At 34.8% G+C, this 69,078-nt stretch overlaps 9 protein-coding genes across 14 annotated transcripts; 4 read left to right on the plus strand and 5 right to left on the minus strand.

The window, feature by feature from the left end:
- Nucleotides 1-14,782: 14,782 nt before the first annotated feature.
- On the plus strand, nt 14,783-16,512 carry LOC129318830 (probable WRKY transcription factor 40). Its single transcript, XM_054963796.1, has 4 exons — nt 14,783-15,086; nt 15,198-15,524; nt 15,932-16,048; nt 16,125-16,512. The coding sequence occupies exons 1-4, from the start codon at nt 15,018-15,020 to the stop codon at nt 16,398-16,400; spliced, it is 789 nt and encodes a 262-aa protein (XP_054819771.1). The 5' UTR covers nt 14,783-15,017; the 3' UTR covers nt 16,401-16,512.
- Nucleotides 16,513-19,914: 3,402 nt separating this feature from the next.
- Nucleotides 19,915-21,953, plus strand: LOC129318892 (chorismate mutase 2-like). Of its 2 annotated transcripts, XM_054963888.1 has the most exons (6): nt 19,915-20,013; nt 20,353-20,584; nt 20,831-20,917; nt 21,010-21,153; nt 21,273-21,365; nt 21,457-21,953. In XM_054963888.1, exons 2-6 carry the CDS (start codon nt 20,354-20,356, stop codon nt 21,691-21,693), a joined length of 792 nt encoding a protein of 263 aa, XP_054819863.1. In that variant the 5' UTR covers nt 19,915-20,013; nt 20,353; the 3' UTR covers nt 21,694-21,953. The 2 variants fall into 2 exon arrangements, with proteins under 2 accessions (XP_054819863.1, XP_054819862.1); XM_054963887.1 differs by lacking the exon at nt 19,915-20,013 and having other exon boundaries at nt 20,079-20,584.
- Nucleotides 21,954-22,518: 565 nt separating this feature from the next.
- LOC129317122 (uncharacterized) lies at nt 22,519-26,912 on the minus strand. Of its 2 annotated transcripts, none has more exons than XM_054961481.1 (7): nt 26,501-26,912; nt 26,193-26,397; nt 25,858-26,042; nt 25,398-25,591; nt 24,788-24,941; nt 23,333-23,497; nt 22,519-23,067 (listed from the first exon to the last, which is right to left on the minus strand). In XM_054961481.1, the coding sequence occupies exons 2-7, from the start codon at nt 26,218-26,220 to the stop codon at nt 22,609-22,611; spliced, it is 1,185 nt and encodes a 394-aa protein (XP_054817456.1). In that variant the 5' UTR covers nt 26,221-26,397; nt 26,501-26,912; the 3' UTR covers nt 22,519-22,608. The 2 variants fall into 2 exon arrangements, with proteins under 2 accessions (XP_054817456.1, XP_054817455.1); XM_054961480.1 differs by having other exon boundaries at nt 25,858-26,059.
- Nucleotides 26,913-28,652: 1,740 nt separating this feature from the next.
- Nucleotides 28,653-33,316, minus strand: LOC129317209 (BTB/POZ domain-containing protein NPY1). 2 transcript variants are annotated; one of them, XM_054961575.1, is made up of 4 exons: nt 32,316-33,316; nt 31,072-31,141; nt 29,771-30,949; nt 28,653-29,441 (listed from the first exon to the last, which is right to left on the minus strand). In XM_054961575.1, the coding sequence occupies exons 1-4, from the start codon at nt 32,375-32,377 to the stop codon at nt 28,899-28,901; spliced, it is 1,854 nt and encodes a 617-aa protein (XP_054817550.1). In that variant the 5' UTR covers nt 32,378-33,316; the 3' UTR covers nt 28,653-28,898. The 2 variants fall into 2 exon arrangements, with proteins under 2 accessions (XP_054817550.1, XP_054817551.1); XM_054961576.1 differs by lacking the exon at nt 32,316-33,316 and adding an exon at nt 31,268-32,290.
- A 14,236-nt stretch (nt 33,317-47,552) lies between these two features.
- LOC129318287 (uncharacterized) lies at nt 47,553-51,062 on the minus strand. The gene is made up of 3 exons (XM_054963020.1): nt 50,304-51,062; nt 48,171-50,195; nt 47,553-48,083 (listed from the first exon to the last, which is right to left on the minus strand). Exons 1-3 carry the CDS (start codon nt 51,060-51,062, stop codon nt 47,553-47,555), a joined length of 3,315 nt encoding a protein of 1,104 aa, XP_054818995.1.
- Nucleotides 51,063-51,824: 762 nt separating this feature from the next.
- LOC129318833 (transmembrane 9 superfamily member 8-like) lies at nt 51,825-55,642 on the plus strand. Its single transcript, XM_054963805.1, has 7 exons — nt 51,825-52,111; nt 53,005-53,169; nt 53,249-53,358; nt 53,470-53,575; nt 53,655-53,767; nt 53,872-54,022; nt 54,299-55,642. Exons 1-7 carry the CDS (start codon nt 51,992-51,994, stop codon nt 55,454-55,456), a joined length of 1,923 nt encoding a protein of 640 aa, XP_054819780.1. The 5' UTR covers nt 51,825-51,991; the 3' UTR covers nt 55,457-55,642.
- A 252-nt stretch (nt 55,643-55,894) lies between these two features.
- LOC129318834 (uncharacterized) lies at nt 55,895-56,326 on the minus strand. The gene has a single exon (XM_054963806.1). The coding sequence runs from the start codon at nt 56,281-56,283 to the stop codon at nt 55,975-55,977; it is 309 nt and encodes a 102-aa protein (XP_054819781.1). The 5' UTR covers nt 56,284-56,326; the 3' UTR covers nt 55,895-55,974.
- Nucleotides 56,327-57,881: 1,555 nt separating this feature from the next.
- Nucleotides 57,882-58,799, plus strand: LOC129318995 (early nodulin-like protein 1). The gene is made up of 2 exons (XM_054964027.1): nt 57,882-58,112; nt 58,205-58,799. The coding sequence occupies exons 1-2, from the start codon at nt 57,935-57,937 to the stop codon at nt 58,552-58,554; spliced, it is 528 nt and encodes a 175-aa protein (XP_054820002.1). The 5' UTR covers nt 57,882-57,934; the 3' UTR covers nt 58,555-58,799.
- A 2,648-nt stretch (nt 58,800-61,447) lies between these two features.
- LOC129317834 (probable protein phosphatase 2C 60) lies at nt 61,448-67,589 on the minus strand. Of its 3 annotated transcripts, XM_054962233.1 has the most exons (12): nt 67,266-67,589; nt 66,567-66,603; nt 65,959-66,125; nt 65,168-65,231; nt 64,445-64,553; nt 63,869-64,022; nt 63,496-63,621; nt 62,850-62,973; nt 62,516-62,592; nt 62,337-62,389; nt 62,000-62,054; nt 61,448-61,886 (listed from the first exon to the last, which is right to left on the minus strand). In XM_054962233.1, exons 3-12 carry the CDS (start codon nt 66,073-66,075, stop codon nt 61,689-61,691), a joined length of 1,077 nt encoding a protein of 358 aa, XP_054818208.1. In that variant the 5' UTR covers nt 66,076-66,125; nt 66,567-66,603; nt 67,266-67,589; the 3' UTR covers nt 61,448-61,688. The 3 variants fall into 3 exon arrangements, with proteins under 3 accessions (XP_054818208.1, XP_054818207.1, XP_054818209.1); XM_054962232.1 differs by lacking the exon at nt 66,567-66,603; XM_054962234.1 differs by lacking the exon at nt 66,567-66,603 and having other exon boundaries at nt 65,959-66,136.
- Between the last annotated feature and the right edge of the window lie 1,489 nt (nt 67,590-69,078).

Consider the following 69,078-nt stretch of genomic DNA (forward strand, 5'->3'; position numbering starts at 1 on the left):
AAAATACATTTAGTATGTTGAAAAAAAATAGATAAAATCCTTTTATTACTTTTATTTGATATGTAAGACATGAAAATAACATTACACTTAAAAGACAAAAATACTCCTAAAAATTAAAATCAAAATCAAAATGTATTAAAAACTGAACTGTGATTTAATTTTTCACATACTATTATTGCCTTTTCTCATATATAAATGAAATATTATATAGATGATAGATATTAAAAATAAGTAAAATATTTTATAAAATAAATATTGTAAATATATAAATTATATTCTCTTTATTTAAAAATATAAGGCATTTTTTAAAGAATTTAATGTTTAAAAATGTAAGGCATTTTTAATCTTTTGAGGTGTAATCATTGCTTTTTTTAAAAGTATTCCTATTAATAATAACTTTATATGTATTATAGGGTGTTTAATATGGGTGAATATGTAAAAATAAGATTAATTTAAAAATAAATAATTTTTTTACTGGAGGTGAGATTTAATTAAAAATATTTTATATTTTTAGATGAAAGGAGTATACAAACACATACATATACATGTATTATAACTTATATATATTTCAGAGAACAAGGAATGAAAGCGGGCATTTTGAGTTGTCCCCGTCGCGATCGTCGGCATGCTTGATTCTTCCAGTATTAACCATAAATAAATAAAGGCACAATTGTGTTCTCAATTTTTTTTATGAGGATAAAATTATCTTTAAAAATATAATTCTACAGAATTGCTTTAGATTTCATAGCTCCCACCAAAAAATTTAAGTCAACTTTTTTTTTTGAATCAGAATTCTTGAAAATTTAATTTTGCATGTATCAAACATCATTGTTTTGTGATTCATTCCAGCTCCAATTCTTTTCTCAAGGTTATGATTTCACCCTACCAAACATGACCTTAAATAGAATAAATATAATATATGATTTATTTAAAGCAATTTCATTAATTACTTACTTGTGTGGAATATAACAAAATAAATGTATAATTAATAAGTATAAAATCTAATCAATGTCTTATATTCTGAATTAAGCAGAGCTATTAAAAAAATTACTTACTTTCTTTATTAAAAAAATATAAAATATTTTTAATCAAATTCATTCTCAATAAAGTCATTACTTGTCTTCAAATTAATCATATATTTTCATATTCGCTCTTATTTTATAAGATTTTTTATTTTAAAATAAATATAAAGTAATTTATTAAATAAAATACTTTTAAAAAAATAAAAATTATATTTTAAAAAAATAAAAAAAATTATATTTTTTTAATATTTAACTCTTAAAAAATATTTTATATTTTAAACGAAGGGAGTAAATGTTATGGTTACACGGGGAGGAACAGTGTGCATAAAAGTCCGTGGTCGGGCACTGGAATTTAAACAGAGGCGATACTATTCGGCCAACCCCACCACCACTGACTTTCATGCGTGCTATTCCTCCCCGTATAACCATAATAATATATTTTAAATGATAATATTTATATTTTGTGAGAATTTGTTTTATATTTTTCAAAATAATTTTTATAAACAAGTTTGGGGATAACCCAAGCACAAATACTGGAGCATTAGGCTGACTCAAATTGTATATCACATTGTCCACGTACAGCCCAACGCCCAGTGGCTTCCCTTCATAGCCTGCCACGACATTTGTGCTTTTTGGCTTTTCACTTGGCTTCATTCCAACTTATCATCATTTTTGCACCGTCCTCCATCACTTTCCGTCTCTCTCCCTTTTCGCGTCACTAATTTCTTTACAATCAAGTAACCATCCTTCAATATGCCTATCATTTCACATTTCTCACTGGCTGACTCCAGAAACTTTAAATTTCAGGGCCCCCAAAAAAGGGTTACCTTATCCAAAAAAAGCTTGGTCCCAAATCAGTTCTGGGCTTCAAAGACCCATTTAACAATCATTGTTCGCATCAGCGTTTAATCTCATCCATTGCGCGCTTTCAAAATTCCGCCCACTGCCTCCCACCTTAAATGGGCTAGAGGCCCAAACAGTCCATATTCCATTTCAAACCGAATCCCTCTCTAAACAACACTTGAAATCCGGGCCCCATCGTCAACATCGAAGTCGAAGTAAGGTTAGCTTTATTCACGACAGGGCGCGTGATTGTCTAATAAGTTAAATGCAAATATAAATTTCATCAAAACTTGGCGTGTCCATGAATTTCAATGCTTTCAATCCATACCTTTGTAAGTGTCATTAACACTAACACCTCGATGCTTCTTTATAAATAGACACGCATGGATATAAATTAGTATAACATACTCCATCTGTTGCTATATATATATAATAGTTATATTATACAATTTAAAAAAATTAGTTAACTATCTGAAAATAAAAAATTAAATTAAAATACTATTGTATTTTATCAAAATAAGGATGCATTAATTGTTTTTTGTGAATGAAAATTATGAGTTTACAAGAGATGATTTAAAAAAATTGTAATAAATGACTATTAAGATATGTAATTTTGCTTATAAATAAAAATAAAATAATAAAAGGTAGTTTCTTTTATATCTAGCAACAGGGGGAGTAACAACAACCAAAAAAAAAAAAAATGAAGACACGCTGTTCCTGTCTTGTGCGTCTGTGTATGCATAACAGGGCTAACAATCTAACATGTTGGTTGAGAGAAACTGTTCATACAATCCCCTCCACGCTTGTCCACGCGCCACCACACCACGCATTGTTCTAATAAAAAATTGCTAGAAATATCAAAAATTTGTTAAACTAAATTAATTATGAAAAAACGTGTGAAGAAGTGACAACTCCATTTTCACACGCACGCATATTATTTCAGTTCTTAATATAAGATGAGATTAATAAATTTCGCTTATTAAAAATGTTAGTTATAAAATTAAAATTATAAAAAATGTAACTTTTAAATTTTTAGCTTTTTTTATAATTAATTACCTTAATAAATTGTTGCTTAGAAAATTAAATAATGAAAATAAAAAATAAGTAAAATAGTAAAAAGGTATTAATTACTTTAATTTTATTTGATATTTAGAATAAAAAAAACTTTCAAACTATTTTATATTAAAAGGTGGGAGTGGGGAATGATGGCTGCTGGATGGAGAATTTTTTTAGGGAAAAAAAACAAGAAAAAGAGCACATCCTTGAAGTCTAATCAAGGAAATAGTACACCCAATTATTACAAAGCAAGTGAAAGCGCACGCTATGCTACCGTGGCTTTTTGTAACATTTATGCACAACAATCATCTTTTTTTTTTTTGGGAAAAACAGAGGCAAGCAAAAGCTTGAAAGAAGACTAGAAGAAAAGCTCCTAATTACAAAACCTAATAAAAAAGCTTACAATTTAGTTTGAGATTTGCCCTAAGGTACTAATCCAAGCAACCAGTAGGTACTGTGGGAATCATCAAGAGCCCATTAGAATCAACATGACTAGTTCTTGCTAAAAAATTAGCATAGGCTATGTTTTTCCTTCTAGTATAATGAAGTTTAGCTTCCCAATCTGTGTAAAGTAAATCACGAATGTCATTGAGCTCACTTCGCAATGGATGATCAACTGGACTATCCCTCTTTAGCAGGTTTAGCACTTCAAGTGAATCGGAGTATACCTAGATCTTTGTAAGGCTGAGCTGTTTGGATATCAGTAATCATGTCTTAATTGCATCAAGTTCTACTTCAATCATAGTGAATAATTCTAGAGCTTGTTGACAACCCATGATCTAGTCCCCTACTAAATTTTGCAACAACCCTCCACATGATGCTTGATACTCCCTACTAACAGATCCATCAACATCTATGCGAATGGCATCTGATACGGGAGTTGTCCAGTTTGGTTCTTGCTTTTGCAAACCATGAAAAACCTTATGTTGAAGTTCATTCCTAACAGTGCTTTCCATGAGAAGATGAAGGCATTGATGATATATCTCATTTGAACATGTAATTTGGCCCTCAAAAATAAATCTGCATCTCAAAATCCATAAGGACCAACACACCAGTGCGAAGACTCTTATCTATGGCCACGAACTAAATCTTCCTTTTCTTAGTGTATTTTTCAAGTTCCAGCTTAGCCAAACCTATAAATTCCCATTGAAAAACTAGAAAGGTTGTTAGTTTTAAAACAAGTGACCATACTAATTTGGCATGCTCACAGCCTCTTAGGACATGTATAACAGTTTCCTTACTATTACACTCAAAAGGGCAACTCAAAGTGTTTGTAATTCCTCTTTTTGCTCTAAGTAAGTTTGCAACTAATCTTTGGTGGGAAACTTGCCACATGAAGAGTTTGACCTTTTCAAGAATATTCCACTTCCATAATTTCTCCCATAACGACTGGTTCCTAATCTCTTCACTGTGAGTTAGGAAATTATAGACATTGCGAACAGGAAATTTTTCATCTGTTGCTGGCCTCCACCTCAAGGTGTCATCTTCAGTAAAAGAAGGACAACAACCACCTTTATCCCCAGTATGCACTGAATTTTTTTAGCTTACCTCTATTGTTTGAGACTTAAACTTTAAAAATATACATTTTATTATAAAAATAAAATTAATTAAAAAATATTATATAATATTTTATTTAAATTATTTAGAGCATTTTAGTTGAACAGATTATAAATGATGTAGTGTACCTAGTCTATTTAAATATTTCTCTTTCATTGATAAGTAGAAACATATTAGCCCAACAAAATGCATTGTATCATATCACAAAAGTCACTTGCAATATTAAATAAAAAAGGTTAAAAATACATATGTATCCTTAAAATTTTCACGTAGGCACACTTGATATTATAATTTATTTTTGCTCAATTTTGCCCCTAGCATTTTTTAATTTAGTACAATGTTGCCCCACTATTAGCTTTTGACCACTTTGATTGCTAACTTTAAAAATTTGTTTGTTATCTATCTCATTGGCTTGATAAGTTATCATCCATCTCAAAGACTAAGTAATACTTGGTCTAAAAAAAAACCCTAATCTCTTAGTCATCTACCTCTATCTATCATGATCCTCAATCCTCCCCCTCCTTTGGTTCTTCTTCATCATCAATCCTAAGGGTGAACAAAAAACTCGTAGCCCATCGAGCTTGTACTCAGTGAAAATAGGCAAGCTAAAACTCGTCCAATGAAGAAAAAATAGGCTGGTTAAAATTACAAGTTAACCCATGTTTATTATAAACGAGCGGGATGGGCTACTAGTTACCTCTCAAGGTTACTCATTCTAGCTTATTTACAATAAAAATAAAAAAAAATCAAGCATGTTGGATGTTGCACGCTGCATTTTAAACTCAATGCTCTAGGAAACAAAACCCTCACAAGACTGGTCCATCCTTTCTTTCTTCTCAAATCTCCATGCTTGCACTTGCTTTGTCTCTCATTCTCATCTTAATCTAGTAGACTACAGGCGCAAGAGCCTTAGTGCTCACTTAGATGTTGGTCATTCTTTGTCTTTTTACATTGGAGCTTAATGATTAACACTCATTAGCCTTAAAGGTCTCATCTTCCTTTGCTATTAAACCCCGTTAATTTCATCTCATCTCAGTCTCAATTTGGTATTTTGGTTCATTGGCCTTAACAGTCAACAGCTTGAGTATGCATCTTCCTATTAGTCTCGATCTCGATCTATTCTTATCTCACCTACCAAGTGCCTTCACTAGGTAAGTTAACTCTTAACTCTCCATTTAAGCATACTCATCACTCTCTCTGCCACTACGATATGCTATGATGTTGATCTGACTATATGATAAAACTTGAGACCTACTTCAATGCTTCTTGTTTCAAAACTTGGACGATATTGCTGTATTGCAACGCTAGTGGATGCATTATCTTGCTTTGCATGATGATTTGGTTTCAAAACTTAGTTTTGTTACATGAAAGATGGGGACTCTGTAAAAGATTCGTGCATGCTTAGTTGGGTTGTCAATAATTCTGTTACTCAATGTTGTTCCTTTTCTCATTTAGCCTCTTAGTTAGTTGGTTATGTAATGTCCAATCCTGCCTCATTGATTTCTTTGAATATTTTTTGATTTATGCATGTTTTGTTTTGATTTAAATGAGTTGATTATTTAATCATGTTTTGTCTAAATGAGTAATGTAAATCATAAATCACAGCCTCACCTAACTCAAAACAATTGTCTTCATAATTTTGTTTATATTGGTGTTATGATTTGGTTTCTTTGTTTAGAATTTAGAAAGACAAGTCTAACAATCTTGTTATTGGTAATTTCATTAACATTCTTAATTTATATTATTTCACATTTTTCTCAATTTGCTTTGTAGAGGAATACTCAAGAGCTCAACATTCAACCATCTCAAGTGATTTTGATGTAGAAGAAGATAATGAAGATCAAATGCATGATTAAATATATGATTGATTATTTTAAATACTCTTCTTGCTTATTTAGCTAGTTGTGTTAGTTAGTTAGCTCTTGCCTTGTTGGCTTTCTACATTACTTGTACTTTGTGGCAAGACTATTTTTCAATTTATGTAGTTGTTTTGATTAATGATGAAGTGATAGATTTAAAGATTGAAGATTCTTAGGCGATTGTAACATGTAATTACTAATTTGAGCTTGTTTCTTTTAATGATGATGATGCTTAATTTTTATCAGGTTGAATTAGAAGAACTTGAAAGTGTAAGGCAACATTATTGTCTTCTTTTTAAAGAAAAGTGGGGTTGTTTTGTCAAAATGGGTTGGCTAGCCTGCCTAGACCTACACCAACCTATTTTCAAACGAGATAAAACAAGTGATATGCAGGCATGAGCTAGCCTAGCCTATTTTGGCCAAAATAGATGGGCTAGCCCATTCTACCCCTTACTTAATCCACCGTCCATTATTTGCCTCATCATTGTTAATGATTTAAGAATGGAAGACATTCCTCTTCTGTTGAATGCCTTTTCATTTGCTTCACGTCGTGTTCCCTTATTCCTAGCTCATTGAATTGTCATAAAAAGATTAGATATATTAAAAAATGATGCATGAAACCTTCAACTTGACACGCCATTAATCATGCTGCCAAATCTTGCCATCGACAAGCCTCTTGAACTCATTGACTTCAACACTCATGACTCAATTCCTTAGGTTAATCTATTTGAATCCATTTCATTTAGTTTGGTTTTTAGGCTTGTTGGTTGTGTTGTCTCCGTTGGATGAATTCAACAAGATGCATTTGTAAGGCCATGTAGTTACTGCTCTTATGCCTCAACGTCTCTTCCTAGTTTGGGTTTTCTATATCCCTTTGTTGAAGTTCTTCTTGCAATTGTTTCAACTATAGATAAATAAATATAAATTAATTGATGTTTGATTTTGATTTTTGAGTTCATGCACAGTTGCAGATGTAAGAATTTTCTTGCTTATCGAACTCATGGCTTATTAATTCTTGTTTTTGTTTTTCATTTTTGATTTTGTTTTGCTCTTAGATTTATAGAGTATGGATTTATTGATTTTATTGTTTGATTTTAATGATTCTTCTGCTGAGCAATTGAGCAACTAAAATCTAGCATCCCATGATTTTCATTTTTCTGATTTAAGTAAGAAGCTACTGGAGAGAGAAGAGAGAGAAAGGAAGCTTGGGAAAGAAAGGGATGGGTTTCAAATGAAGTGAGTGGGATAGAGAAGAGCAAGTGTGGTGTCAATGTGGCACGTGAATAAGGTAGATAATAGTCAATTATGACGGTAAGGCAACATTGTACTTATTAAAAAAAGTTAGGATGAAATTATGTAAAAAAAAAAACTTGTGAATATCATATATACCTATGTGAAAATTTTAAAAATAAATTTATATCTTAACATGAGAAAAAATGGGGGTCATACTAGATAAGTTTGGCAAAATGCGATAGGCCAGCTCAAACCTGTTTAAAAAATTTAAGGTCAAGCAAAATTTTTTTTTAATGTTCGGGTTGACTTGAAGAGGCCTAAGAACAAATACTCAAATAAAAAAAATAAAATTATTAAAAATATATAAAATATAATAAATATTAATTAATAATTTAAGTTTGTGTCATTTTATACTAAAATACCATATATTTAAGTGCATTACTATAGTTAATTTTTTTAAAAAAATTAAAAATATTTATATTTTCATATTTTTATTATTTTTAATAAATAAAATATTTCAAAATAATATTTAAAATATATTTTAATATTAATTTTTATATTTTAAGGCCCTTTTTTTAATTTGAGTTCTATACATCATTTGCATATCCTAAAAATATATATTATAAAATAAAATAATTAATTTTAAAGTAAAAATACAATTAAAAATAATTTTAAAAATAAAATTTAAGCATGTATGAATTCCCGACTCTACTGCTAGATAAACATGATAAATAAAAAAATATTCTTTGATAATAATTTGGTTATCATCTGTGCCAGACTTAATTAAAAATTAAAAATAAACTAAAGTAAACCCCTTGTATATAGGAGTTAAACAGTATAAAAAGTTAAAGAAAACAATTAAATGATTAAATGATTTTATTTTATACAATATAATGATGGCTATTTTTCTCATATTCTTAAAAATAAAAAATATAGTCTACCTAAAAGTTATTAAAAACTTTGAACTAATTAGAGTAATGATTTTAAATGAGTGGTCTAACTGTGATTGAATTAAAATCAATTTGATCATAATTAAAATAATATAATTTAACTAAAATATATAAAATATTTATATATGATCATGATAAGAGTAATATTTAAACAACTAAGACATTAATTTACAAGTAAAGGAAACATTCATGAATAAATTACATATAACATAACAAAATAATAATAGAGCTACTTTGTTAGATCATGTGTTTTAATGATTATAAAATCAAGAGAAGAGGTATTTGTTATGTGTGCAGATATAAAAAATTATGGATGAAGATAAAATCTCAAGAGCATGAAGAATCAAGAGAAGATGAAGAAGTTTAGGATAAGCCATTTAAATTATCTTAGATTCAATGCAAAAACTTAGAGAGCTTAATTATTTTTTATAATCATTAAATGAATGCATCATATATCTTATTTATATATATTAATACTTATTTAAGTGTGTTAAAGCTTGCAAATAATGTCTTTCTTGCGTGTTACATTTCATTGAAGCTGTTTGCATTGTGAGAGTTAGAATCATGCGTGATTCTGCAGGTTACTTACAAGTTTTTGCATGTCATGCTCATTAACTGCTAGATCGTGTAAGTGTGAAGAAGTGGTTTATGCGTGATTTAGCACTTGTATTATGTGATGCGATAAATGATAATTTTATATATTTTTATATTTTTAAGTTAGACTTTTAAATATTTATTTGAGGGTAATTGAGTTTAATTGAATATTATTTGATTTTACTAACTAATCTTTAACTTTTAAATTTTAACCATCTAAATCTGTGGTTTTAAAATATAAATAATATCTTTAATATTTTTTGTACAGTTTTTATTTAATTTTATCTTATCTGTTCAGATTTTTTAAATTTAATTTGAAAGATATTGAGAAAGATTATTTTGAATATGAAGAATATGGACATATTTGAAGATTAATTCAAGAATCAAATTTTTAAAATTTTATTTAAATTTATTTTAAATTATTTAGTGTAGTTTTTAATTAGGATTATTTAAGATAATTTTATTATTTTATTATTAGTTTTGCTTACGCACAGGAATGCATCATCCATTTTATTTACAAAGGAAGCAACAGGAGGCGACGCAAAAAACATGACTTATACGAGAATATAAATAGGGAGCGAACCACAGAGGCACACATGGGAGCGATAGCCTTTTGTTTTTGTCTGGTCTTCAATTTCTCCAGGCAATGCTTCTTCTGTTCTTAATTTTTGCTTGTTATTGTTCAGTTTTTAGTTTTATAGAGAGATAATATTTTTTGGTATGATTAATCATAAATTATAATCATACACTTGAATTTAGAATTTTTGATATTCAAGAAATGTTTTATTTTAGCTTTATTTTAATTTACTCTTCTCTTTACCTCTGAATTTAATGCCTTAATTGTTATTGTTGATTGGAGTAGTTTTATTACATGATTTTTGGGTTATAAATTTTATTTAAAATTTTACTTGCTATAATTAATTGATATAGTAACAAAAAAGCATTTTGGCTTGGCTTGAGTAATTACTCATGCTTTATTTCTGGTATGACTAACATAGAATAGTTGATAAGTTGTGGGTTAAATAAAATTTTAATTAATTTATAACTTAATTTTTTGTTTAATTCTTGAATGATAATTTAAAAAAATATATAATGAAACTAGAATAATAGAGTTAATTAAAATTAATTTATTTTATGGACAAGGAAGATTAAAGTTAAGTGATTGGGTTGTCATTGATTGCGCTGCTTGTATTTAGTAATTGTTCTCAATTGAATTCTTTTTATTTTTTTAATTTTAATTTATTTTTTTAAAATTAATTTCATCATAAAAAAATCCCCCCCACTTTTTTAGCTCTTTATAATTATAATTTAAATAGTTAATTCCTTGACTCTGAGGGAGAAACTTAAGTTACGATTTATTGTAAAATTTAGTTTTTATTAATTTTGATACTATTTGATAGTAATGTCATGATGCCTTAAACTCTATTTCTACATGCAAAACCATGCATGAGAGGCTTCGTTGTCCATACAATTTTAGCAACTATGCTTCATTATATTGTGTTAAAGTGTAAAATCATGCGTGAGACTGATGGTAGCCACATGTGATTTGTCACTTGTTACACAATCACATTTTACTTTGCTAAGTTTTAAGTCTTCTCAAGCCAAGTTAACATTGTTCACACGTATGATTGTTGATTCACAAATCTATATCTTTTAATCATGCAAAAATTTGCTCAGGTTATGTGTAGTTCCACGTGTGAAAACACACCAGGCAAGTTTGTGTATTAATGCTTGTAATTCCACGCGTGATAGCTTTCTGGTTCCACGCGAGTGAGTTTTGATAACATAGATTGGCTTTGACATTCTGCAAACCATTTCGCGCGAGAGAGAGAGAGAGAGAGAGGAGATTCCATGCTTGATTTGTGACACAGAACTGATGTTAATTTCTTATGTGCTAAATTTTGCATGAGATCTAATGGTGTACTCGCAAGTTTTAGCACTACAATATGTGAGTATATTCATAAGTGCAAACCACGCGAGAGAGCAAAGAGGTACCATGTGAGTTTTAGCACACAGAACTGAATGTATATTTATAAGTGAAAAACTATGCGTGAGAGGTTAAGGTGTTTACGCGTGATTTATCACATACAGTTTTCTAAAACAATTTCAGTGCAAATTCATGCATGACTATATCAGTCACTCACAAGAAAATGTACCAACAGATAGAATCACTGTTCCAATGGTTTGTCAACTTTTAAAACTATATAACTGATTCATTTTGAATCAGAACAAAAACTAACCTTGAAATTGTGCTTGATTGAGCTGTGCATTTAAAGAATTATGAAAAGAATTATCACTTATGCATTTAAAGAGTTTTTAAATTATGCTTTTATATCTTGCGTTCATTTATTATTCTCGAAAAGAATTATGAAAAGCTCTCAAAAATTTATAAGTTTTCAATTGTAATCTCATTTACTCTTTAAGAGATTTTTTTGCAAAAGCTTGTCTCATTTTTTCTTAGAAATCTTAAAAATAAATTTTTCAAGTGTTTGTAATAACTTCTTAGATTATAGCAAGGTTTGTTAAGTGAATCAAGACAAGTTTTGTCTTAAGAGTTGTACTGTGGTGGCAAGCACCCATTGAAACTTATGGACTTAATTGAAAAATTTCAAGTGTAATCTTGAAGACTGGACTTAGGTCAAGTTTGAGGCTGAATCAATATAAATTTTGTGTGTCTCATTTTTGTCCTTCACATTTTAGTTCTTCACTCTTTTCAAGTTTTTAAAATTTTTTAAGTGTCACCCAATTCACCTCGTCTTAGGTGCTAGCCTATCCTAGCATACTTAAATACAAAGTTAATAAGTTATTATTTTTTAAAACTAAAATAATATTTTATATTTAACAAAATTATTTAAAAATTAAAATTGATTGAAAAAATAAAGATAAATATTTTAAAAAAGTTTTAGATATTCAGACAAGTCCAAATAGACCTGAAAATATTAAAACTGAGTTTAATTATATAAAATTTTTAAAAATAATAAAATACTCTAAGTTCAAGTTAAATAAATCTGAATTGAGTTCGATTCAATTACGCTTGATCCATCTAAATTTTCAGCTTTACTTTACGCCATTATATATTATATATAAGGAGACTAACTTTTAAAAAGTTGTTTTGTAAATTTACAAAAAAAAGAGGGACGTATGTGTGATGCCATCTTGGTGACGTCATTATAGACCATGGCTATTAATTAAGCGGTAATTGCCTATAAAGACTTGGTTAAACCCGGCACTGCTGTTCATATACGATTCCTTACATGCTAGTTGCCTCGTTTCAGAGCTACCATACATCCATGTGCACCCTCTCGCCACATACGTAACAATGACGCATGTATTTTCTTTTGATCCAAAAAAATGATCGCTCTAAACCCATAGCCATGAATATATATATATATAATAGAATCACATCATGGATTATTTAAAAAACTTAGATAAAAATCAATATAGAATGAGTTGGTATTAAAATAAAAATATAATTTATTTTTTTTAAAATAAAATTTGTTATTAATTTTTATTTGTGAATAAATATTTTGAGTGATTATCCCAATATATAAAGACCACGATGCCCTAGTCAACGCAAAAAATTAAGATGAGAGGAAATGAATTAAAAAAAAATATTAAATAGATTGGATGCATCACATTATTCATAATTTATTCATAAAAATATGATATTTAAATAGCTTTAAATATGGATTAGTTCTAACATTGATAATGGTGTTAAGGGAAAGGCAATAAATTAAATATATATTCTATTATAAAATTAAAATAAAATAAAATCATGTTATATAAAATTTTATTTAGATGGTATGGAGTATTTTAACTGAATATATTATAGATGACGTGATGCGTTTAATCTATTCAAGAATTTCTCAATGAATCATAGATTTATATTAGGGATCGATCATCCACAGGCACGGAAATAATAGGTCTGTTGTAACGCAACGATCATGTTCGGAAAATATATTTGTTGATTCCCTAATTTCCTCTCAATATACTATATTGACCAGAATAGATGTGACTTGATGTTATCCTTGCAGAGGACACAATAGTAGAAGGCGTTGAGATCAGGGAACAATCGAGTTGCATATCACCATTATTATCATCACCCTATAAAAGTAACGAAGTTTGGCTGGAAAATATGCAGCAAATATCAAGGATATAAAACGTGCGTTCGCTTGGTGACCTCACCGATATATATAATATATCTTCACGTACCCGGTATTGTATGACAAATTAAGCGGTCGAATGGTCAAAAAACAAATGAAGCGGTAGTTTCGATGACTTGACGTAGCGCGCGCGCACATATGTAAAGCATTTTAATTGAAGGGGTAAAATTGGTTTTCACATTACATGACAGCCTTGTTAGTTGCTCGAGATATGGAGCTTGACGGTCAGTGCTGACGATCGAGACAATGAGATTTTTTTTTTTAAGAATTTCAATTAAAAACCATAAAAAAATATTTATCCTTGGGTTAAAATAAATAAATAAAAATTCTCTGTAAGATTTTTGGACTCACATGAAATAAATTAAATAGTTAAAAAGATTAAAATACCCTTATAATTTTATTTATTAATTACATACTTATATTTATTAATGTCTTAATAATAAGTTAGTTAATTTTGTGATTCCATAATTTTAAAAACATTATTTATTAATTTTATAACTTTGTTTGTTAATTTGTGACTTGTTAAGTTGAGAATATTTTATTAGACTTGTTCACTTAATTTAAATGAAAAGTACCATAATTAATTGTTAAATTTTTTATTTGTTGCTAAAATAAATCTAGCTAGTGTCAAACATTGGGGAATCGATGAAGTCGATTGAATGAAGGATATGCGCGTGTCCTTGAGAGAATATTAGTTGGTGACTTGAGGATGAAATGCGCCTAGAAGGATGCATGACTGGACTGTATGATTTGGTGTAAACTGCTACGGTCCCATTTTATCGTTTCAAACACGACTTGGTTGTATATCGTCGAATCCCATACATCAACTAATTGCGAAATGCTTGGCCATCACTGTGATAGTGGGATTAGAGTGAGAGAGTTGGATAAGTGTAGGGGTCATATATCACACGACTGCATTTACACGTTAGTCAAGGTCTCTTTGAATCCTCTTTTCCATTTACGCGTTACCTGCCCCCCCCCCCTTCTCGAATTCTTTTGAATTTTGATTCTTATTCATCTCCCTGTATTTTCGTCCTCTTCCGTGCCGTTCGTCTTCTACACGGTCTTTCTCATTCGACTCGGAATTAATCCGGCATCTATATACACTTTTCCCATTATCCTCCTATATATGTTAGATCTATAGCGTGTTTATTCTATCTCAAGCTTTTGGCTTTTTCTCCTTGTTAGATCAACTGCTATTTTAGTTCTTTTCCTTTTTGGCCAAAATTAACTAACAATTATTTAGGTGCACTTACCAAGAAGGAACACAGAAACACTTTTAAATATTGAAAAACGTAGAGACCCGGCAAGATGAGACTGACCCTCCGGAAGAGGCACCTTAAAGTCAATGAGATAATGGTAAGGTGTGGGTCAATGAAGAACATCAAAATCGCGAAAATCAATTTATTTCAACCGTCACATCCTTCTAATTTACACCCTCTTCCATGCAAGCCGACATATTAGAGCGCGTCATTAGATGCATTGTTTTATATACACATGGCAACTTTTGACGGTCGAAGAAACTGTAAAACAAGTGCCTTATCGCCTTCGTCATTTCCAGCAACTTTCCTTATTGCCTCTCGAATAATAATCAAAATCAATTCAAGTCTTCTCTCCTCTTCTATTTATTGTCATCTTGTTGGTTTGGTTTCATGAACTGTTTCATTTTAGTTTTAAACTATCGGTCTCTTTTTCTCTGTACTCTTCCTGACTTTCCTTCGCTGCGAAGCAAATTCTGATATGGACTCAGCATGCGTGGATACTTCTCTCAACCTCAACGTGGTTCCTCGGGACACAAAAGTTAACGCGGTTCGTAAAAATGAACTAACTTACAAACTCATTAATCCTTGTTCTTCGTTAATTTCAAACTAGTTCTGTCTTGCCTGGTAATGGACCGAGAGAGTTTCGTGATCGTTGCAGGCTGAGGATTTGGTGCAAGAGTTGCACCGTTTAAGCAGTGAGAACAAGAAGCTAACCGAGAGATTGACACACATGTGTCAGAACTACAATCTCTTGAAGAAGCAACTGAGCCAAGTGATGATCGTGAACACCAATAATCCTGATGAAAAGGATCAAACTAATCAACCAAGGAAAAGAAAGGCCGAGACGGATGCCTGTATCGGTAATATTAGTGTTAGCGGCAATACCGAGTGCAGGAACATCACTGACGAAGATTCATCATTCAGAAGGCCAGCCGCTAAGGTTTCCAGAGTCCTTCTGCGCACCCAAGCATCAGATACCGGCTTAGTAAGTTCTCTAATGTCCTGTCTTTGTATAATTGTATCAATGACGGTACACCGAAAGAAAATGTATGCAATTAATCATCAATTTTAGTCTGTAGAGCTAATTATTCCCATCAATCTTTGCTTTGACTTTTAAAATCTTACCGGCCGGCTACTGTCTGCTACTATGAATGGTTCGAAAAATTCTTCTCATATGCATCAGCTTTTATACTGAGAGTACTAGGTAGCTATGTATAACAAGCTAAACCAGTTCTTATAGCCTTGATTTTTCTTTTAGTTTGATGGTCTAAAGTTTAATCAAAGAAGTGCCTTGCTTTCGCCTGTCAATCAGTTTTGTCATAGCCTGTCAGTGAATTTGGTAGCTTGCAGTAACTAAATAAGCGTGGTTATTGGTATGATTGTATTGCACAGTATGTGAGGGATGGCTATCAGTGGAGGAAATATGGTCAGAAGGTGACTCGAGATAACCCTTCTCCCAGAGCTTACTTCAGGTGCTCCTTTGCACCAAGCTGCCCGGTGAAGAAGAAGGTATTTGATTGATACTAAAATTAACCCTCTTGTTTTATTCCCCAAAAATGATGATCTCCACGACGATTAATGATAGGTGCAAAGGAGTGCAGAAGACCCGACAGTGTTGGTGGCAACCTACGAGGGAGAGCACAACCATGGACGAGATGGATCTGAAATACCATTACTAGCGTCAACCCAGAGAGAAAGCGATGGAGCCCTTGATTCAGGAGCAATGGCTGAAAATGGTGCAAAGTCAATGCAGCAGTGTTTGGTTCAACAAATGGCTACTTCTTTGACTAGAGATCCCAACTTTACAGCAGCGCTTGCCACCGCCATTTCCGGAAGAATTTTAAACCTTGCTTCTAATTAATATTAATTGATTATCATGTGTATTCATGTCGCCCACTGTTTCAGAGACTGCGGATAGCAGTGATGTATAAATTATTAATTGGCACATTCTTGTGCTAAGTATTCCTCCTTAATCTGTGCCATTTTTTCTTACAAGTGCTATAATTAGGTGGCCATTAAATAGTGATCACATATATAGAAAAAGCTCAAATAAGGGCTAGGTTAAGTGATACAAGCTGGGAAGATTCATGAAAAGAGATGGAGCCGACACAGTTACAGGCAGAATCAAATGCGCCGTACATATTTGACCAATCCGGAATGGTTAATGATTCGTCATCTTCTTTGAAGAATCGAATCATGTACGCTTTCATACACATAGTCAACGTTGACCCAGTGATTTATAACCTCAGTAAAACCAACATACTCTTTTTTTATAACAAGGGAAACTGAAAAAAACGCAAAGCCTAATCAAAAACAAAACAAAAGACAAAGCCTAGGGAGGCTCAAAACAGGGAAAGCTATGAAGGTCTTCAGTACGAAGGAAATGCAGCATCTAAAGCTTTCTTGGCACAAATGTCCGCTTCCACGTTGCAATCTCTGGGAATGAATGTGCTTAACCGAAATTCTCCAATCCCTTTGCTGCAAGAACGTGCTTCTTGGATTGCTGCAGAGTGCTCATGAAGCTCAATATCACCCCCCTGTAAAATGTCCAGCACCTCCCGACAATCGCATGACAACTCCCCTTCTCGAATACCTTTATCCCATGCACATTTCAGACCCATGACACACGCCCAAAGCTCAGCTAAAAAACCAAAATACTCTACCATCAGTGAGATTGAAAGGGCATATTAATATTGAAGTTGAATTAATGTTTAATGACGTGCGGCCTCGCATGCAGATTAGAACCGGACAGGCCATTTTTTCTCGATTGGAAAATCAGTTGTATTAAAACAAAGAAAGAACGTGCATGAAACACATGATTAAGCAAAGAATTGCAGAGACTATAGGAACACAAAGACTATGCAGAAACACAAACAGACAAACTGGACATGCAATATAATGTAACCCGGGGGGAAAAAAAAAGAATTTCGAGGCCTCTGAATTGAGATTGCCAGCCTGGGAAAGACTAACTGAATGGAGAGGAAATAAACAGGAACTGAACAGCCACAGTAAAAACAATTTAACTGGTCCATATATAAGATCGAAATGGAGGTTAGAGTCTAGGTTAAGGACATGCGCAAGGTCTTGGAATTTTCCTATTTGAATATTGAAATACAACCATGCATGCCGGATCCGTAATTTCTCACCAGAGGACTCGAAACTTAATAAATCTTCTCTACAGCCTGAAACACGTTGGATTCTTGCAGTGCATATGGTGAAAAAGGAAAGTGAATTCAATCTTTGTTAATTTGTACACGAAGGATTATCAGCTTATGTCATTCCGGATGACATCACGCTGCACAACGTTTCCGTTCAAGTCATTCGTTCTTCATAAATTTACCACTAATTAAAAGCTCTCTCACGTATCTTCAACAACTAATTAAAAGAGCAAAAAAAACTTAACACGACAGCAAAACAAGTGAGTGTTAGTGTTCGGTTACTCTAGCTAGTTTGGCAGCATAAAGGATATATGGTTATAGATGCATGGGTTTTTTTTGGTTATACCAATAAGATTAGAGAGACTGCTTGGTTTGGGTCATAGAAAAAGATTATAGTTGTGACTCAATTTAATGTCACTCTCAGATGTCAAAAGAGTAGTTTACTTTAGGCATAGTCAAACATGGAAGGGACAGTGACAATATAACAAACAATAAAAATGGCCACTCGTCCCAGCTGCTTATATTGACTAGTGAAATTGGCAACGTCCCCAAGACCTCTGAGGGGTCTGACCATCAATTTTCAGAAAGAGATTGATATTAAATATAGCGCTTCGGCATGGCATCATGAGTACTACTTAATGATGATTTCAACCTTCAACTAACTCCCACTCCCATAATTGGCTGACTAAATCCCACGAATTCCATTTACAAATTTCCCTCGCTCTCTTCATCACTCACAATTTTTTTGGTCAATCATCACTAACAATGTTATATATTTTTAATTTTTTTAATATAAAATATTTTAAGCAATTCCTCTGGAGGGGTTGAATTCTAAACCATCTGTCCACCATGTCCTCAATTCTTTATCGTCTGAATTACCTAAGTGGTTATCTTTTAAATAATTGTGTATATATTTCATGATAATTTTTTTAAAATACGTTTCACACACACACACACACACACACACGTTCAGTAAATTTTAATTCAAGTCTTACTATGGACAGCCGCGCTGCATTTAAAAAATTTAAGAGGGAGTGGCCTCCGCACTCCTAATCATCCAGCTGAATTTAAATCCTCTAAAATTAATGTGTAATATATATTCCCTCTAGATCAAAGCATCGGGCATTAGGTAGGTGTTATATATTATTTTTTCAATTATACTCTTATTTTATTGAGTAATATTAATAAGGATATTTTGAATAAGTCAAATGTTATATTTATTATATTCAAGCATGTCACGGTTGAAAAAATATGAAAATTTTTAAAACATTAAAATTTTAACCAACCTTTTTTTAGAAAATTAAATTAGTTAAAATGACTTAATTATATCGTAACTCGGAGGAAGTAATTTATAAATTTATGTGCATCTCAATTATCCTAAAACTACTCAACAATTTTCTACTAGTAAATAGTCAGATAACCAATATATCCAGTTAGTGATGAATAGCAATTGTTGAGAAAGGATAATCTCCATTTCCCATCAATTTCAAAGGAGAAAGAAGAGATTAAAACAGTAGAGAATCCTTCCTCTAATTACTTGGATTTAATTAAAATTTCAAAGGAAAAAAACACGCACAGAGAACAGACAACTTGTCTACAGCGAATTTTTCTGTTGTAATGTAATGAATTCGTTGTTTTAGGGTTATGGTCGATTATCTTTCCATGGATAAACTTTTATTATATTTTCTACGTTTAAGAATTCACAGCATTCTCACAACCTCGTTGTTTCACGTTTTTAATCGAATATGAATACCAACAACTGAAAACTTCCACGAATCGCGTTGTTCTAGTGAGACGTAATGAATTGGTAAAACTGAAGAGGTATAAATGTTAGACCTAATTATACATATGTTGTTAGAATTCAAAGCAGAAAAAGGTTATACTATAAAATAAGCTAAAAGAAAATAGTACTATACATACGCGAACTCTGCCGTGGAAACCCATTGCATATTGCTTGAAGTTAGCGGTGAAGAAAGCGGCTGGAGAGCGGGAAACAGATGGGTGTCGGCGTGTCGCGTGGAGACAATGTTAGGGTTGTTTCAGAAGGAAGACAACCGCGGGAACGGGGTCCCACAATAACGGTTCCCTCGTCCATTCCTTAACCACGCACGCACCATTGTTGTCTTTGTCCATCTGGACTCTCCAACCAACTTCTTCTGCGCGCCTCAACATATATATATATATATATATATGTGCCACGATGCTTTCTCACTAAGTTTTCTCTCTTGTACATACACCGCCGGAAGCTGCCGCCTCTCTTCCATAATCTCATCGTCAAAAGTTCAAAACCCCGTTTTGGAGTTCCACCTAGGAAAAGTAAACCCTTATTTCCTCTTCTAATTAAATTTCCTCTCTAGCTATATCATCATTTCGAACATTATTGGCCAGCATCTTCATGTATTATGTCATGAATAGCGTTTAGTACAGTTGACCCTTTCATTTCTATATAATATTCATATCTCCATGTTCCATCAATTGTCCCCATTTCCCTTCTTTCCTGTTTTGTAATCAACTTTCTCGTCGCTCATTCAACACTGCCTTAGATTCATCTTTCATTTATTCATCATTCCAAACATTTTGAACTAACCGTATGATGTTTCGATTGGGAATGCTACCGCTTCTTCTGCTGGTGGTGGTTTCTGCTGAGACGCGCAGAATGGAAGCAGCAGCAGAATCATCGAACTCTGAGTCCGGGAATGAGTACACGCTGGATTCAATAAGGGAGGCTTTGGAGAGACAAGAGGATACCATCATTCTTAATCTCATCGAGAGGGCTAAGTTCCCTCTCAATTCACACACCTACGATCAACCTTACCTGACCATTCCCCATTTCCGTGGCTCGCTTCTCGACTTCCTCGTCAAGAACACCGAGCACATTCAAGCAAAGGTACTATCTATGTATCACCTTGTTTCTCCCTTTCTATTGTTTCTTGACTTGCCTATTTTGACATCTCAATTTTGTCGTTATTGTGTTTGTCACGTCTGTCGAATGAGGCAATGGGTAATGTGATGAATTCATGAATTAACATTATAAGTGACAGCCATACATAGAAAACATAAATACAAACTTATTATAATAGATATTACTTTAGAAAGTGCATGGGCGTACATTACATATTGTGGTATTCTACAGGCAGGTAGATTCAAAAGCCCCGAAGAGAACCCCTTCTTCCCAGAAAATTTATCACCGTCACTTGTGCCTGATTACCCCTTCTCTAAGGTGATTCACCATGACTCTGGTGTGTTTTTCCTCAGTTCATTATGCAAAGAAAAAAATTAAATTAGGATTCCTTTTAAACTTGACTTGTTTAGATTTTGCACCCTGGAGCCTCTTCAGTCAACATAAACAAGTCCATCTGGAAAGTTTATTTTCATGAGGTGCTTCCACTGATTGTTGCTTCCGGTGATGATGGTAACTACGCACAAACTGCAGCTAGTGATCTTTCCTTATTGCAGGTATGTGGTCTTGGAGTTATGGAGAGGCATCTTTAATTACCAGCTCCTTGAGAGCTAGCCTAGCTATCTCATCAGTGTCTGTTGACAGTGTACACGATATGAAATTGAAATTTATGCAGGCCATCTCCAGAAGGATCCACTACGGAAAATTCGTAGCAGAGGTTAAATTCAAGGAATCCCCTCGGGACTACGAGCCTTTAATTCGAGCTCAGGTATATTTATTTAATAATGTTTCATGTGTAGGGAATATACAAAATCTATTGGTTGAGCTCCATTTAAAGGATTGGGTTATGACTAATGCAGGACAGAGAAGGATTGATGAAACTGTTGACAGTGGAGAGCGTAGAAGAGATGGTGAGGAAGAGGGTTGAAAAGAAGGCAATGGTGTTTGGCCAAGAAGTGAGCCTTGAGCGTGACGACGACGGCGACGTGCCGAGTTACAAGGTCAAGCCTACCCTAGTTTCTCGCCTTTACGAGAAATGGATTATCCCTCTTACAAAGGATGTTGAGGTCGAGTACCTTGTACGCCGTCTTGATTGAAGCCGTTATAGAATCCCGAGTTGTTGAAAAGTAATGTCCTTGTTCATAGGATCATGCAAAATCTTGCATGATCGTGCACTGTCAACTTCCTTGTGCTTTACCTGCAAAAGTCAGCTCTATATAATTAATTACAGGGGGGAGGGGAGCGAGAGAAAGTCAGCTTTGTAGCTTTAGACCACGAGAATAAAAAGTCATGTAACGCAGAATTATTTATCTGATTCTTGTTACGGACGGATATAAACATTAGTTATCCAAAACTACTTCTCCAGTGAGCACCCAGTTTATCGAGGTTAAGGAACCCAAACGGGAACCGGACATGGAAGACATCGATGTAAAAAGGATAAGAAACAGGGATGATTGTTTCACATTTCTCCACGATCCACCTTGCACTTGCTAATATCTGCCGTTTTTCTTTAAGAACAGATGTTTGATGTTTATATGATGAAACAAACAGTCATACAAAGTTAAATTGGAGGAATTCATAATTTGAGCATTAAATCTGAGCACCTTACACTCTTAACAAAAATTCAAACAAGTTAAAGATTAGTCTCTTTTATTGCACCCAACATGTGTCGGTAAAAATTTAAAATCTTATGCTCAAACAATTTTGTAAGTGATTTTTTATTACAAAAAAAGACCAGAGAAGTACAGAAAAAGATGGAGAGAGAAGCTCAGGCAAGGTGTAGTGCATATATTGGCTTCATTCAGCAACAACTTTTTCATGGGTCACCAAATGGACGATCAGACAGTGTGACCGTTACTCGTGAAAGTCGTTTTAATCCTGACCATTGTTCCAATAAACTGACTCATCAGATGACGTTGCGATTCATGAAGATAAATATTATATTGCCCACAAATCAAATCACCAATTTGAAATTCCCGTCAGCATCAAAACATAAATGAAAACAAGCACTCCTAGAATGAAGAAGAAAGGCGTTGTTCCAGTTTTTCAACCGGGACACAATAGGGTGAATTCCAGTCAGCATCAAAAATCTCCTGAAGTTGGGAAACAATGGCAGGGTTGTGTGTTCCAAAGCTGACTCCTGATGTGGTATAAAAGTAGTCCCATATGAGGTTGCTAGTTCCAATGTGAGCCCGTACGTCACTAACTGCGTATTTTCCATGATTGACCCTCGTAAAACCAGGGTATGTATTTCCTGTACTGGCTCCGTTCTTAATGGCAGGCCCTGTCGAATTGAAACCTGGAACCACATAGTACTTGATCTCAACTTTTCCAGAGCATTTATGGTACTTTGAAGATGAGCAGAGATTGTTGGAGTATAGGAGATACTTCAGGTACACATCCGTGCTACTGATGAAGTGACTCCAATAAGCCACCAATATTTTTACTGTTGCATTCTTGGAAAACACAACCTGGTAGAAAGAATATATAAAGTATGTGGTTACTAAATAGCTCTTGAAACCAAAAAATTCGTTCAAACTTGAAAAAAAAAAAATTGTTAGTTCTACAGGTTGAGTTCATAGTGCTGCAACGGGAAAGAATATTGCCAAGGCACAAAGATATGAATGCGTTAATTTATTTCTTTTCCGGAGAAAAAATTCCCAAACTAATTTTGTGAGACAGAAGTTAGAGAATTTGGTGAATCAAGAACAAGACCACTTAAAGAAATAAATTTACCTCTGATATCGCAGAGGATAGGGATGACCAGTAAACAGTTTGGTCAGCATACTGTGACTGACCCAGCCAGTCCATGGTGTTGATCCTAACTGTCTCCTTCATTCCCACAGATTTAATTGTATCGACCCAAGCCTGTTCATCAGCCTGATACTTGCCAAATGACAGCTGCAACCATATAATCATGGTAAAAAAAAAAATTAAGACGGTCAAGGTAACATTAAAAGTCGAATATGAGCTTCCGGAAATGTGTACTTTCTTTCCAAACGGATTTAATATGATCCATGGGAATTAGGGGATAGTTAAAGAATTGTTTGGAAGTGAGGGGCAGTCAATTAATTTGGCGGGAACCCATCCAACCTATGTTAGTATAAATAGACGAAGGATACATGTAATGGTGTGGAATGAAAAAGTACTTTGGTGTTTACACGTTATTTGGGGTTTACCGTGTACCATAAGTCCATAACATTACAAAAATCTTCAACGGAAATGCTATAAAGACATTTCTGAATTGCTGATAAACAGTGCTAAAAAGTATCCGGCAATGCTTGCAATCATATTACAATCAATAATCTCAATACAGTAACATTGCCACTCTATTGCATATATGTAGCTTCAGATATCATATTTTGGGGTACAGGCAAAGAAAGTTACAGCAAAACAATAAACCGGCTTAACTGAGTCATTTATCATTCACCATTTATGAATTAAAATAAATTGAATAAGAAAAGCAATTCACTTACCCATGGATATGCAGAACGAAATTTCAGAGATTAATATAATGGGCATCCCAAGAATAGTCTATTTCAAGTAAATTACATATACGTTAAAGAAAATGGACAAACTTTACAATCCGAGAAGAGAATCAGAACCAACATAGCCTAAGTCCTTTATCCCAAACTAAATCTAAGGTTCTGCAGCAATCTAAAAGAGTGATCATGAGAAATAATTCCCCAATTTGAGGTAAAGCTATCAAAAGAGGCGGCGAGGTATTGATTATTATCAATCATGGCTTGAAGAGAAGTGCTTCTCAAGCCAGCCTATTGTTTGGTTAAATCGAACAACAAATATTGCAAGTGCTAAGTATCTAAGGGCCCCTTTATCTATGCCAGTCATTGGACGGTTTTATCAATAATTAAAAAATGGTAGTCCTAGCTCTCTGGCCATCACATCTCCTTTACCCTGACTTGTAACCCAAACAACAATTAAAAAAAAATAAAGAAAAAGGAGCAAGAAAAATTATATGCCAGAGTGAAATTCTGTATGATAGTAGAATCACACGCAAGGATGTCACTTCTACCTCATTTGCGCTTAGTATGGTCTCATCTTAAACACTAAGCTGGTCTCTCAACAATGACATTAAAAAACAAGACAAAACAAACGATAAAAACCAATTCTGATGACTACAGTTGAGGGATGCATATCACCTATCAGATTGTTAAAAGTCAAGCTCCTTACCTCAGGAGGGGCAAAGGAGAGATAGCTAGCTCGGGGAAGCTTTGTTGAACAGTTGCTTCCAGGAGTCTCAATTGAAACTCTAAACATGTAGGGATCAGAGAGAACAGGATACCCTGCAACATGGGGAGTCTCTACATACCGAGGAAGAGGAGACCTGTGATAACATGATTAGATATTGTAAATATGTCAAAAACATGAAGAGTAGTCTTACCTCACTCTACATTGATTTCCATCCATCTTCAACTGTTTTTATATGCAATTTAAACCTCATTTATGAAGAGTATTCTTACCTCTCTCATGTCTGCAACCATGCTAGACACTACTTTTAATGTGAATAATATTGAATCCTTCATCAACCTTTTAACACTTATCTCTAAAACTAATTTCAAATTCTAATGCTCCCATAAACATGAAACTCCAAATAGGGAAGAAAATTTTCATAGAGCATAAACCTGCACAACACTATATCAAAACCACAAAGCCTGATGATATCAAAAATGCATCGAGGCAGATAACCATGACAATTAACCAGTATCTGAAGAGACACATTAGAAAAACTTCGGCAAAAACTCTAATTACACTTTTGTTCTATAACAAGAACCTGACTTACTCGCATCTCCTTGTTGGCTCAACGAAATGTGACCAGCAAGGAACCTTTCTTTCAACTTGCCACTGTTGATCAAATACTGTTTTTGTGTAAGCTGAAGAATTAAGAGATGCGAGTGTCCATAAATTGTTGAAGTAGACTTCAACTCTTTTAGCTATTCTTGGGCAACCAGTAAGATAGATTCCAACTTCCTTAACCTGAAGCAGTCAGTACTAGTGATCAGAACAAGCATCATAGATCCAACAGATAACCAATGGCTACCCGACACTAAAAAAATATCTTTATATCTTAAATTGATTAGCCTTTAAGAAAAACTTCAACTTTAGACAAATATTTAAGATCCATGAAGAAAGGCGAAAAACCAATGGGACGTGTCATTAGGAGAGTTGATGCTTCATTGATCTACATTCTTAGGAACCTTAAGAATGTACCTGGCTATTTACATGAATATAACCATAATCACCTGAGTAAGTGATTTCCAGTCATTGTTTGCAGATCCAATATATACGTCCCGGTTATCTGATATCCAGACTTTGGCATGAACAATTCCCGAACCCCACCAATCTCCCAGCAACAAGGTCACATTCTTAACATTTGACCTTCCTGAAGCGAGTTTAGATGGTTCTTTCGTGAAGTCTGGATATACTCCTGAATGAGACAGCAACCTACAGTGATTTCAATTTGAAATCCCAACAGATTACCTTCTCTAAAACAACTTAATTAAAGTTTGTTGATTTGTGATTCTCAAACATGCCTTAGTATCAAAGTCACTACTTGGTCACACATGTTAAATCATACCTGATCCTAATATTACGATCAGCAGCATTATCTATGGCTTTATAAACGGCAGCACCTTCATGGGCACCAAATTTGTGCATATCACTTTCGGAGTAGCCGTAATCTCCTGAGCGAGGATTATGGGGAGAAGCCACCAGCTGCCAGTATTGAGCAATAATGTCAAGTCGCCGAGTAGAGTTCGCCGCGAGCCACCGGAGCACATCCCCTAAATTACATCACACTTCGTTCCAGAAAATCCAAATCCAAAAAACATAGAAGTGAAAGAAAAAAAAAACAACGGAGGTGGCATGTATAAATAGGCATTAAACCAGTAGAGAGAACGCCGGGAACGCGGGAGAGGTAGGACATATCGGTGGGAATGGATTGCACGAGCCATGCTTTGCAGTGCCGGCGGGAGACTTCTGGGGCACGTGAGTGGGAAAGAGGGGTGAAAAAGATAAAGAAAGCTAGTAATAGGATTGTTTGTTTGGGAAGAAGTCTCATTTTGATACGGGTCCTGCCACGGCGCTATACACTTCCACAAGCGGCAGCCATAAACAGTGTCTGTTCTTCTTCTGTTAATGGGGAACAGACAGTGCACTGTGATTTGAATTCAAGACGGGTGGAGTAATTATGAGAAGATGATGATCGCTGACGATGTTTAGGGATTGTTAAGCACTAGCTTGCTAGATTGAGATGCTCCCCGTTGACTTCTTCGTAGGACAAAACCAACTCCACCATTTCAGATTTTCAATAACTGAATGCCTAAAATACTAGCCAGTAAAGTAATTACATTTAAAGGGGGTTTTGTTTTAGTTTAGTTTTTTTTTTTCGGTGATATATTTTTTACATTCAAGATTTTGTTTCAGCCACTCGAATATAATTATCTATAATGGTTCTCGTAACTAAAAGGCAATAGCGTTACTCACTGCTAAAACTTAAAAGCCACTTTTTCATCCCAAAAAATACACACACTCTCTTAAGAGCCACTTCGACGTTGTATTATTGAGAATATTGTGCTAGATAGATATTGGCGTTTTTATTAGAGGATATTGTGCTTGTGCGAGATCAGCGTGATTTTCCGGCTGAAGACACTGACTACATTTCATAATAACTGAGAGCTTTCTTCCCCCCCCCCCCCCCCACCCCCGGCATTTGGACGAACTCTCCGTCACGTCCAAGAATCAAGTCTTTTTTTGCTTTCCCAGAACAAGAATCAAGTTATTCATGAAATATAGCACGCTGGCTAGAATAGGCTAAAGTTAGTCAAGACATAAGCTTAGTTGGCATAAGCTACAGCTAAGTAATCATAAATAAGAATGACGTTTCACGTTTGTCAAGCAGTATTTCATTTCCCTTTTAATTATGTGCCACGTGTTATATTTATAGTTACTAAAATAATATTATCATTCTTTAAATTTGCATATCCTTAATAGGTCAACCCGTGCAATACACGGGGTTGCGGCTAGCTAACAATGATATCACAATGTGTTGCCGAGCAATCACTTAATATGCACATATTTTTAATGCCTATGCAGTAATGCTTAACACTAAAAATAAAATAACATATAATTATAATCAGTTTTTTATAAATGATATTAGCATTAATATAATGAAAAATGTTTCATTTTAGCAATATCTGTGGCAGGAACCAGATACTCGTAAGAATCTTCAGGGCATATTCAATTTTGCAGCAATGCCAAGGCAGGTACATTAATATTATTATTAGTAAAAGTAGTAGTAAAAAAAAACTTTAAAATTTGTCAACAGTTAATGCCCTAATGACAATACCACCTTCCTCTCTTAAAAGAGACTATAAATTCAAACTTAACATTAAAGTGATTGTGTGTGAGTCTGCCTTTCTCATGGAAAAAGGTTAGATAGGGATAAAATTTTGAAAGGAAAAAAAAAACTCAAACTCTAATGAAAAATTCAGATAAATATTTATTACTAATGTTTTCCATCCCGTGGATCATTAATCATTATATGAAAGGTGACGATCCTAACGCGCTATGTTCCGTTCCGTCTTGATTGACTAAGAACAAATCAAACATTCATATCAGAATTCAGAACTAATGGCTTGAATGACTTCATAAGCCGGAGCGAACTTACGCCCCCCAGTGTCTCCAGACAACAAAAGTCCAAAAAACAGGCGTCTACAACATCATAGTAGTACAACACGAGCCGGAAATATTTGTCCGAGTTTCCAAAGGTGCTCGGCAGGAAACTGGAATCCTTCAACCCTTCAGCTTGTGAAATGCAATTTACAACTTCAACAAACAAAATTCAAGAGAAGTCACTCAGTTTTTATTTTTTATTTATCTCAGCTCCAATTCCAAAAATTCAAGGTAGAATAAATATATATCACTACAAAGATATATTGATCTCCTCAAATCTTACCGTTTGATTTTATTTATTTATTTGTTTATTCAACCCTCTAATCATTTTTCAAGTGACAGATAACCCTTCTTTGGATGACCCTGTTATTAAATCCTTCAGAAGTTCAATGAAGGATCATTACCATTTTCCCTGACATGGGTCATTAAAAATAATAAAGGATCATGATTCTATACAACAAAACGACGAAATGATGTCCAAATTAGACAGACCAAAAAATCACTAAATTTTCTGTAGTATTCGTGCCACTTTTTTCCTGTTTACATGCACAGGAGATAATAACAGTAACCACAAACACCAGCACTCTACGCTTCACTGAAGATAATCTCCTCAAGAAATAGAGTACCTCCTGTGCCTAGATGATGAACCTGATGACTTGGTGTATCCCGGGACAATAGATGTCGGACTATTTGAACTTCCTGATGTCTCTGATCCCCTGTACTCTCCTTGTCCTTTGCCACCAATCCATAACTTGTCAAAGATTCTCCTTGAACGTGAAGGAAGTAATTGCATTCCACGTCTGCTGCTTTTGCTATTTGTCTTGCTCAGTCTCCCATTCTTGGGGAATTCTTCTTCCTTCATCTTCAAATTACACATCTGGTTCTCAAGCGATTGGTGCTTCTCACCGACTATTGTCTCACATTCTTCATCTGTGCTCACTGCGTACGTCAAAGGCTTACATGAATTCTTATCACCAAGAGCGCGAGCGCTGGCAGAAGTTCTGAGCTGCTCAAAAAAGAGAACCTGCACTACAACCCGAAGTGGAAGCTGCTCATTCTGTGCGGCATGCATAGATGCATCCACTGACAATTTCTTCACGTCCATCAGTCCACATAGCTTCTTCCTTTCAGCTTTTGTCACATTTGGGTGCTCCTGAACACAAAAACCTGTCACCAATTAGGCTGTTTCCCTATTGAGGGCTGCTTATTGGAAGCAGCAGTGAACAAACTGGCACAAATTAAGGTTCTATTCTCGGTTACGGATAGCAAAATTTAATATCAGATAAATACACAAGGAATTTGTACTATTCATGCTATTAGAGAACTGCTAACGTATTCCAAACAGTTCCCAAGTAGTATATGTCACTAGCCCTGTATAGTGCCCAATTACTCATACCATAAACAAGCATTGCTCAAAATTAAAAGCTCCGCAAGTAACATTGAAAAGTTGTAAACAACATCAAAGGAGCACATTAAGCATACCTTCAAGTATATGTCAATAGCTCTGTACAGACCATCATGATTTGGTCTGGCAAATACCGGTACTGTTTGCGACAAGTCAACAAACCTAGAAAGGCTGAGATTCGGATCATGTGCAATTTCGACAAGAAAATTGTCCACCAACTGACCGATCTTCACAAAGAACATATGTGCAAATATTGCTTTGTCATTTCCTTTATCTTTCTTCCCTGCAACTTCCACATTGCAGCTGCTGCCCTTTTCATTCATGCATCGATTCAAAAGACATTGTACCAACTGAACATCATATATGGTAGTCTGAGGAGGCCTTGCAGGGATCAGTAGATCTTTGACAGAAGCCTCATGCAATTTAAGGCAGGTGCTTTTCACTAATTCTTCTTTTGACGACTCATCTGCACCTACTAGTATGGCCACTTTCAATAGCTTCAAAAGGAAACTACAAGAACAACCCGCAGCACCGTCAGATGGTAATAGACAGACAATTGTTTCCACCAGAAATTTGTTTCTTTGTGCATGAGCTTCAGAAACCAATGCCTCAATAGAATCAGGCAACCACCTGATCGCATATGTTTTCAGTGCCTCCCCAATTAAAGGACCATCCATTCTTCCCTTTGACTTCACATTAATCATTACTCGTTTGTAAAGATCAATGTCCAGCTCACAAATATCTTCAACCCACCAATCCTTAGGAACAGACTCAACTTTCTCTTTATATGTCATCCTGTGTTCAGTAATTCTATCAGGCTCAGTTAGTTTTCGGTTGTGTGTGTAGGACCATCTGATGTTAGTTGGGTCCACCGAAGTTTTAGAAGCTATAGAATCTATACATCTGCCAATGATCTTCAGATCCTCAGACCAAGGGAGAAGAGATTTTGTAGTTTGTAGAACAATTATGGAATCTTTCCAGCTCCGAAAGATGCTTGAGTTAAGAAATACCTCAATTTTAAAAATTAAGTTTCCCCTATCAACATCCTCAGTCATTTCAAGATGCTCAGCTGCACAGCGAGCAGCCACAACGTTGTAGGCATTAAGAGTAACTGTCATTCCATAGCAGAACTTTGCACATAATTCAAATGCCTTGGCCCCTCCAGGGAATTCATTCAAGAAAATTTCGTCAGAATCATCTTCATTAGCTTTCGATACCAGCTTTTGTAATCGATTGCTCTTGGACAGAAGAGGGAACTGCATCTCATGACAAAATCAAAGGACGAAACAGTTCCAACTATCACTTGGCAATCATACTATGGCTACCTAGATCATTTTTGCAAAACAGGACAAATCAAAGATTCAGAAATTGTCTGTACCTTGTGCAGGAAAAACTTGACTTCGCCAACATTTACGACAATATCTGTAGTCAATTCAGATGACGAATACCTGGACACATTGAAATGGGAACACCAAGCTGGTAACGGTTTTTTAGGAAAGACCCAAAATATATATATATATATATATATATAAATGGTTGTTGTTGGGGAAAAACAAGAAAAAGGAAAAACCCACCTCACTGATCTCATGCAGTGCGTACAGGATTCAGATTGCATTCAAAAATTATGTTAGAATAAAAGGTTAACATTACGCCAGGATATTTCAGCCAACTCTTTTTACTAGGAAACACGGCTTTAAGGCCAGACCCCAGGCACGACTCTACCCAATAAATTCAGTACCCACCACGGCCTTTTCCCTTTCTTTCTTTTCAATTTTTGCAGAATTCGTTTTTGCGTCACTGATGAATGAAACCTCACTCTCAAGGCACAGGTGATATTTCACTGTCAAACATAATTTTCAAATTCAACGTATTCAAAAAATAACCTATCAACAACAACTATCAATTAACATCTATTCTCAATACGTAATTAATCGGCTGCACTAACAAGCCAAGATAGTCATTTATGAGTCAGGGAAGAAATATATGCGGGTAGAGAAACAGAGTCAAGTAACCCGGTTAGTAATAAAATTGACAGTATAGTTTAAAGGGGCTAACTTTGCCATGATCGATGGTTGGACCACATACTCAAAATACATGTATCAAAGTTCGAAGGGTTAAGGGTGGACCACCTCCTACTTTTTCAGGCTGTTCCTCCTTTTTCTGTGTCACCGGAAATTAAATATTGACATCTCTGTCAATGAAGTCTATCTTTTATTCTCTTTTCCATGCTGTGTTTTCACGGTGCTTGTAAAATTATGAAATAGAACGGAATGATTATCCACACAGACCATATTCCTCTCGGTTCTCAACGCAATCAGGAATATACCCCCCCGGTGGTAGAGCCTCACTCCGCTTATAATCTCAGTTCGAATTCAATGCAAAACCACAAACTGTACTAACATGAATTAATATGGCTCTCACAAATACTCCGACTATAACGATCCAAGAATGCAGAAAATTCTCGAACCACTTAACAACACGAATTGAAAGAAAAATCAAGACCCAGAATCTGCAGGCACTACCGCGCCGAAAGCCAGAAAAACGAAAAGAACATTCTCCTAATAACTTCATGTTCGAAGGCAGCTTAAGGAAAGAAAGAAAAGAAGGTTTCTCAAGTCTCACCTGATAGACTTTCCATCAGCTAGAAAGGCACCAGGCTTCGAACCCAACTTCATAAACTTCATTTTCTCTCAAACAAAACGGGAACACCTTCAGACTAGACCAAAAACAGTTACTTCTCCGTTGCCGACGAAGCCGCCCATAGGAACAAAACAATGGCTCTTTCTATTCGGCGCGTCGTGATGCCTGCTAACCTCTGCTACCAAGTCATTGAACAGAGACAAACCCGGATCAGTTTACCAAACTACTGGCCAGAGAAGGCGTTCCGCTGAAGAATGCACTCTCAAACACGCTAGTCGGCCCTGCAATAGACATGGCACCGAAATCATCACTGCCTCACGCTAATGACTCGTTTTTCGCGTAGTTTTTCTCGTCGGTTTCCAACATGCTTGTGATGACATTGATGACGCTAAAAGGAGGGAATAGTTGGAAGGCAGGTTCCAAAGGAAGGAAAAGCAAGAAGATGTACTGCGAATCAAAAAGTGCTCGTTGGGAAAAGGTGTGGTTTAGAAACTAAGAAGGGGTTGTTTATGAATATAGGTAGCTCAGACGCTGCCTGTCTTTATCTTTGAAGTTATGAAGCTGTTTCCGCAAAGACAAAAATCGCGTCATGGAATTAATCGGGAAAAAATGCGTCAAAATAGTATAATTATGATGAAAAATGAATTGGAGCAAGAGAAGAGAACGAGTGGGGCTGTCTCACTGCGAAAGCATAATAAATATTCGCCGCCTTTGCTTTAAATCATCCTGATCCACTGAAAATCTTCTCGGCAGTGTTAGGCGCAAATATCAAAGGCGCTGTCCAGGCTCTCTCGTTGGGTCAGGATCCTCACTCTATTCTCTCGTACTCTGGCCGCTGGGGGCAGGGTTGATGGTGATGGTTTCGGGGTCTGACACAGTTGTCTCTCCAGCCTCCGAAGAGAACGAAGGAGAGGGAGAGAGAGGACTGAGTCATGTAATGGGAGGATAGTGATGGTAGGTCCAGTTCTCATCCCAAGCATCGGTACCAGTGTTGCGGTTAGATTTGAAATGTTCAATTCCATAAATGGTTTATATTTATAGTTAAGAAATTATTTTTATTTATACTGTTAGACCTATTAAAATAAGAATCTATCTATTAAACATATAAAAAATCCGTGATATAGTGCCGAAGCCAGATGCCGGCAGCGAAATGTGCAGACGTGTGTATAGGGAGCAGGGGATTGTGTTACAGGGTGACTTTTGATGAGGCTTCATGGCGATAAAGCACGCCAGGCTCCTTTTTTTTACTATTTTGTCCCTCGTAGCTCTCCTTATTCTCCAAAATGCCATGCGTCAGTTTTCCCGCCGCCACCGACCGCGGAAGTGATTAGCCGCTTCGGATCATGGAGAATGTTTAAGTAAATAGGACGTATCACGGTATCTATATCTTGTTCAATTAAAATATTTTAAATAATTTAAATAAAATTTTATATAATATTTTTTTAATTAATTTTATTTTTATAAAAATATATATTTTATTTTTTATCTTTTTTATTTCTATTATCATTAATATCAAAATTAAGATATATTTAATATTAAAAATATTATATTTTTATTAAACAAATTATAAATGATGTGATGTATTTAATTTACTTAAAAAAAATTTCTCTCGAGGTCTCTTTTTGTCATGGCCCCGAAACTTTATATTTTTTTTTAACTTTGTCAATTTTAACTTGATTAATCTTTTAATTTTAGTTAAGTCGGCCAAACTCTCATAATATAGACAAAAAAACTTGAAGAGCTTAATATTCAAGTAGAGAGTAGAGAGTTTAAGTAAATAAATTTAAAAGCTTTGTTAGTGGACTTGATAATTGCAAATGAGAGGTGAAAAGGTATTTATAAAACTCCCTCTTATTTCAGAAAATTATCACTTTTTTAATAAACAATTGGGATTAATCTAATCCAACACTATACATTCGATCTCTATAATATTTTATAAAAATATTTGCAAAAAATATCATAATATTTACAAGAAAATTTTTCTAGATATATAAAAAAAAGATATTCCTAAAATATTTAAATGCCCCGGATACTCTCCATACTATTCTAAAGATGTTTGGATCATTTGAAATATGCTAGTGTATTCCACGAGCTTTTGGTATCTTTTTTATTGTTTTAGATCTTTCTGTCTACTTCAAATCATTCAAGAAGCTTTTAGAATATATTAACTTCATGAAAATTTCTGGCTTTCTCACACCTTTCTCCTCACTTTATTTATTTATTTATTTATGAGAGAATTTCAAACCTACCATAATATAAAATTTTACTGTAGAATATTATGTCTGAAAAATCAAAATACCAAAGTATCCTAATTACAATATCTTACAATGAATTGAGTAATATAAAAAAATTTAAAAAAATATAATTTTAAATTTCTACACTTTGCTTGTTATTTGTTATAAGTTCCTGCACTTTTTTTTTATATTTTAGGTGTCTACATTTTTATTTTTCATATTTTAAGTCCCTCCATAAATAAAATGTAAGACCTTAGAATGACCCAAAGCATCAAAAAAATAAAATTGTGAGAACTTATAATATTAAAAAAGGAGTAAAAACCTATAATAAAGTGCAGAGATTTAAAATTATGTTTTTCTAAAAAATTAACAAGACAAAACATTTAATAAGCAATACAGTTAATTTTACAATGTATGATGATAACTTAACAAGTAATATATTTTAACTCACTATGTGGACTTCACAAACAAAGTTACAGGGCCAGTGATTTATGTAAGGGAATTAATAAATAAAGTTAAAATATTAACAAGTTTTTTAAAGAATTAGTATTCATGTTCATTGCAACGTAAAGGTGATAAGTAACGTAAAAAAATAGTAAATAATGTGTTCAATTTTAAAAATAATGATAATAGTCTAAACAAGTTATAGATTTAAATTGAGAGGTGAACTAATTAAATGTTTCACTTCACTTGTTACTTCTTTTATCTCGCTACAACACATTGAATGAGGATATTTTGGCAACTTTGTTGCATAATTTTATTTCAGATCAAACCCAACATCATCCAATAAAAATTCATATTGTCTTGAGCTTGGTTTAACATTATGTCACGGCTACGGCCCTTGAATGAAATTCTTCTTTGATATATACACACACTTTTTTTATTTAAAAACATAAAATATTTTTTAAAAAATTAAATATTTAAAAATATAAAATATTTTTAGTTATTTGAAGTATAATTATTATCTTTTTTTAAAAAAATATTTTTATTAATAATAATTTTATATTTATTATAAGGTGTATGATAGAGATAAATATTAAAAAATAAAAATAATTTAAAAGTAAGTAATTATTTTATTAAAAAATAAAATTTAATTAAAAATATTTTATATTTTTAAATGAAAGAAATGTATATATTCCAGCGCAGGTGCTCGCATCCCGTGCTCTTTTCGACTTTGCGTGATCACAGGCCCCCACCCTTAATTTTTTGTCTTATCCGTTCACTTTTCATTTCATTGCTTCTTCGTCCCCGGCGGTCTATTGTCGCCGCTTAAAAAAGGATTTATATCTATAGCAGTGCTCTTGATGTATTTATTTACAAATCATTGGTCATTAATTTTTATAAAAACAATCCATAAAATATATAATAAACATGTAAGATATACAATTCTAGATAAAAATATGCTCTAAGGCCAAAAAAATAAAAATATGCTCAATGCAAAGGAAAAGCAATGAGTGACAAGAAACAGAGTTAAAAATATGCCTATCTTTTTAACTCTTATATATTGATTTCGATATTGAATATAGAAGTTAGTCAAGGGATTTATTCTGATCTTAAATGCAGTTTATTATTTATTTTTAAAATAATATATTGATTGTAAACATTTTTAAAAACAGACTTTGTACATAGCTGAGATTTAAAATGAAGAAGGGAGAAGGGAAGAAATATGTACATAACAGTCGTGATTGGTTTTCGATACAGGGTTCACTTAGCGTGTGTTTTAAAAAATAGCACACATTATTGACAGATACTTGGCTTGGCTAATCTTTTCAATGTGTGTGAATTGGTTACAAATTCTTGTATCTAGAAATGAGTATCTAATAAATGACATACATGGCAGAGAGGAGAAGAGAAGAGGCACTACAACACATTACCTGTCAATACTCACTCGTATTTTATTTATGAATGACCTACAATTATTCCCTTTTTCTTTCCTATATATAAATTTTTTTAATTAAATTTTACATGTCAATAAAAATTTATTACTCATTATGTTAAAAAATATAAGATACTTTTAATTAAATCTCACTCTCAATAAAGTTCTTACCTACTTTCAAACTAACCCTATCTTTTCATATTTATCTCTATTAATTACCAGATAATAAATATGAGTCATAATCAATAGGAGTGCTTTTGAAAAATGGTAATAATTATATCTCAAAAGATTAAAAATATCTTATATTTTTTAACATCTAACTCCTTAAAAAATACTTTATATTTTTGAATGGAGGAAATATCTAATTAGAAGCACATACAATCATAATAAATTTTCATCTTTATCCAATGTCATAGTTGATATTATAATGGTAGGTAAAACACACAATTAACATCTCTTCCCTCTTCCAAGACACATCTTTACAAGGCAAAATTGTTCAACTATTTAAAATTATTGATATCATTTATATCTATAGGAACAAAATAAATATTTAGAAAACACCATATACAATGACAATAGGAGCACCTCACTAAAAATTAAAGAGTTGCTGTTAGATTATTTTCTTTTAAACAAATAAAAAATTAATTTATCATTATTAAATATATCATCTTTAAAAATATTTTCTCTTTCATGTGATTTTACGCTGTCTGTTCATTGAAACTTGTAAATGGGTAAAATTGAAGTAAAATATTTAGTAAATTGTCTTTTAACAATAGAGAGAGCTATTTATAAAAACAATCAGAAATATATAATACCTATTGTTCAGTTTATACATTAATTTTAACAGAAAAAACATTAAAATATTATTATTTTTATCTTCAAATTTAATAAATTTTCACCTCCATTCCTAACGAAAACAAAATCTTCAGGGCAAAAAAAATAAGGAAAAAATCAGCTATTTTAATAATTTTTTTAACATATAATAAGAGTAGAAAAGTAAAGATGAAAATAAAAAATAAAAAATATTTTATAAATAAAATCAAAAGTAATCTTTTTTAAATTTTATAAATAACATCAGAGAAGTGTTCTGCTCATAACGCGCCTTGTATATAAAATCAGAGAATGTACAGTGTGTTTATGTTTATGGAAAGACAGAAAGGCATTGGCGTGGTCGGGATAATATACATCCGAGCACACAGTTAAATTCCAAGTGCCACGCGTTTGGGGGGCAAACCACCCTGACCATTTCAATCGATCAAACACCAAATAGAAGCAGGGCCACACAACTTGACCAACAAGCTTTAGCCAGAATGGTGTTCCTTGATTAGTTTTCTGAATCTCTGGCAAATTGTGGTCAATACAAAAATAGCGCGAACGATGATCAGATTGCTGCCTCAACAGCCACGTCAACCATGTTACTGAATGCTGAGATGTAGGTTGCATATATAAAAGAGATCACGTCTTGTATTCGTAATTCGTAAATTAAGTAATACCATGTCATATTTAGAACCGAATTGAGGATACATCATAGCGATGAGGCTTAGAGGTGAATAAATGGCAGGGGGGACCCGTTGGGAATTATGGAGGCAGTTGATTCAGCTCACACCACAGGCCCTTTATTGTCGTTGACGTAGTCCTTTCCTAAGACCACCCATTACCCTTAGAGTTGGTAAACGGACGGGCTTAGTCCATATGAGCTCGGTCCTTATGGGTCTAGGCTCTAAAATTTGATTATCTTAATTTTATCCTAAAATTAAAGCCCGGCCCTTATTCATAGGGCTCAAGGTCGGGCCCGTAAGCTCGGATAAGAATAAAATAAAATTCAACATTAAAATTTATTTATAATATTTTAAAATTTAAGATATATCAAACTAAAGTCTCACATAATCTAAAAAATAAACGAAAAATTTAAAAGTTCAAATAAGATGAAGGCAAACATCATCATCAATCCTAATCAAGATTTCCTCATTATCATCCATAAATAAAATATTAAAATCCTCGGATGTAGGTCCACTTGTAAAAGACAAAGGCGGAGGCTCAATATTAATTACTTCTGTAGCTTCTTCATCATCACCTACAATAATTATTAATTAAATTGTTTTATTATCAAATATATATCTATACATATATCACAAGATAAAATATAAAAATTACTATAAAATGGTACAAAACAATTCAACCAATTGTTGGTACAAAATACAAATCAATGTTTGCACATTATCTGAAAAGAGGTGAAAGCAATACTTTATGAATAATAAAACGGGCTTCACGGGCCACCCGGGCCCGAGTCCGTTTTTCTAGGGCTTAAAAGGGCCGAGCTTCGAAGCCCGGTTATCCTAAAAAATCTCAAATTTTTAAACTCGAACTTTTATTAAAACAGACTTAAACGGACGGCCCGTCAAGCCCGGTCCTTATTCTTGACTCTAATTACCTTTGGCTGCAATGTTACGTGTCTTCATTTGCTTATTTTCTTTTGTCGTGTTGTCTCTCCCTCGCAAAGGTATACACACACTGGGAACACCGAAAGAGTGGAATCCAGCAAATACTATTAAAGTTTTTATATTATATATGCTTAAAAATAATATATTTTATTAAAAATAATTAGAGTCATTTGATTAAATATTTTTTTTAATACTTAAGTATGAGGCTTTTTTAATATTTCAAGTGAAAATGGAAACAAAAACAGAAACAGAGACAGAGGGAATTGAGGGGGAAATAATTATAGGCAGCGCTATCAGGGTGGGAGGGTGGATTGGTCATTTCCCACCCCTCAAATCTACTTTTGACCACTCTTCTGTTCTTTTGACTCCTTCAACTCCGCACTAACGTAATCCAGCAACCCTGCATAAATGCTCCCAACAACCGCACTTCATCACGCCCAACAAATTCTCTGCCAAACAAAAACTTGTCACCCTTCACCCCATATCCACAATCCACTTGTCTAAAAAAAAATATATATATATATCCACCATCCAGACCTTTGACTAAATTGACCCACCAACCACTAGGGCCACCAAAACAGGTCAAGTTATCAACTCATTTTAACCTTAAAATAATTAAGATTTGACTGTTAAAAATTTTAAATTTAAAAAAGCTGGCTTTAACAAGCTTAGAAATAAAGGGGCCAAACCTTTCAAAGACAGTTATTTTGTCAAAAAATTTAAATAAAAAATATTAAGTGTTTATCATATTTTAAATATTTTATCAACAATAACAATAACTTTTGATGATATATTTTACGTATATTTTAAATATTTCATCAATTAAATTTATTATTTTCTAATTTTATTTTATTTTATTAGTATTTAAGTAATATTTCTTTAATATTTTACAATTATAATGTAGGATTGTCAAGATAATTTTGTGAGTATGCATGATTTTTTATGGACAAGCTTGAATTAAAGAATTATTTAGATAAATTAATACTGAGTCTCGTAACTTGAAAAAAGAACTAAATATTGAACTAGTAAAAGAACAATTAATATTAATTTTTAATTTTTTTAATGATGACTGTTGATATTTTTAATATTTCAATCACTATTATGGCTACTAAATTAATTTTTAATATTGATTCACATGTTTTGACAAAATATTAAAATTTTCTTTTTCTAGATAATGTTAAATCTATTATTTATATTTGTAATTGGTTGCACAAATTTGATAACATTGCTATAATATTAAATTTAAATGTTTAAACTGATAGATTTGTCAAGGATTTACTTACATTTATTTTTAAAATTTAATTTTATGTGCAACATCTATTTTTTGAAATTATAAGTGTATTTATTAGGTTTTAAAGTTTAAAAATATTAAGGCCAAGGCTCATAAGGCTAGCCTTGCAGCTCTAAAGGCCAAGGTTAAACTTTAAAATTATAAGCTCTAAAACAATTTGGGGCACTTTTTGGCTTGGTCCCTCAAAGATTGATTCTAATTATTAGCTCTACTAATTGTATCACAGGCACATACACAGGGATGATTTCAAAATTCATCACATCACATGGGGGTCAAAATTAAAATTTTATCTAATTATGAGAAGCTATAATTAAAATTTTATTCAAATATGGAGTACTAACAATAATTTTTATATTTTTTACCAGCAAATTTTTTTTTTAAATTGGAGTAAGGGGGGGCCACAGTCCTGCTGGCCCGTAAACTTGTCACTGCTCACGCACTCTCTTAATTTTGCTATAAAAATCACTCAAGCAGATAATAATCTCTCACCGTGCTTCTAGCCTTGAAAACCGTCCCAGCAGCAAGATTGATACAGTACCTCTATAAACCTTACAAACAGGCTCAAACATACACGTATATGTAGTGCGCCAAGCCAACTCACAACACGGAAGGGACAATGTAGGGTATGTTTGAATTAAAAAATTTACAATTAAGATTAAGATTCAATTGAGGTTAATAAATTGAGGTTAGAAAAAATGTCTGTGACTTTAACGTGATTTTTATTTGGATACTTTTTTTTCAAAAGTCAGTTAGATAAACTGAAATTTGTTTGGATGGTTTGATTTAAAAGTCAGTTTAGAAGTATAATAATAATAAAAGACATAAATTTATATATATATATATATATATATTTGTGATTAATTTGATATTTTTTTAAAAAATACTAAACTTAAAAATATAATTTTTTAAAAAAAGTAAATTGAAAATATAAATTACATTGATAAATAAAAAAACATTAATGTTTAATAAGGTATAATTAAATGATAAAATTTAAAATATTCAATTATAAAAACTAAAATAAATTCATTTTTCCAAGACAACAAGCACATGAATATTGTTCGAGAAATAAAGAAACAGACAATCCTAATACTATACATATATCATCAAATTAAAACTTCAATGGCACACAAAGAAGTAAAATGTTCATGGTATGGTTCTCAACAATAGCCCATAAACTCGATCGCCTTATTGGGTGAATTTTGAAACCTCAGACCAACTTAACTCGGAAAGCTCTTAATCTCATATTTCATGATGGCAATCCTAAACATCCCTTATGGGAAATTATTCATGACCCACAGTATCATTATTGATCTTATTGGTTTCACCATTCATCATTCTCCTCGTGATAGCATTACATGATCAATGCAACAAGAAAAACAGAGGCCATAGGGAGTAGATTCAGCAAATTTTAAAGCAAACGGCAACCACGGAAGGTACTTTGGTGCTGTTTCGGTAGGCGAAGTAGGGATGCAACTCTATCTTAATACAAGAAGAAGAAGGGACTACGGTGAGTAGCATGAAACCCAATACACGAGCAACACACAACTGACAGATGGCGACGACGAGCACAATTGCTAGTCAAGTCAGGTTTGCGGCAAGTAGAAGGAGATGAATTGAAGACCTTGAAGACAGGCGAAGGCAAAGAAAATCGAAGAGAGAGAATATGGATAAAAAAATAAAAAAGCATTTAAATGAACCCAATGTCCACCGCCAGACTCAACGCTCGGTAGAGAAGCTCTCTCGTGTAGCTTTAGAGAAAACGCTTGTTATACACCCAACGCCCGTTCAGTTTTATTTTTTTTCAAATAAGATTTGATGGGGTTTTTACATTCCAACTTAAGTTTGAATCATCCTAACCTAAGTTAGGTTGTTATCCAAACACACACGTAGTCGAATTTATTCACTATTTATATTTAAAAAAGGATGAAGTGGGACAAGGCTGTGGTGGAATGTGTGGTGTGTGCTGGGCTCCACAAAATCTTCTAATGATGAGGGTATAGGGGAACGCTAGGCCATCCTTCAAATTAGGGGTGGAAATTAGAACTAATCCAATACTAGAAAACTAAAACCCTACAATTTAATTATTTAAAATTTAACTTAATTTTAAAATCCTGCTCTTATTTAAAGAGTTCAAGATCAAGTTTTTAAATCTTTTTTTAAATAAAATTTTAATTTAATCAAAATATTTTAAAATTTAACATGAAATAAGTTAAAATCTCACATAAAATTTAATAAAAATTTAAAATTTTAAGTTTAAGATGAAAATTTCTAAATCCTCCTCTTCATCATTTAAAAAATAAAATATTAGATCTCTCAAATGTAAATTCACTTATTAAAAATAAATGTAGAGATTCAATATCAATTATTTTTGTAACTTTTTCTTCATTACCTACAATTTAATTAAATTATGTCATTATCAATCAAATATATGTACGTATACGTGTGTGCATATATAAAATAATTAGGCTTGAAGAGCCGCCTGAATTCGAGTCTTTTTTTATAGGGTTTATTAAACGTAGGCCCTCGAGTTCAGTTACTTTAAAAAAATTAAATTTTAAAGCTTAAATTTTTATTTGAATAGGGTTTTCAGGCTTGATTTTTATTTCTGACACTGCTTCTTGCCCGCCTTTCTATTATTGGGTTTGTTGTTGTTAAATATATTGGGGGCTTTTGAGGGAGCGCGAGTGAGAGGAAACCAGCAAGGAGAGCGGAAAGGGGAGGACCGTGCAAGTAATTAGAAGGTGGGGTGTGGTTGTTAACCATATCGGATTAAAAAAGTGGGCTGCCTTGCCAAACTTGTTTAAAAAGTGGGTTGGCCTTGCGGTCTAGGTTGAAAATTTTTTATATAACCTGTAAAATTTTTGCTTCCCTCCCTTTAGTCTTTCAAGGGCGCATTCGATGACAAAATGCCTTCGATATTCAAACACGTTGGGTTGTTTGTTTGTTTTGTTTTCTTCAGTGCTCCATTTTGCACCATGGCCGCGACAAACCATCATTACTCGTGAGGGTGTCCACTCAAAAACCTGTTGACCCATCTCAAGGATTTGTAACTATCACTACTATCATCATCGCTGTACATGTATTTTCAGGAAACGAACAAGTGCGTCCATTGACATGTGTACTGGAGTGGAGCCTTTTCCTTTTATATTCCATCCACGCATACACGTGGAAAATAGGTTGACTTTGCTCAAAACACATTCACGTGCATCTTTTTTGTTAAAAAAAAAAACAAAATGGTGGGATGGGATCTGCAGTCTATGGATATATGACGATTATGATTAATCATTACAACATTAACACCTTTAATTGATTAAGAAGTAAAGTAAGACGAGATTGTTATCATTCTATTATTAGCAATGATGTTCTCTTGACGCAGCCCAGGGAGAATTTCAAATAACTATCAGAGGTGTGATATAATTATTGGTAAGCCTCAAAAAATTCTGAAATTTTAATTTAATCTAGATGAAAAAAATGAAAAAAACCTTAATTGTGAAAAGACAGAAGTGTTTTTTACTTGTTACGTAGAATTATTAGTCATTATTTTTCTTACTTCACTTACTAAATTGCCAACATCACTTGTACACTATATTTGTTTGTTAGATAAGTAGTAACATCAATTAATAATTTACAACCAATATTAATAAATTATAAAACTTTTCAGTAATTTATAACTAATATTAATAAATTAACATATAAAGTTAGCAATTTAATAATTAATGTTATTGCTCGTGACTGAATAACTGATATCAAATCTGATATAATTATTGACTTGTTAACTCATATAATTTGTAACTCATATTAATAAGTTAGTAAGTGAAGTAAACAAAATTAACAACTAATAATTTCATGTAACAAGTGAAAAGTATTTTAATGGTTTAAATTATTTTTACTTTTATCTCTTATATTGAACTGAAATTTTAAAACATTGTAAGATACATCAACTATTGTATCACATTTTTAATTCTTATTTAAAATTCTCCCTGCATTATTGAACGATCGCCCCGTTACATTATTAATATTAATTATATATCATTCAGTGCCAATAACGGCATCACTAGTGTATGCAATAATTGCTTCCACGACTCACCACAAAGTTTCAGAGTCATATTGACACAGCTTTGCCTATTCCTTTTAACTCATAAATCATAATCGCCAACCCGCTTTAACATCTTTCACGTTTGGAGCAATGACGAACAGGCCGTGTGAAGATGTTTTGAAGCCTACGGTGAAATTATTAGTAAAACCTAACACGTATAATTATCTCTTAAAAAAATGCACTAACCATTTTTTTACAAAATTATATATTAAATTTTTATAATATAGCGATTGTAATAAAATATTAAATTAATTCAATAGTTAAATAAAAAATAAAGTTGACAAAGTGCTCCTACCCCATCTTATATATTGTGATAGAATATTAACAATGATATGAGATAGCAATACATTTTTAACAAAAAAAAGATATAACTAAGACTAATGATATCAATGATTAATATAAAAAGCTAATAATAATTATATAAATTATAAACTAGATTTTTAATAAGGCTTAAAGGCATTATGTTAATAGTCTAAAACTATACAAGGTCACGATACTAATATTTGTAGATGTTTTAGACTTTAGAATAAAAAAAAGAAAATAAAAAGTGAGATTATAAGAGAAATTTAACACAAGTTAATGTAATATAAATTAATATCTTATGAATGATTAGAACTTTTTAAGAAGAAAAAAATTAATACTTTTTATTCTATTTCATCTTCAATTAAATATATATCAATTAATAATACATATATCAATTACATATATATATAATAAGGGTATTAATAAATTTTTTTTTGAAGGCGCAATTGTCTCACCTGCGGCTTTCACGGCCATGGTGACGAATCTAGACTTGCCAGCATGGGAGGGTAAAAGTTAAAACCATAAAAAATATGAGGGCACAAAACTAATTGTCACATTTTTTATAAAAAAGGTCAAAAAATATAAAGGAGTATAAGGAAGTGGGGTGGGGGGGGGTGCATCATCGGATTGCGCTCTGAACGCTGAGCCTCCACCATATCCACACTGGACTGGACTTTGCCCAATATGTTGTGTCCAGATTCAAATGTTACTATTAGGGGGAGTCCCTCGGCCTCGTCCCAAGTGGCCCAATATTCCTGTCATTGCCACTTTCTTTCCGGAAGAAACTACATTGACGTTGTCGGTGGATTTTTTTTTTTTTTTAAGGTGGCAATTTTTGTTGTCTATTAATGTTTCCTGCGACACAATGAAAATAGTCACAAACTCAAAGTACCGAAAGAGGTAAGATGTTCAATGAAGCAAGTAAACTTCTGGCAAAAAAAAAAAAAAAACAGTAAGCAAGTAAACGCCATTTCAACATTTTTCCGAACATCGATTTTATTTATTTTGAATTTCACTAACTTTTTTTAAATGATGATTCACTTTTTCATTTGCTTAATTATCCTTGTAACGTTTCTGATTTATCTCTGACTTTGTAATTTTTTTTATTGTTTATATATTTTCCGTTCTACCAAAAAAAAATTCTAGTGCCAAGCAGTCTAATAAAAATCGACGCCACTTCAGGAAAATTCCAGATCCGATGCATAAAAAATGGGTTTTATGACATTATTATTTATATTTTTGAATCATGTTTCCATGGTTTCTCTCCTGCAGTCGCATACTGGCAGATCTAAGTACTAGCGTGGAAAATAAGCAGCGGCATATCACGGCCTTGGAACTCCCTTCCCTTGAACAGTGCCGGCCTTAGCTTGATCCCTCTCTTGATCTTTGCTAAGTCAGCCGAATCCCACAAGTAGGCAAAGAGACTAAGAGAACTAGATGCGCAAGTAGAGAGTAGAGAGCTTGAGTGAATGAACTTTAAGAGCTTTTACACTATGCTTGAGTGAGTTACAAATGAAGGATGAGGGGGTATTTATAGGCCTCCCCCTTTCTCTAGAAAATTTCCACCTCCTTAATGGACGGTTGGGATTGATTCGATCTAACGGTGTACATTCTATCTCTAGATAATTCTATAGAAATATTTACAAGAAATATCTTGATAATTACAAGGAGACTATTAGAATGTACAAGAGCAAGATATCTCTAGAATGATCTGGATGCTTCAAGTACTTTCTACACTACTCTAGAGATATCTAGGTCTTTCAAGGTCATACCGGCGTATTCCAGAAGACTCTGGGGCCTTCTTGATTGTCCTGGATTGTTCTGAAAACATCTAGAATATCTTAACCTCATGAAAATTCTATTTTCATCACATTCTCCCCCACCTATTCGAGTGACGTCCTCGTCACAGCATCATCTCTATAAGATCGAAGTAGTTCTTCAAATTGCCAAAGATCTCTTTGAGATTCCCATGTTGCTTCACTCTCTGGCAATCCCTTCCACTTGATCAAGTATTGTGTGTCTGGTGGCACACCTCTTTTTCGCATAACTCGATGGCTAAGTATTTCTTCAAGTCCTCGATCATATGCTTTAGTGATGGTCGGTGGGGCACGTGATGATGTTCCTCGGGTCGGGTCATCCTGATCTTCATGATAGGGTTTCAACATGCTAACATGAAAGACAGGATGAATCTTTAAATTAGTAGGGAGATCCAATTTATATGAGACTTTCCCTACCTTCTTGATTACCTTATAAGGACCTTCATATTTGCGAATGAGGCCCTTGTGTACTGATCTGAAGGCTTTGAATTGTTGTGGGAGAAGTTTTACCATTACTATGTCTCCCACTTGGAATTCTATTGCACGCCTCCGTTTGTTTGCAAATTTCTTCATCTTCTTAGCAGCCTTCTTGAGGAATGATCTTGTTTCATCTGCCCGTTCCTGCCAAGACTTAGCCATGTTAAAAGCTCCAGGGCTCTTACCTTTATAGGAGATTGCGAGGGCATGTGGGGTGATCGGTTGTTGTCCTATCACAATCTCAAATGGACTCTTCCCTGTCGCCTCACTCCTTTGTAAGTTGTAAGAGAACTGAGCCACATCAAGCAACTTAGCCCAGTCCTTTTGATTGGCGCTAACAAAGTACCGCAAATAGCACTCAAGCAAAGCATTCACCCTCTCAGTTTGCCCATCTGTTTGAGGATGAAAGCTAGTTGAGAAGTGTAGCTCCGTCCCCAATAATTTGAATAGTTCTGTCCATAGCTTTCCTATGAACCTTGGATCTCTGTCACTGACAATAGTTCTAGGAAGGCCCCAATACTTTACCACATTTTTGAAAAACATCCGAGCCTCTTCCTCAGCCGTGCAGTCTGTCGGGGTAGCTATGAAAGTTGCATATTTGGAGAATCGATCTACTACCACCATGATGGATTCAAATCCTTCTGACTTAGGTAATGCTGAGATGAAGTCTAAGGAAATACTTTCCTATGGTTGGCTCGGTGTAGGTAAGGGTTCGAGCAGTCCTCCAGGCAATTGGTTGTCTACCTTGTCTTGTTGGCATACAAGACAAGTCTTCATATAAAGTTCCACATCCTCCCTCATGTGAGGCCAATAATAGGCTGCTTCTAACAAAGCCAAAGTTCGCCTCTGACCTGGGTGACCTGCCCATTTAGAGTCGTGACACTCTTTGATCAGCTCCTTCCTTAGGTTTGCCCATTTAGGGACATACATGTGCCTTCCTAGAGTGTAAAGGATGTCATCGTCCACCCAGAATCTCTTAGTCTTCCCCTCTTTTGCTAGTTCCATTAGCTGTAGGGCTATGGGATCCTGAGCCATTCCTTCCTTAACCTTTTCGACCAAGTCCCCACTGACTTGGGTTAAGGTTGCTAGTTCTGCTTTTTTACTTAGAGCATCAGCAACAACATTAGCTGCTCCTGTCTTATACTCTAACACATAGTCAAACTCAGCCAAGAAGTCTTGCCATCTTGCTTGCTTTGGCGTCAACTTCTTCTGAGTCTAGAAGTAACTAGTAGCCACATTATCCGTCTTGATGATAAACTTTGCCCGTAGCAAGTAATGCCTCCAGGTACGTAAGCAATGGACTATGGCCGTCATCTCCTTTTCTTGGACCATGTACCGCTTCTCGGTATCATTTAGCTTGCAACTTTCAAAGGCAATAGGATGCCTCTCTTGCATTAGGACACCTCCTATAGCAAAGTTAGAGGCATCAGTATGTACCTCAAAGGTTTTGGAGAAGTCAGGAAGTATCAACACCGGTTCTTCCATGACTGCCGCCTTCAAGTCCTCAAAGGCTCGTTGGCACTCTTCCATCCAAGTCCAACATTTGTTCTTCTTCAACAACTCTGTGAGAGGGGCAGCTCTTGCCGAGTAGCATTTGATGAATCGTCGATAATAGTTTACTAATACCAGGAAGGATCGCAGCTCAGCCACAGATGTTGGAGGCTCCCATTCCTTTATAGCTTGTACCTTTTTCTCATCCATCTTGAGGCAGCCATGTGAGATGACATGTCCCAAGAAAGAGACTTCCTCCATAGCAAAAGAGCACTTTTCCTTCTTCACATAAAGCTCATTTTCACGAAGGGTCTTGAACACAATCTGGAGGTGTTCAACATGTTCCTCCAGTGTGTTGCTATAGACAACAATGTCGTCTAAGTACACCACCACGAACCGATCGAGATAAGGATCAAAGATCTTATTCATCAAAGTGCAAAATGTGGCTGGTGCATTGGTTAGTCCAAAAGGCATGACTAACCACTCGAAGGACCCATATCGTGTCACACAGGTGGTCTTGGGTTCATCTCCTTCAGCAATTCGAACTTGATGATACCCAGACCTTAGATGCAATTTGGAGAAGTACTTTGCCTTTCCCAGGCGATCAAACAAGTCAGCTATCAAAGGAATAGGATATTTGTTTTTAATAGTTACCTTGTTGAGAGCCCGGTAGTCGATGCATAGGCGCAAGGACCCATCCTGCTTCTTTTGGAATAAGACCGGTGCCCCAAAAGGTGCTTTTGATGGTCGGATGAAACCTGCGTTGATCAACTCCTTTAGTTGCTTTCTCAATTCCTCCAACTCAGGTGGTGCCATATGATATGGCGCCATGGCTGGTGGCCGAGTTCCTGGTTCCAGCTCGATCTCATGATCAACCTCTCTACGTGGTGGAAGCTTCTTGGGCAACTCAGCAGGCATAATGTCTTGGTTCTCTACCAGAACATGGGTAACTATGGGAGGGACTTCTTCCTTAATCTTGTTCCCAGGGTCAATCTCCTTTAGTGTTGCCAAGTACGTAGCCTCTCCCTTCTTTATTCCCTTTTTGACTTGCAAGGCCGAGAGTTGGTGTCCACCGCTCACCCTTCTTGTAGTCACAAAGCAAGGGTTTTCCTTCTCGAGTATACAAAGTAAATTATAATAGGGCATGGGGTAAGCGTTTACCTGTCTGAAGAACTTAAGTCCCAGCACGACCTTGAAGTCATCCATAGGAGCTACGGAGAAGTCTATCTTACCACTCCAGCTCCCCAAACATAGTTTAACTCCTTGTGCTATGCCACATAGTTGCTTAGGAGGTGAGTTAACTGCCTTCAAACTTCCTCCCTCCTGCACCACCTTGAGGCCTATTCTCTTGGCCTCTTCTGGAGTGATAAAATTATGGGCAGCTCCAGTGTCACACATTATGGTGACAGGTGATCCATTCAACTTCCCGTCTACATACATCAAGCCCTTACCTTTAGGATTCTTTAGCAAGGGTTTGACCTTTAAAGCATTGAGGAGTCGTAGAGATACCATCTCCGCTTCAGGCTCTTCTTCTTCAGCCTTCTCCATTATGGCTGCCAACATACCTAGCTTCGGACATTCTCTCATTCGATGAGGGCCTTTGCACACAAAGCATCCCGTCTGTTCCTTGAAGGTCTTCTTTTGTCCTTCAGGTTGTTTCTTCTGTAGGAACCTGCTATCACCCCCTTTGGATGTCCCCCTACCCTTGTCTCCCCCACCTTTTCCAAAATTAGGTTTGGAAGACTTGGGTTTAGAGGGCTCACCTTTTTCCTTATGGTACTCTGTGAGACTTTCGGCTATTGTAATTGCCTCATCAACGGTCTTCACGTCACGCCTCTATAGCTCGTGCTTGGCCCAGTTCTGGAGACCATCAATGAAATAGAAGAGAGCTTCTTCACTACTCAGATTAGGAATCTGAAGTGTTAAAGAAGTGAAGTCTCGTACATAGTTAGAGATAGTGGTCTTATGTTTGAGATCCCTCAATTTCTTTCGTGCCTCGTAGACCACATTCTTTAGATAGAATTGCCTCTTCAGCTCTTTCTTAAAGTCCTCCCAAGTATTGATTGTGCAAAGCCCTTTGTCCATGTCTGCATGCTTCCTTCGCCACCATAGCATGGCATTGTCTGTAAGGAAATAGGCTGCGATACGTACCTTGGTTTGATCATCAATCATCCCTAAGGTGTCAGCATAACGTTCCATTTGCCATAAGAAGTTCTCAACTTCCTTGGCGTCTCGTACCCCCTTGAATTCCTTGGGTTTGGGAAGATCTAACTTGACTTCCCTTACTCCACTATTTCCATCCAATAGTGGGCTTCTTCCTCTTTCTTCTAAGGAAGTCTTGAGAGTGTTGAGCTGTTGTTGCATCGTGGTGATGGCATCCATCACCTTTGTCTCTAAGGACCTTACGGCATCCTCCCGTTGATCCTCAGAGTTTTGCAAGGTATCCACACTACTCTTTACCTCATCAAGTTCTTTGAGAGTGTGGCTTTCCAACGTACCTATATCACCTTCAACTTTCGCTACTCTACCCACCATTTCCTCCATTGCTTTATCTAGAGCATCAATTTTTATAGAGAGTATAGTAAGGTCTTCTGAACGTACCTTACTAGAGCCTCGTGTCCTCTTGCCACCTTGGTGTGGAGGTTGGGATTCCCTTCCCCTCTTTTCGTCGTGAGCAAGAGTCTCCTCAGTCACACCTGACATTCTTGCCTACCAGTAGCACTATTGAAACCACGGCTCCCTCGAACCTTGGCTCTGATACCACGTTGTCACGGCCTTAGAACTCCCTTCCCTTGAACCGTGCCGGCCTTAGCTTGATCCCTCTCTTGATCTTTGCTAAATCAGCCGAATCCCACAAGTAGGCAAAGAGGCTAAGAGAACTAGATGCGCAAATAGAGAGTAGAGAGCTTGAGTGAATGAACTTTAAGATCTTTTACACTATGCTTGAGTGAGTTACAAATGAGGGATGAGGGGGTATTTACAGGCCTCCCCCTTTCTCTAGAAAATTCCCACCTCCTTAATGGACGGTTGGGATTGATTCGATCTAACGGTGTACATTCTATCTCTAGATAATTCTATAGAAATATCTACAAGAAATATCTTGATAATTACAAGGAGACTACTAGAATGTACAAGAGCAAGATATCTCTAGAATGATCTGAATGCTTCAAGTGCTTTCTACACTACTCTAGAGATATCTAGGTCTTTCGAGGTCATACTGGCGTATTTCAAAAGACTCCGGGGCCTTCTTGATTGTCCTGGATCGTTCCGAAAACTTTTAGGATATCTTAACCTCATGAAAATTCTATCTTCGTCACAGGTAGGTTCCTTCCTTCACATTTTGCTGAAATCCCGATATTGACCTTCATTAGATACAGAAACAAGGCAACCGTTTTGGTCAGATCCAACTCGAAGCACTTACGTGGCACTATCTGTAAATGGAAGGTGGAACCGTACCCAACCTGTTACCGGAGAAAATCTCCTAGTCTTCTTCTATCAAGTCGCTGCTGATCTTTAATATTTTTGTCTTCCCTGTCCTTCTCCCTTGCAACTCACGACGGACATAGCAACCATTTGAAGGAGTGCCTCCTTTGTTAAGATCTGCATCGCTTTGCCTTTCGATCTCTAGCGCCATGGCGTTTTGGAGATCTTACGCCTTCCGAACTCTGACGTTCGCTGCTACTCTTCTGCTTCTCCTTCATGGTGCTCACTGTTTCTATCTCCCTGGCGTCGCTCCGCAGGATTTTCATAAGGTCAGCTCCACTACTCGCTCACATATTCATTTGTTCTCAGATTCTTACAAACTTCTTGATCCGGATACCTGCCAGACATAACAGTTTCTAGGTTTTTCAACCCCTTGTGCGATTGAAAAATGGGGCGCGGGGAGCGTATTGAATGTGGGAAATTTAACTCTAGTAGATCCCCTAATTGAAGAACGTCCACTGGTTTGCCCTTAATTTGATATTGTCTTTTTTATTTTTCTTTCTTCTCTTTGTGTTCATTTATGCTTCCTAAGATTCCGAGGATTGGAGAACATTGAAACACTACTATTCGATACTCGCTCTTCATTTCCCCCCTTCATTTACCCAACATTGCGCTATAATATATAACTGAGCACTGTTGTTTCCCCGTGAATGTTTAGTTGTTGAGGGTCTTTTGGATTATAATATTGTCGTTGGTATTTTCTGAAACTGGAAAGAGATTCGGATTTTGCCGAGGAGTCATTTGGGTTTTGGAGCTTTTGATGTAAAATTTTTCTATAGAATTAGCTAGCTGTTAAAGATGATGGATGTCAGGAATCGCAACTGAGGGTGTTTATATTTATAGTTTTCTACATTACGCGTCTGAGCGTGGTTGGACTATCCTTTACAACCGTTTAATTTCATAACTACTGATGGAGTGTATTAATCGAATAAAATGTGTCTTGTTTTCGTTGAAACCGCTCGAAAAGTTGGCTTTCATTTTGATGGCCGTGTGCATAGGATGCTTCTGTTGTAAACTTGTAAAAGATTTGAATTTGATGAATGTGATGTATGTCATATTTCCATTTCTGGCGCTCCTGATATGCTTAAACAAATTAAATAAATTTCTAGGATATATTTATAGATCTGTCTTAATAGACATTTTCAATATTGCTTTGGTGCAGGGAGATACATTGCAAGTGAAAGTGAACAAATTAACATCGACGAAGACTCAACTGCCTTACTCATATTATTCTCTCCCTTATTGTAGTCCTGGAAAAATTTTGGATAGTGCAGAAAATCTTGGTGAAGTGCTTCGTGGTGATCGCATTGAAAATTCTCGATATGTGGTTAGTTTAATTTTGCACCTTATGGTGAACCTGTTGCTTATCATGTTTTGCGTCCGATTCTAAGTTAGATATTTTTCAGTTCAAAATGCGTGAGCCACAAATGTGCAATGTTGTCTGCAAGCTTAAACTTGATGCCAAAACTGCAAAGGAGTTTAAAGAGAAGATTGATGATGAGTACCGTGTGAACATGTATGCATGCCAGTGACTGACCTACATTTTTTTGCCAGTATATTCCATCTACTGTTTTGATAATATATATATATATATATATATTGTAATGGTACTGTTTTTTATGTGCAGGATCCTTGATAACCTTCCTCTTGTTGTTCCTCTAAAGCGGATGGATCAGGATTCTACTGTTTATCAGCTTGGTTTCCATGTTGGGCTTAAGGGGCAATATAGTGGGGTATACTCGTTATTTTCTATTATGGGCCTTTTGTTGCGTGTCATTTATTTCGTCGTGCTGATGTTGTCTAATTTCTCAGAGTAAAGAGGAGAAGTATTTTATCCACAACCACTTGTCGTTTATTGTCAAGTTTCATAAAGACGACGTAACTGAATCGGCTAGAATTGTGGGTTTTGAGGTTAAGCCGTTCAGGTCATTAATTTTGATTCCTACCTCTTCTACGCATTTATTCATGTTGATAAGTTCATTTATGGTATATAGAATTGATTTTTCTTGATTCGATTGTTATTGTGCAGTGTTAAACATGAATACGAAGGGAAATGGGAGGATAAGACCCGATTGATGACGTGTGACCCTCATACTAAACGCACAGTTGTTAATTCCAACACTCCTCAAGAGGTTGAAGAGAATAGTGAGATAATATTCACGTATGATGTTGAGTTTCAGGTGAGATTATTATGGACATGATATCATGTTACATGTATGCTTGTTTAGGAGTAACGGGACAAATTTCCTGGTGCCATAGCCATTCTAAAGGATTATTATCATCTCTCTGCATTGAGTATGAGCTATTTAGTGGTTTTGCTATACTTTCTATTTTTCCTCGTATAAATTTGACTCCTGATACTTTTATTTTTACTGCTCCTGCTATTATTATTTGTTATTATCATGGTGTTGGTATTTTGTCTTATTCTTGAGAGCTGCCTTGACCTTTGGCTACAGCCGAGTGATGTAAAGTGGGCTTCAAGGTGGGATGCTTATTTGCTGATGAGTGATGACCAAATTCACTGGTTCTCAATTGTAAACTCGTTGATGATTGTTCTCTTCCTCTCGGGTATGGTGGCAATGATAATGCTGCGCACACTTTACCGTGATATCTCGAAATACAATGAGCTTGAGACGCAGGAAGAAGCCCAAGAAGAGACTGGTTGGAAGCTTGTCCATGGGGATGTCTTTAGGCCCCCTAACAACTCGGAGTTGCTGTGTGTATATGTTGGAACCGGTGTCCAGTTTTTTGGAATGATACTAGTAACCATGATATTTGCTATCCTTGGGTTCCTTTCTCCTTCAAACCGAGGTGGACTAATGACAGCCATGCTTTTGCTTTGGGTCTTCATGGGACTTTTTGCCGGGTACTCCTCTGCCCGCTTATATAAAATGTTTAAAGGAACAGAGTGGAAGAAAATCGCCTTCAGGACTGCAGTCATGTTTCCTGCAATCGTCTCTTCCATTTTCTTTGTACTAAATGCTCTCATCTGGGGCGAAAAATCATCTGGGGCTGTGCCTTTTGGTACTATGTTTGCACTGATGTTTTTATGGTTTGGGATCTCGGTTCCGCTGGTTTTTGTGGGCGGCTATGTTGGATCCAAGAAGCCTGCAATTGAGAATCCCGTGAAGACTAACAAAATCCCGAGGCAGATCCCCGAGCAGGCCTGGTACATGAACCCGGTTTTCTCAGTCCTGATTGGGGGAATACTTCCATTTGGAGCCGTTTTCATCGAGCTGTTTTTCATCCTCACCTCAATTTGGTTGAACCAGTTTTATTACATCTTCGGTTTCCTCTTTTTGGTCTTCGTAATCCTGGTCATTACTTGTGCGGAGATAACCATTGTGCTGTGCTACTTCCAGCTGTGCAGTGAGGATTACTTGTGGTGGTGGCGGTCATACCTCACATCCGGCTCTTCTGCACTCTACCTATTCCTTTACGCGACATTCTACTTCTTCACCAAGCTTGAAATCACCAAGATGGTGTCTGGAATCTTGTACTTTGGGTACATGCTCATAGCTTCGTATGCATTTTTTGTGCTAACCGGTACCATTGGATTCTATGCGTGCTTCTGGTTCACAAGGCTTATCTACTCCTCGGTGAAAATTGATTAAGCGTCATAGTAATTCTTTTTTATTGCAAAGTGTTATAGAAATTAGTTGTTCTGATTGATCTGCTATAGTTCTTGAAGTACGAAGAAAATTTGTGCGAGGTTTTGAAATTCGAGCGTTTTATATCATGTTCAGATGTAACGTATTCTATACGATTTTGAATTGCAAGACACTGATTCTTTCGTTTCAGTACCTGGCATGAAATTCTTGTGCATATCAGGAGAAACTGTCATTGCGAATACGATCTACAGGCAATATTGCTATTGTATGGAGAAATAGTAAGAGTAATAAATGTTGCATATATAGGATAATTGGATTTAGAAAGAAATGTTTGTTGGTAGGACTGTGGTGTTAAAAGAAGTAAAATTACAATGATTGTGATGGGCTTCTAAAGAAAGGAGATGAGAACACTACGCATGTAAACACGTGAACGCGGTCAAAATCAAAACAGAGATTGCCAAGAAAGAGATCATAACACACAGATTGTGCCGAGGAGATTGCGAAGACAGAATGAAAGGGAGCTAATTGCCGGGGCGAGTGTCGTGAGCGTCAGCAACGCCAACAGCAACCTTAGCAACATCGGAGGCAGTGGCGTCAGGCTTCTTGTGGGCGTATAAGACGAAATATCCGATGGTGGCGGAGAGGAATAAGCCAGTGAGAGTGATAGTCGTGAAACTGAAGGGAAGAGCTCTTCTCTGGTGAAGAATGCCTCCAGGGTGGCGGCCGCTGCCGGGCGGTCTCTTAGAGGCTTCCACTCCGGCGGCCTTCACTTCCTCCGCACTCATCTTATGAGTGTCCGCGTTCTTCCTCCATTCTTCTTCACCCGCCATCCTTCCACTCTTTCCACTTCGCTTCCACCCAGCTACAAGAAGAACCCACTCTGTTTGCCAAGTTTGCTGCACCATCATGCCTTCCTGACACGTTACTGCCATGTGTCGCCATGCATGCCCCTCTTCTGCCTCTCGTGAATTATGATAGGTTTTTTTTCCCCACAAGAATGTAACAGATCTATGAGATGAAGCCCAAGCTGATTACTGTAGCGTTTTACAATAATCAAGCTTAGTCTCACCCATTATTTCTCATATCCTATTCAAAATTTTTTAAAAAATTACTGGACACTTGGATCAATTGCCTAGGAAATTGGTTCTATTTAATTAGAGATCTTGAGATTCAACCTTAAAATATGCAACACCAACTAAATTCTTGATTGTATGTCTTCAAAGAGCTTCCAAGTTCCAACGGATTGATCTGGGTCAAAAACTTAGGATGCTGGAGATCGAGAAAAGAAAATCGATACCTATATATTGCATGGACTTTGAAAAATCAATTATACCATTTAAATTTTATCGTGATCTTTGACCGAGAAAAGTAAAACACAAGTAAAAAAGTAATTCGTGGACAAGTTAGCGATAATGATCTTGGCGCCTACAAGATTAACTCATCAATATAGGTTGACACAATTAGTTAAAGCAGGAGAGAACTCTCAGTATCGCATCATGGATAAATTGGGGTGTCCAAAACGGCCATATCATGTGCACAGTGTTCTAGAAATGCCACGGGTTGAATTCGATAAAACGGCACCGTTCGCATATCAGGTTGCACAGCCAGGAGGATAAGCCCTGCATGTAACTGTTGTAGCTGTTCCATTGACCAAAACCAAAACCATAACGTAACGGACAAAGGAGATTTGATTCTTTAAATTTGCAGAGCTTAATGTCACGAGGAATTCCATGATGATATAACAGAAGCGCCAAATTTTAAAACAAAAATTAAAGTAAAACTGGATCATAGGGCAATGTTTTATTTGAGGTGAGATGAGCTGCGCTATGTATATTTTATTGGATACATGAATAATGTAATTATAGAATTCGCGTCATACATGGAGAACGATACAATGAATTGAGATAAGCCCAAAATTCGTGGGTCACCGATATTTTAAGGAAACAAATGGCACCGGCAGGATAACAAATTTTTGATCTCCATAACGCACTAGCAGTTTTAATCAAGTCTCGAAAAGAAATTCCTAGAAGCTTTGGACTTTGGTGGTCCAAGAAGGAATTGAACTACTGAAGATTGAGAAGCAATCCGAGAAACCGTGAATGTTCTGTTTCAACTGACAACTGCGCAGTTTGTCCGTTTCAACCATTTTCATACACCTGAGCAAAATCCGCTTCCGGTAACCGTTACAACATATAAAACGACGTTCGTCTTTGATATCCCAAACGCAAGTGGGTCCCACTGTTGCGAAACTCGTGGCAAAGCCGTTCCGATCGATCATCGATTCCCACGCAGCCCGCAAGGCATGTGGCCCCAACTCCATGGTCCATACACTCTCTCAAGTCTCAACCCTTCAACGGCTAGTTCCTTCCCTCTTCCCCCATAAATACCTCCAAACTCCTCTTGAGCTGTTGCAATACAAAACAAAACATCTCCGCCTGCATCATCTGACGCTCTCCCTCTTCCCTTCAGGTATCAGAATCAATGGCTGCTTCTTCAACAGCTTCCTCTCTCGCCTTTCTATTCCTTCTCTTCGGCCTATCTGCAGCTAGGGAAATCTTGGTGGGAGGCAAGACTGATGCATGGAAGATCCCCTCCTCTCAATCTGACACTCTCAATCAATGGGCCGAAAGGTCTCGCTTCCAAGTCGGCGACCATCTTGGTACATTCAATTTTCTTTTCCTTTCTCCTCCGGCGCATTTCTGTTTCGCGTAACATTTGATGATAGTATATCCCTGATTTTGTTGTGATCAGTGTGGAAGTATGACGGCGGGAGAGACTCTGTGTTGCAAGTAAGCAAGGAAGGTTATGCTAATTGCAATACCTCCAACCCCGTAGGAGAATATAATGATGGCAACACCAAGGTGAAGCTTGACCGTCCTGGACCATTCTATTTCATTAGCGGAGCAAATGGGCACTGCGAGAAGGGCCAAAAGCTCGTTGTGGTTGTTCTCACTCCGAGAAACCGGCACATGGGCTTTTCTCCGGCGCCTTCTCCGGCGGAGTTCGAAGGTCCTGCCGTAGCTCCCACTAGTGGCGCCGCTGCTCTGCAGGTTGGCCTAATGGCGGCTCTTGGAGGAGTACTGGCTTTGTGGCTTCTCTGATGCAAATGGCTCCATTTTCGTTGATGCTGGAGATTTAGAATAGTAACAAGCAATCACTGATTTTTTATTGAGAGTTTTATTCTTTCTGAGGGGATTATATGATTCTTTTCCAATTATTATCTTCATATGTAAAAATTTAGGTATCTATCTGATTCCACACTCTAGTGGTAATGATACCTATATGCATATATTACATTGTCGTGGTGTTTGTCTTTCCAATATCAAAATTTGAAAGCTTTTCTGTTTCACTTTCTCATCCAACGATACTCCTAGCGAAATCGAGTTTTGCTATATAAAATCCCCTTTTAATTATTAAAGAATCTAATTCTCGAACCACAGAATTCACTGAGAAAAAGCTAAATCGAGCATGTAATAATTCGAAAAAAAGTGCCACTAGTTTGATCAATTTTTAACAGAATTGTTTTCTGCAGATGTAACTTCACTCTCTCTGCCTTCGCTTCACACACTTGATCCTCCTTCCCTTTCTCCTGCCATTTCTCGTTCTGCATTAAAGGAAACGGAATCATATTTTTTTCCTGGTAAAGTAGATACATTAATTCGTTGGTTCTATGCCCCAAAAAACATTTAATCTGAAAAGTGAAAATCACAAAGCAGTTTCCTCATTCCTGTCAACGTGAATATAGTACCTCATCGACAGCCATCCTCCTCTCTGACTTAAGAAAATTGTGAATTTATCAGGTATTCATAATTGCCTCAAAAACCAAATCAAGGAGGAAATTATGAATTTATCCAGAGTAGGATTGTAGTAATATGAGGATTTGTAGTTATTTAGGGCTGAAAATAGATTAAGTTGAGCTAAATTTTAACCAAATAAGTTTGAGCCTGACCTAAAACCTATATAAGGTTTTTTTATAAGGCTTTTTCACAATTCAAGTTTGAGCTTACTTAAAGCTTGACCTGAAAGCTTATTTAAAAACCTGCTTAAAAATAATCTTTTTAAATAAGCTTGCATTAGTTTTAAATGTCTTAAATATACTTTAAAACTATTATAGTATACAATATATAATCTGATTTATTAATTATAATATATAATAATTGAAAGAACTTACCAACTACAATACAATATAACAATAAAGTAACAACATTAAAATTAATATATAAATTTAATATGATTGAAAATATAATTAGAAAAAAAAAATAGATTAATTAAGAATCAAAAGATGAAGTTGATGTGTTTGTGATACACACACACACAAATAGGCCAATCTATTGGGGTCATAGGTTAGACTTTGAAAAATAAGTCTGGCCTATTTAATTAAATAAACCTAATTAAAGGCCTAAATTTGGCCTGAACTTATTTAGTAAAGGGCAAGACTTATATATTTACTTTTATATACTTACAGCCAATAAAATCAAGACATGTGAATTTTAATATGTTCATAATATTAATAATAGGAATTTATTACAGAATAAACCATCTATAATAGATATACATGCTTTAATTTAATTGGAAACAACTTCCTTAAATATATAAAACTAAGTATATAATTTTTTTTAATAAATAAGTTATGTTGTTTGAAGTAGGTCGGGTTGTAAATTTCTGTTGGGACTTAACCTATTCTCAGCCTTAATAAAGCGGAACTTGAAGGGAGGAAGTGGAGTAAAAAAAGGAACGGTTATCATGTTGCAGATAAATGGCTCAAGATCAAGATTGCACTTTTGTAACCACGTTGTTTACAAACTGTGAATAGCTCCAAATTACTAATACACCCTCCTGGAATCTTTATTCTGTTTCTGCCCATTCATTTTTATTTTTAACGAATTTAATTTTACTTTATTATAAAGTCTGGAGACGTAAACCAATCAAACTCAAGGAAAAACCATATGTCATTTCATACACAGGAATCCACCAATAAGTGCTTGTTTTAATTTTACTTCGGTAATAAATTTCATTTCAAGAAATTAAATTAATTTTTTTTATTGCATTCGTTCAATATAATTTCGAAATTATTTCCTTTTTTTGGTATACAACCACAAAAAATGTAGGCCATAAACTTTGTATAGAATGCAGAGTTTGAAATAAATTATACTTTCCATATCTTTTGAATAGCATTAAGTTTCTTTCCTCAATAGATTAATCAGATAAAGAGACTTTTTGTAAATATAACCTATATTATAAGATTAAATTAAGCAAACAACTTAATATTTATTTTATTTTGCATTATAATCGATTTATTATATTTGTCAATAATATATCATTATATATCAATAATAAATCACTTATAAATTTTTAATGATAAACTCTTTATACATTAATGTGAATTGATTATACTCTTAAATTTTTAAAAACTCAGTTCATATTTTTTGAATACAAGATTTTTTTTTTTACTAGTGAGCCAATTTATCCTTGGATAAACTATTTTGATCCATGAAATTGGATTCAAATCCCTCAAAGCAAGGAGTTTATAAGGTTTCTTGAAGTAAAATTTATACTTACTTTTAAGGTAGAGAGAAAAAATTAATTTTAATTTTATTTATAAGGTACATTATTATTTTTCATATTCTTCACCTTTATGCCTTTATTTATTAAATATTAAAAAAATTATTAAAAATAATTCTTTTTATTTTTGTCAGACGTAGAGATAAAAACTTGTTAAAATTTAAAATAAAATTAATGAGATTTAAAATTTTTTATAATTCTGGATAAACTTGCTGAAAGTAATTTATAAATAAAAATAATAGAGGAAGTATAACATAAGATTGCTAGAAACTTGGAATAATGTCACCTGAGAGGGATTAACAGACACTTAGATACGTTCATGATACTCAAGGAGATCATTCACTATTATTTGACTTACACTGATCCAACGGATTATGATCATATCAGAATTTACAGATCCTGCACTTACGAGGGATCTGAAACTGAGAAAAATAGGGGATAAAACTGGTACAATTATAATTATAAATTTTTACAAATACTGATGATTAAGAGTTACAAACGCAGCAAAGCAGAATGAGCAGCTCAGAAGCAAACGCAAGAAGGAGGAGGCGACAAGGTACAACATTTGATATTTTATACATCAAATACGGAGGATTGTTGCGTTTGTGTATTATTCTAACCAGTGGATCAGTCACACACACTATACAATCTACATTTGGAAAACAAAGCCCACTCATTCACTCTGGCTTCTCTCCTCCGTATTAGCTTCAGCTTCAGAGGATTGCTCTTCTGCTACTGCTGCTGTGAATTGAGTGGGTTTCTTGAACTGCACCAATATCATTGTCATGTTATCGCATCCCTCGCCGCCCACAGTTGACGGTGCCAAACACCGATCAAGAACTCTTTCACACACCACAGAGAGTTTAGTTTCCTGCATTTGTGATCAATTACTCTTTTATTAATACATATCTCTTTATAATCATCCTCATTAATAACCATCTATACTACTTTAATAATTTTATTAGGAAACAAGTTCAAACTCACCGAACGCAGTTGTTCATGCACAAAATCTACCAACTGCTGGCTTGACATGCAATCCCTGCACACAAAAAAGAAAAAGAAAAGCACATCACCACTCTCTAGTCACTACTCAGTAAGTATGCAACTTACTGAGTTGGTGTGAACAGAAATATTTATATGCACGAAAAAATGAGCTTCTCTCACGCCACAATTAACTGAAAAAAGTCATCTGAATTGAATGTCTAAGACGAGAACCCAATTGCACAGTACATTTTAATTATCTCAATCACCATTTTTTCCCTCTCCAAATGTCTGAAAAAATCAGAATTAAAACTGGAATACAGATATATTAGGTGCATACCATATGCCGTCACATGCTAGCACCATAAACTCATCATCTTCACAAAGCTCAACCTATAAAATGTTGAGAACAAAAAACTGAGAGAGCCAGAACAAACCAATATTTAAAAGGAAAATGCTTGCAACGAGTTGCAAACAAATTAAGTTAGCTGAATTTCAAATAAAAATAAAACACTTAACAGTGTTTATATCAGGATTGGCAGTCACAATTTGTTTTTCAGCGGGCAGAAATTTATTCTGTTTAAATTCCATGTCACCTGCAATAAAACACAAATTATAAAAATTATTGAGGGGAAAGAAATTCTTTTACAAGGGAAATGTGCGTCCAGCGCAAACAAGAGAATGTCATGCATGTGAAATTTTAAATGAACTCGAAATCTTAGCTTATTCTAGAAAGTTGCCTTCCATTTATAATTCTGTTATTTATCATGGCTACTAATTTCTTTAACCTGCCAAAAACAAAAAAGAGGGTAGCAGCGGGATTTGGAATTAAATTAAATATCACAAGGTTTACCTATAGCTCGGGCCAGATTTAAACTGCCATTAACTCGTCCCGCGTGAATAAAACCACCCGCTTTTAAAATTCTATCCTTCTCAGCTTCAAGATCAGGTTTGTGATCTCTTGACAAGTTGTATGCCTGTAGGAAAAACCAGAGTCAGAAAATCGGTAACTGTAATTATCTTCAGTTGTAAACAATCATTATAGAATCCACATGATAAAATATATAGAGTATATTTGTAGACATTCAAGAAGTTGTCTCAGTAGCTTCAACCAGTATACATACAAGACATGCTGACATACCTTAAGAATATATCCATCCCAAATTATAAAACACTTTTAGACAAAATCTCACATACCAATAAACCTCATTAAATACACTTAACAACTTTATCTTCCCAAAATAAAAAGTATAAACTTTCAAAAATACCCATAATTTAATATATTGAAAAGAAAAGAGATGGAAATTAATTATAGGGATAGGAAGAATAATATTGGAATTGATGCATTTAAAGAAATCTTAATCTACTCAAAGTGTTTTATATTTTGGTACGGAGAAACTTATTCAAAAGTGCCTTATAATTTGGGAGGAAGGTAGTAGTAAAGTATAAAAGCACTTAGCATGATAAAAAGGCTCAAGAAGTCCTGTTCCATAAATTACCTGACCATTTCTAGATATCACACAACGTGAATCACCAGCATTCGCAACAACTAACTGATTGTTTCTAATAACTGCAACGCATGCTGTGCTTCCTGAAGTTGGTCCAGCAAAATCAGAATGGGGGCCCTAATTACACCAATTAAGTTGTAAGTATTGTATGTACAAAAAAAAAAAAACAGAAGAAATTTTATTACATTAACAATAAGCTTTATCCCACTAGGTGGGATCGCAAAGAAGACATTTTATTGTGGAAAGGAAAACATATCTCTGCTCAAAGACCTGTTTCAGGCATCTAAATATAAAATAAAAGCAATGATCACTTCAATGTTGAGATCAAAGTTTACGATAACCCTCCTAAACTATTTACACCGACCTCCTCAAAAGCCCAATCATCAACGTGAACATTATTATCACTGTTTCTGGGAGACCAAAACAACCCTTCTATCATCCCAGTAAATTTGTTCATCTTATCCCCCAAGACTGCTAATTCCCTCCATCCTCTTTGGCCACGCATCATCTCATCCATTCTGCATAAAAATAAAATGGCCAGTTTAAAAAAGTGTAGGAAGATAGTGAAGTGTATGCGAGGAACTAGCAAACACTTCCCTTTTTCATCTCTTTCTTTTCCAAGAGGGTTGAGAGGAGGTAATGTCATAATTCATTTTCTCAGCTTCATATAAGTTTAAAAGAAAAAAGAAATAAATTGAGAAACACTGAAACATGTGCTACACCATAAGCAGCAACTGAAAAGATGGATGACCATCAAGGAAAGCTAGATACTTGATTATCATAGTCTTCCAATTACTCAAGTTATTGGAATGCATCTATAGGACAATAGAATGAGCCCAATGTCAACTATAGGACTTGCATACCAAAAAAATATTTGGAAGCAAGCAGTGATTTTCAACCTTAAGTGACTAAACAAGAGAAGCTCCGCTCTTTCACTAACCTGAAAAAGGCTTTCTGAAGAGAGGTTCCTATATCTCCTGCTTGATATGATTCACTTGTAAGCACCTGCTGGTGAAGATACTTGGCACAAAACTTTGCAACCACCTTCCCTAAAAAGTACAAGGGCACAGTTAGCAACCATAAAGAACACACTATTTATTACACACAACCTGTAATTCTTCTGCAAGTCTGCAGTACCAACCCCACATCCAACCCGTAATTCCTACTTTCTTTTCCTCCCTAGAAGAGGTGACCAAAATCATACTCACACATCCTACAATTTTAGCGTACTCACACTTTCTACACTTAGTTACATACAATCAATCACAGCTGAAAAATAACTTCAACTAATTTTTTGTTTGGAAAAACTGATAAAAGGACAAAACAACACTAATGTCAAGAGCATGGTTATTGCAAGAAAAAAAATATTCAGAGATTGGAAAAGCTTCTTCTTCTTCTTCTTCTTCTTCTTCTTTTCATTTTCTTGCCTTGAGAACTTCTCCCTCACATTAATTTGTTATAGACAACATAATTTGATTCTTTAGCCAACCCTAACTAGCAGAATAAGGCTTGTTATCGTTGTTGTTCTCATTTTGCTTATTAAATGACAAACATGAAACCAAAAAAAAGTAATCAAGAACAACGCAACATTAGAAGCCATCAGCTTTAAAGTTGAGATAAAGACTTTCATCAGCCCAAGTAGCCAAACATTTTTAAATCTTACCTCCATGCCCATCATAAACACCAAAAAATGAAGTGGACGCATCCAGATCAGGATATGCAGCATGCTAAGAAAAGAGAAAAGGATTATAAAAATCAATGACGTATTAATAGTATATGTAAAAGCAAGTTCATTGAATTGTGATGTAAATTCCAAAATGATGAAGACGAGTAATTCATATTATTTGTAAAATGCCAATTCAATTGACCAGTAATCTCATTGGCCCTTTATTATATCAATAAAAAGGGATGAAAATATCATCTTATTCCCCTATTAACATCAAAATTACAAGGAAACTTTGGGACTTCCAATTTTCCTACAGATTTTGAATCAAGTTTTTATATGTTTGTACCAAAAATACAGAGTGTAGCAACACTAAAAGAGGTATTTAAAATGCCCACTATAAACTGGCCATGTGGAAGATTCGAATAAATAAAAGCACTAAAGCAGAACCCTACTACCCACAACAGAAATTTTGTTGATATAGCCCCAAACACCCCCTCATACTCCAAAGAAATGGCAGGAGAACCGTTCCTTTCATGTTAGAAATGTGAAGATATCATGAAGACAAAAAAAAAAAAGTATAAAGTAATGCACTAAAACTAAGTCAACGTGTAAAAATAAGATCAGAATTACTGTTAGCTGATAAGATGTGGCATACTTTTCTTCGGCACTCTTGATTACTTGATATATAACCCATATGTGGTCACTCATATTTATTTTACAGGATTCAAGATTCGTGTGAAAAAGGTATTTCATATATAGAACTAGCGAATACTTGAATAAAAACTCACAGCATCTTCCATTGTTGCACGCCATCCTTGCATGGACGATAAACCATATCTAAGATGGCCATTCTCACCATCTTCGGAAAACTTTTCAGTTTTAGGAGTGCTAAGGTAAACCCCCATTCTTCTCTAAACTCAGGCACAGAGGCGCTACTTTAATATCTCCGAGGCAACTGAAGCAAAACTTAGACCAAAACAATAGTTACAGACAAGAAAATTCAAAATTCATTTGAAGCTGTGTCCTGTAATTACAAATGTTGCAGAAATAAAGAAATGCACATCAGATCTCAAGGAGCAAATATTCTTTTTTAGCAATGAAACTAAAAATTCCTCGTTTCATATCATATAATTCTCTTCCATGTGAAAGAACCACGGTAAACAATTGAGAGAAATCCAGCGATTTTGTGAGTAGATATGCAGATAGAGAGAATATAAGTTTGAAACTAGGATGATGGCTCAAACCAATAAAATTGCAGGTTCTTTTCTCTCACTGACACAGTTTAGTAAAAATGACATCGAGAATGATCTTAAACTGCGGCACATAATGGAGGGAAGTCATTATTTGTGTTGGAAGATGAACAACAGAATAAGAGCAAAAGGAAATAGGATCTCACAAATATGTTGCATGATACAATTTGAGAGAAGCAACACCTGTATTGTTGATGAAGGTAGGGAAGTACACATAGGAAACACAAGGTTCAGCAAGAAGCCCAGGTTAGGCAGGCACATCATGAAGCAAAAAAGCCGTTATGCAAATGGGAATAAAAGCAGCTGATCAAACCATATAAGTTTCCACCAATTTAACAAGTACTCGTGTTTAAGGGATAATAAAGATATTGTTTTGAAATATATTATAAATAAACTTGCAGCATGACTATAATGAACAGAATGCTTAAGGTGGGTAGTGTAAGCTCACGAAGGAATCAGACAGCACCAGAATGGGCAAAATTAACCGAGCAATATATAACAAGTACATCGGCTATCAATTGTTAAGTGCAGAACTCCAGATTGATGGAATTACATTTTTTTTTGCAAATGTAATCAGAATCAAATCAATTCATAAAGTTTTAAGAATTTTGTATTGCAGTTATAAGTTTCAACAAGCGAAATTACAGGTTAAATTATGACAAAAAAATCTGGAAGTGCCCTATTGGCTGATGAGAATTATTCTGGAACAACAGAGGTTGAAGATCAACCAGATGGCAGAATCAAGGAAGACCCAGGAGATAAAAGAGGTAGAAAATAAAGTAAAAAAAAATGAATAAAAAGAAATCACAGGTCAAAACTAGAATCCGTAATCTGAGCATACTCACTCAGCCAACAGAGGCCCGCACAGAGTCGGAGATCAGACTATCAGAGTTAAAATGAAACCAACGGCAAATGAGAGTGACTTGAAAGTATCTCTCAGCGACTCAGGAAGACCTAGAAGGATATTTTATAGTTTTCTGGGAGGATAGGGAAGGATGAGAAAGTTTAAAGGGGTTGAGAGAATCGAGGAAAGCGACAGCTTTGGACCAGAAGGGAGAGGGAAGAGATAGGAAGGAGAAGTAGTACGGCGGCAAGTGATAAGAAAAATAGTAGAATTTTCATAGGACAATCCTTTATCAGTGCCTCTGAGTTTCTGAGCGACTCGTCGAGGAGCAATGACAACGCCTCGTGACATTATTACCTGTCTCTATTTTATTAAAAAAAGAAAAAAGATTGGCTCTTCACTGTTCTTGATTTTCCGGTATTTTTTAAATTTTATTCAAGCTCTGAGCGTATGATTTCAGATAAAAAAAATAGAAAAAAAGTGCCTTGTCATCCAACCGATTAATTAAGTATTTAAAAACATTACTCAAAGTCAAGATGCTCAGGTTAATTTTTGATATCAAAAGCGGCTCCGAGCTCAGAAGCGTTATCCATATTATTTGTTGTTATTCTTAATAAAATAAAATCATTTTCTACGAGTAAAAAATGAAAAAAATTTGATGCTCTTAAATAAAAAATACAATTTATTTTTTAAATGATGATACAAAGCATAACATGCTTCTTGGCAGGACCAAGACAACCAGACGCCTGTAAACTATTGTAGGAAATGCACAGGTGCAGCAACATCATGGTAGCATATTTAATTAAGAGAAAATTGCATTCAGATCCTATAAAAAGAAGTTTAACTGAAAAGTTTAATAAATTTTACAAAACACTCCTAAATTTTAAGTCTTGTATATTAATAACTTAATTAAAGACATTGACAATTGAATAATAGTTATTTATAACTTGCAAAGAGTCTTTATCAAGTTGCTAATGAGTAAAATTTGAAATCTGAGAGTATATTATAAAATTTATGAGATCTCTCAATAATAATTTTTTTTTGTAATTTTTTCTTTAGTTAATGTGATGTTGCAGCCAAAAATACCGTAGTAAAATGACGTCGGTCCAAGGTTATCTTCCATGTGGAGCATTCTCAGCGCAAGACTCTTTCAACTGTTAAACAAGAGAAAGACGCCAAGTTTTGTCAGCTATATGTTATTTTAAACTACAATTGGTGGGGCTTAATAACAAATTAATGAGCCTGAGTCTTGTAACATGTGCTAGAACACAGCACGATGTGGAAGTTGAAGCTCTTGGCTTTGGAAGAAAACAGGTTTTTAAAGTAAAATACAATGCCCTGAATTATCACATTGTTTTAAATATTGAACTCCCTTGTTTTAAAGTCATACATGGTATATTACCCAAAAAAATAAAAAGTCATACAGGGCAAGATCTGCCTTGTAATTGCAACCCACTTTGTTTTGCTGTTTTGGTATTGTGATAAGGTTAGGAAGAGATTGACGCAATCACACAATTTTGCGTGGGTACTTGTTAATTGTGGGAGCATGAGCAGTGAAAGATCCAAGAATCGTGATACAGAGAATGAAATCTTAGGTTAATAATAACATTGAATAAGGCAGCAGATCAGATCTTGATTCAAATCCGGGAATTCACATGCCCAGTACGCCGAATATATGGTAGCTAAACCACGTTCACATGTCTCCCAACAATGTAATGCTGCTCATTCATGGAGCACACATTATGTCATTAGACTCATAATTTCCTTTTACTCGAGCCTTTATAAATGATTCTGATTCTAGTGCACCCATCTTG

The sequence above is a fragment of the Prosopis cineraria genome, unplaced genomic scaffold (assembly GCF_029017545.1).
Source record: "Prosopis cineraria cultivar Desert tree isolate PC_DT_omini unplaced genomic scaffold, ASM2901754v1 PC8, whole genome shotgun sequence".
Taxonomy (NCBI): Eukaryota; Viridiplantae; Streptophyta; class Magnoliopsida; order Fabales; family Fabaceae; genus Prosopis; species Prosopis cineraria.

Excerpts from the sequence above, each read along its gene's own strand:
- LOC129317209 (XM_054961575.1), bottom strand. The coding sequence starts at position 32,377 with ATGAAGTTTATGAAGTTGGGTTCGAAGCCTGGTGCCTTTCTAGCTGAT. Across the intron at positions 31,142-32,315 it reads GCTGATGGAAAGTCTATCAG|GTATTCGTCATCTGAATTGA; the intron begins GTGAGACTTGAG and ends CAATGTGTCCAG. Across the intron at positions 29,442-29,770 it reads CTATTGACATATACTTGAAG|GAGCACCCAAATGTGACAAA; the intron begins GTATGCTTAATG and ends TTTTGTGTTCAG.
- LOC129318287 (XM_054963020.1), bottom strand. The coding sequence starts at position 51,062 with ATGTCAGGTGTGACTGAGGAGACTCTTGCTCACGACGAAAAGAGGGGA. Across the intron at positions 50,196-50,303 it reads AGACCACTATCTCTAACTAT|AGGCGTGACGTGAAGACCGT; the intron begins GTACGAGACTTC and ends CACGAGCTATAG. Across the intron at positions 48,084-48,170 it reads AAAAGGAGATGACGGCCATA|ACTCAGAAGAAGTTGACGCC; the intron begins GTCCATTGCTTA and ends AGTTACTTCTAG.
- LOC129317122 (XM_054961480.1), bottom strand. The coding sequence starts at position 26,675 with ATGAGACTTCTTCCCAAACAAACAATCCTATTACTAGCTTTCTTTATC. Across the intron at positions 26,060-26,192 it reads GATCGTAATATTAGGATCAG|GTTGCTGTCTCATTCAGGAG; the intron begins GTATGATTTAAC and ends AAATCACTGTAG. Across the intron at positions 23,068-23,332 it reads TATCCTCTGCGATATCAGAG|GTTGTGTTTTCCAAGAATGC; the intron begins GTAAATTTATTT and ends TCTTTCTACCAG.
- LOC129318830 (XM_054963796.1), top strand. The coding sequence starts at position 15,018 with ATGGACTCAGCATGCGTGGATACTTCTCTCAACCTCAACGTGGTTCCT. Across the intron at positions 15,087-15,197 it reads GGGACACAAAAGTTAACGCG|GCTGAGGATTTGGTGCAAGA; the intron begins GTTCGTAAAAAT and ends TGATCGTTGCAG. Across the intron at positions 16,049-16,124 it reads GCTGCCCGGTGAAGAAGAAG|GTGCAAAGGAGTGCAGAAGA; the intron begins GTATTTGATTGA and ends GATTAATGATAG.
- LOC129317834 (XM_054962232.1), bottom strand. The coding sequence starts at position 66,075 with ATGGGGGTTTACCTTAGCACTCCTAAAACTGAAAAGTTTTCCGAAGAT. Across the intron at positions 63,622-63,868 it reads ATGATTGGGCTTTTGAGGAG|GGCCCCCATTCTGATTTTGC; the intron begins GTCGGTGTAAAT and ends TGGTGTAATTAG. Across the intron at positions 62,055-62,336 it reads CTAGCATGTGACGGCATATG|GGATTGCATGTCAAGCCAGC; the intron begins GTATGCACCTAA and ends TTTTGTGTGCAG.
- LOC129318995 (XM_054964027.1), top strand. The coding sequence starts at position 57,935 with ATGGCTGCTTCTTCAACAGCTTCCTCTCTCGCCTTTCTATTCCTTCTC. Across the intron at positions 58,113-58,204 it reads CCAAGTCGGCGACCATCTTG|TGTGGAAGTATGACGGCGGG; the intron begins GTACATTCAATT and ends TGTTGTGATCAG.
- LOC129318833 (XM_054963805.1), top strand. The coding sequence starts at position 51,992 with ATGGCGTTTTGGAGATCTTACGCCTTCCGAACTCTGACGTTCGCTGCT. Across the intron at positions 52,112-53,004 it reads CTCCGCAGGATTTTCATAAG|GGAGATACATTGCAAGTGAA; the intron begins GTCAGCTCCACT and ends GCTTTGGTGCAG. Across the intron at positions 53,576-53,654 it reads TTAAGGGGCAATATAGTGGG|AGTAAAGAGGAGAAGTATTT; the intron begins GTATACTCGTTA and ends CTAATTTCTCAG.
- LOC129318892 (XM_054963887.1), top strand. The coding sequence starts at position 20,288 with ATGATGTTTCGATTGGGAATGCTACCGCTTCTTCTGCTGGTGGTGGTT. Across the intron at positions 21,154-21,272 it reads GTGATCTTTCCTTATTGCAG|GCCATCTCCAGAAGGATCCA; the intron begins GTATGTGGTCTT and ends AAATTTATGCAG. Across the intron at positions 21,366-21,456 it reads AGCCTTTAATTCGAGCTCAG|GACAGAGAAGGATTGATGAA; the intron begins GTATATTTATTT and ends TGACTAATGCAG.
- LOC129318834 (XM_054963806.1), bottom strand. The coding sequence starts at position 56,283 with ATGGCGGGTGAAGAAGAATGGAGGAAGAACGCGGACACTCATAAGATG.